Genomic DNA, 72,089 nt, shown 5'->3' on the forward strand with positions numbered 1-72,089 from the left:
ATACTTTAGGCCATTTCTTTCTCTCTTTAATTACTTTGTTTTTGGTTTTCCACAACTTCCATTTTAAGTCCCACCATAGGCTTTCATTATTCTTTTGCATTTTAACTTTCTTTCCACCCTTCATTCAGCTCAAAATGAATAAAAGTCAAGCCTTGAACACATTTTGCATTCAGTGCTCTCTAATTTTCCTTGTTTGTTCTTTGTGATGTCTGCTAATTATCTGTTGGCCCCACAACATGTGATTGAAGGCTGCTTAATACCATTGCCATAAATTACTAGTATTATTTTTGATGTTGTGTCTAACTCTCACCTAATTAAGCCTACTAGCTAGCATGAATTATAAGGAAATTCCTTCCTAAGAAGGCTACATGTCTTGTACTATTTGTTGTAGAAAAAACAACAAAAATTCGTACGATATTAAATCTTTAAGCCATTTTTTTCGTTGTTGAACATGTGAAGTCTATTTGTGTTCCATCCCCAAACAAGCATCTTATTCTTGATATCTTTTCTCATATTTCTTTTCTAAGATGTTACCATTCTAAATGTCTCTTTGGAATACTTTAAGAAACCATCTAGACTTTTTTGTTGGTGCTTGGATATCACACGCGCTCGTCGTCATCATGGACCCTTCTCATTGACCTCTGACCTGTTTCCCCTAGTTCGATCTTATTCTTCGAGCTGATTTGTGTGAAAAATCCTTACATCGATGTGATATTGATTCTACTACAGTTCAATACCTAAGTTAGTATACAGAGTGTGTAGTTTAGCTAAACAAAATGAGGTGAAAGCTCTCCTTTTGAGAGTTCGTCGAATGATATTATGTGTAATGTCATTATTCTGACAATCATATGTGGTTATATGTAATTCTTGCGATATCAAAATTGTTTATGGTGCTCAAGGCTACAGAACTTAACTCGGTTATTTTCCAACTAATATACTATTACCGACTCGACTGGTTGAGCAAAACTCGAGGTTTGATTTTTTTTTTTTGGGAAGTGCTTTCCCATGTCACCTCTCGAATGCCCTTAGACTTGGGCCTGCCCGTGAGTTTGGGCCTTGCATAGGGCAATTCTCAACACACTTCATGAATTAAACAAGAAATGTATGCTCTTTTTTGTTGGGACAACGAGTCTCTTTAATTTCAACAAAGATCTGATATTATCTACTTTAGACTTACATTTATATATGCATCTGCTTCTGAATTCTATCTAAAAGATCTTGTATCAATAGAAAGATTATCTTTACTTATGTATTCTAGATCTTTCCTAACTTCTAATCTATGTGAGAATATATATACACACATGTATCTCCATATGTTTGATTGTTTCTTTCTTTTTTTTTTTTTTTTTTTTTGCATTTAAAAAGCAAGACCATTTAAAGAAGGGGCTCTTCTTTTTCACTTTGTTTTTTTGGACAAAGAAACTCACTTTTCTACCAATAGAAAGATAATGGAGCTACTTATTAGATATTGTATTCGGATGCAAAGATGGCAAGAGGATGACCAAATGCATTCAATATCCTCCACCTAGCAACTCTTTCTTTCATTCATTTTTAGTCAACCCAATTCAAAGTGGGTTTTCAAAATTGGCTTCTCACAAGCTAAGTTGGCATTCCCATTCTTTTCCACCAAGAGGTACTTTTGTGCAATTTTTAGATATATATATATATTTTTTAATTTGCATCATTCAAAATAAAGAAACTCCATAAATGTAGAGATATATTTGAGTTGAAACTCATGTTGTAATTAGGTCTAAAAAGTTTATATAGAAATATGGTTCGAAACAACTAAGAAGAAAAAAAAAACCTATAACTCAAAATTCAAATTGTCTTGTTATCTCTTAAAGTTAATATTGGAAGAAGTCGACTACTTAACATATCATGTTGAAAATTCTTTCATCTAAATTCTTTGTTTTTTTTCCCCTTCTAAACAAGGGATCAAATTTGCACTTAGCAATTGGAAAGGGGAGAAATTCACCATTCTCTTTCTCACACATAATACAGCACAGTTGGTCCACAAAACCTGATGATCTTTAATGGAAATGGACAAAACCAAAAAATAGATTCTTTGGGTTTCACTTAGAAATCTCAAACCACACTTGTACCCAATAAAATTTGACACATGTCAATAACTAATTGGCTCAACCTTTACTCTCCTATCAGCCATATGATTTTATGTATATTATTCTTTAGGACAAATTAAAAAAACCACTCTACAAGTATAGTGACAGTTGCAAATATATATTTAAACTTCCAATAATAACAATTGGATCCTTAAACTTCTAAAAAGGTTAAAATTGGACCCTCAAATTGACAATAATTGTAAAAATTAAACTTTTAAATGATAAAAAAATAAACCCTCAAACTTATATATTATTATACAATTATGTAAGTTTGAGGGTCTAATTTTAACATTTGGGTAACAATGATGGCTCAATTTTTAAATTTGAAAGTTTAAGGAAGGGTATAAATATAACTACTATAATGTTTCAGGAGTGGTATTTGCATTTTGTCATATTTAGTATGACAGCTTTCATTTGTTGCTCTTTTCCATTTTTGTGAGAATTTTAAAGTCTTTTTTGTTTTTTTGGGTTTCATGTTATTATAATAGCCAATCATAAGTGTACTTCACAGTCCCTAAAGAAAATTAATAATTAAAATAAAAGAGAGAGCAATTCTCTTCTACAAATCTTTGTTTCAATTCTAAATTTATAACTTAAAATTCATTACAACTCAGCCTTTGAAAACTTGAAACTATTTGACTTCCAAAAAACTAAATATCAAACCAACTTCAAGACTAAAATTCTCAAGTGGGTTTCACAAGTTGGGTATTCCTTTCATTTCATACTGATTCCCTTTTGTCCATGGAAGTTCTGGAAATTGATTTTTATTGGCTTCCTAAAAGTCTTCGTAGTAATTATACTCAAAACCCTTCTTTTCTCTCTAAATGCCAAATGGCAAAAAAATCTATACATATGTGTGCCAATGAGAATTCAAGTAGTATTGATAATAATAAATTTATATCGTGATTCATAACTTAATCGGTTTAAGTTTTTGGAGTGGCAGGTAAGTTGGTATATATTGGAACAAGAGAACTTTTGAACTGACATTTATAATTTTCACTTATTGATATGTTAAACCTTCCAATTAATCTGTGATTTGGAAAATTCTCATTTAGACTCAAATCTGATTAAAACTGTTCGGTAATAATTTGATTTTATAGTTTTAATTTTTGAAAATTAAGTCAAAATTGAGAAAAGACAAGAAAGTGAAGTGGAAATTAAGTCTAAATTGTCATTGCATTTAAGGAAAAGACATATTCTTTTTAAGTTGCATGCTTTGAGATGAAGAAAAAGACAAGAAACTTGGGTGGAAATTATTTTTATAATTTAAATCCAAATTGCAATGTGGAGGGAATAGGAGGAACCACATTTGATACAGAATTTGAATAATTTATTTGGCCAAATAACAAGAATCTCTCCCTCTCTTCTTAGCTTTGAGATGACGTCTCTCTCTTTGCAAAATATCTTCTTTTTTTTTTTTCTCCATATTGGGTCCAGCTAGATAAACCATGTCATTTTATTACAAAAGGAACAACATATTTTTACAAGGTCCTTAAAAAAAAATAATTTTTATTAAAAAAATGGGAAAAAGAAAAAAGACTCTTTGGTTTTGGTAGGGGTGTTTTGATATTTGGGCAGACAGTCAAAATTTTCTTAAAAGTAGTCTTCTTTTCCTCCATTTCCTTTGAACAAGAATAAAGTATTGATACCAACGAATATTGAAGTTATGGATTAATCCTTAATATATATCGATGTCGAAATCTCCGATTTATAGATATTGGATGTTGCAATCCTTGCTTTCAACTTCTCGCAATAAATATTAGATGGTACATATGGTGGTTTTTTTTTTTTAAGAAAAAAAACAGAATAAAAGAAAACCACTTCTCTCTCTTTCTCAACAAGATTTGATTGCAATAATGCAACTAGCTAGGTATAAAAGGGACGAGTAGTTTTAGTTCTTAAACTTTCATGAAAGTAATAATTTAAGTTTTTAAACTTCAATTTATAACGATGTAGTCCTGTTAGTGAAAATTATCATTAAAATGAAAGAAAGGAAAAAGAAAAAAAGAATCCCATCTTGGTTATTTTATCAATGAGAAACCTCCTCATATACCCTTTCCTTTGTTAGGGGGTTTGGGCCTCAAGGGGTACCTATGTTATAGAGGGAATGAGGAGATAGGTAAATGTGAGTATGGTGGACATCACACATGCGCGTTGCTGTCGTTTGGTTGGGTATGTGAGGTGAGTGGAATTATTTTTAATTAAAAATAAATAATAATATTTTTTTTATTTTATATTTTAATAATAAAAGTAATGACCTTCCTTTTTTAATATTATTTTATTTTTTTAAAAAAATCAACCGTCCACTTCCATGAGTGAGTCGCGCGTGTCCTCCACCTCTGCGCATTTCGTGACGTTCTGTTCGGACTCTTTGCCTATAAATTGAGTGAACTTCTCAAGACAGAAATATCACAACGCAATGTGCTTTCCCTCTTTTCTCTGCTCACAGACAAAAAGTTTTCCTCTTTCTTCTACATTTTCAAGCTTTACCATTTCAGAAGGTTGTCAGAATTCTGATCGGTTCTAGTGTAGTCCTGTTTGAGATAGTATTATCTTGGGGACGGCGTGACCATTGCTGAACTGCTTGCATAAGAGGCAGAGTCGCAAAACGTCTTAAAGAGAGCAAGCTCCACGAGTAAGCCTGTAACAGTTTTCTCTTTTTCAAGTTAATTTTCAACGTCTTAAAGATAGTATTATCTCACGGCACGCTATGCGATCGTTTAAGGAAAGGTGTGTGATTGTTTAGACACTGGTGTGCGATCGTTTAGATGATGAGACACTATCGTATAGGCTCTCAAGCTAGGCGATTGTTTACGTTTTCACATCGATTGCGAATTTTCGAACTTTTGCAAAATGAAATAAATTTTCATTTTATACATCGGTTACCATAACCGAATGTGGCTGCTCCCATTAATGCACGATTGAGGAGAGTAATTCGATTAAATATCTCATAATTAACCAATTTAATAATAAATGAATATAATCATATTATATTCTTACCCTATAGTTTGATATCACATATCTACTATAGTAATTTCTCCTTCACTTGATATAAATCACATTTATATCTAATGTCCTCCAAAATAATGTATCTTATACATTTAGCCAATTATATCATATATAATTAACCAGTTCAATTATATTATATATAATCGAATTCCCTCTTGTCAATTTAAACATTTCAAACTGACCCAAACACTGATTCTCAACTTTATCCAAGCTACCGAGGGGACCTAATGGACCTATGGCTCGAATTTCCAATGGTACGTGAATAGCTGACTAAACTCTTTAGCTATGAGATCTACCATCCGTTAACTGTCAAGCATTCCACTAAAGACCAACAGCTGAACTCTTCTTACCATAAATATATTTCTGTGTCTATCGGATATAACCAATCATGAGTACGATGACCCTCCATAGATGCTCGTAAGTACAGCTGGACCAATTTATCGTTTTGCCCTTGTAGTTACATCTCACTCCTTAAGAATTACTGATTTCTCTAATAAACAATACAACATAGTCCAACTATGTGTGAACACCTCTCGTGCCAAGAGAAGGTGTGTGGCACCACATCATTCAAGCCCTGGAATCAGCCCTTAAGGGAGCTATCTATCTACTTTCCCCTGCCTCATAGAAAGAGTGAATTTCATCTTGTGTAGCTAAGTTCCCAGCTCCCAAATCAGATGAATCCCCAAAATGGTAGGTTTGAATCGGCAACCTGGCCATTTGCACCCATATAAATCAAAGGACCGCCCTCAATGGTAGGAGTTCCCAACTCACTCAGAATTGAGGTCATGTTACCTATGGTCATCCCAGTGAAGTGAAGTCTCTGTCATGAACAGTGTTATATGACGAGACGTTAACACTTCGTGGTCAGGTCTTATACAAACTATTTGTATAGGACGCCCTCGCTCGCATGTCCCTTACATGTATGATTAGGATCAGATCATCTGTGATAAGTCACAACACTTGTGACCATTCCACAAAGCGGACCGCGTCCGTAGGGTTACCAGGATAAGGTTTCCCTCCTATATCCATATACTACAGACCATTTTGGTTATCACTCAAGACATGATCCACTTGTATGTCACCACATACATGCTTGAGTTACATACAGACAACCAGGAATTTTATGTTTATTGGTTTGTGGTGAAGCAAATAAAACATACAACTGAGCAAAAAAACAAGATGTGAAGTAAATATCATATATTATACAACACAAGCATTCGTACAAACAGTTTACAAACTACAGGACACGAGACTTTAGGGCATCAATCTCAACAAGTATTGCAGCAATCACAAAAGTTCAGAACCATTATTACAATAAAGAGAGATGAAAAATACGTCATATGCACAATACCATTAGTGATTTCCTCATTACTGGTGCAGTTAGAGTGGATCACATAAGGAATGATGAAAACTTGATAGACTCTTTGACGAAAGAACTAGCCAGAGAGAAGGTTTTCAAAACCTCAGAAAGGACGAAACTCATGCCTATAGAAAAATGAATCCCCTGTAAGGAAAACCCAACCTGTAGACTGGAGATCCCAAGAAATAGGTTAAATGGATAATAACTGATCACAAGTAATATGAAATGAATTATGCTAAAAACAAACACAAAGTTCCCTTCCTATGATCTAAAGTCTGAGCATGATATCTTAAAGCATAAGAAAGGTTGAACTTAATTCTTAATGAGATCTATACTTGATGTCAAGTGGGTACCTAGCTATAAGAGCACTCTTGATAGATTTATCTATGTGAATGTAGAAGTAAGGTTGTTTCCTATGGAATTTTAGGTAAATTATCTAGAGCATTCGCTAAACCGGGATAAACGTGCTAGGCTTTAACGCATGGGCTTTCGAACTACATTCTAATAATGTTGTGTGTGAGATGTTGTTAGAGATAGAGTTCAAAACCAAGAGTTACTCTAGTATATTCTAAATCATCTTTGCTTATGCAAAGTATTGTACAAACTGATATTGCTCGATGAAAAGTAGTTTTCTTATGGTTTTAATTTTTTAAGTGGGGGATTGTTAGTGAAAATTTATTGTTAAAATGAAAAAAAAGAGAAAAAAGAAAATCCCATATTGGTTATTTTATCAATTGGATGCCTCCTCACATACCTCCTCCTTTGTTTGTGGGTTTGGGTCCCAAGGGGTACCAATGTTTTAGAGTGGGTGAGGCGAGACGTGAATATATATATATTTTTTTATTTTTTAATAATAAAAATAATGACTTTCATTTTTTTTATTATTCTTTTTATTCTTTTAAAAAATCAATGGTGGACGCCGATTTTTACAGTGCCTTCACTCATTCGTTCGCTTCCGTGAGTCGCACACGTCATCCACCTCTGCGTAGTGCACGACATTCTGTTGGGACTCTTTGCCTATAAATTGAGTGAGCTTCTCAAGATAGAAGCATCACAACGCAGTGTGTTTTCCGTCTCTTCTCTGCTCATAGACAAAAAACTTTCCTCTTTCTTCTATGTTTTCAAGCTTTATTATTTTAGAAGGATGTCAAAATTCCAATCGGTTCCGGTGCAATTCCATTTGAAATAGTATTATCTAGATTGTTTTGTTCTAGGGATGACGTGGCCATTGTTGAATTGGTTGCACAAGTAACATAGCCACGAAAGGTCTTATAGAGAGTGAGCTCCGAGACTCAACTTGTAACAATTTTCTCTTTTACAGGTTAATTTCCGACGTTCGACACTGTTCAAGCCATTCGATTGCAGTTATCTTCTATCCACCGGAGGTAGCCATTCCAACAAGTCCATGTAATTTTGAATTTGTAACAATCGTAAAATTTGCAACAATCTAATCTCTATTGTGAAAATATGTTGAAATTTAATTAGACTTCTTAATATGTAAATTGATAAATTGATTAGTTAATCAAACGTGGTACTAACAATGAAGAATAAGATGTTACATTATAAAAGTTAACACTTAACTTTGATAATAGATTTTCATGGTAAGGATTAAATTGATATAAATTTTAAAGTACAAAGATTAAATAGTTACATATTAAAATTTATGGACTAAATTATTGCTTTTCACAAAAGTTCAGAGACGAAAAATTTTGTTGAACAAAAAAGAGGGTAAAATACCTTTGTTGGTCCCTAAGTTTTGAGTATGGTTTTTTTGTCTCTAACTTTTAAAACATTATATCTTTATGAGTTTTGGAGTTTAGTTTCTATTTGATCTATTTTAAAGTTTCTCTTGAGTTTTCACTAACACCCACTTTCGTTCTTTGTGTTAATTTTTTATTGACTAAATTAAAAATAAATAAATTAGTTTGGTCAATTTTGGTCTACTATCAAAACTAATTTTAAAATTACATCACAATTATTTTAAATTTAATCAATGGAAAATTAACATAAAGACTAAGAACCAACATTAGTTATTCTCCAGGTAAAAGTGCAAAATTTATAAATCTAGAGCAATATGAATCTTGAATTCTACTCAAAAGTAAAAATATAACATTTTAAAGTTGAAACTAAACTTAAATTTCAAGAGTTAAAACATGTAATATTTTAAAATTCTAGGACAAAATGGAAACTATATTTTAAATTTAGAGGCTAAAAAAATATATTTTTTTTTTTAAAAGAAAAAAACAAAAATCTAAATTATGTATATATGTTTAATGCATAAAAGGTTGATATATGAATGACATCATGATTGAAGATGCTCTCTCTTTTCTTCTCTTATACTGTTTTAGTATTGGGATAAATTGGAGGCTTTTTTTTTCTTTGTTCAGTCAACTTAAGTCTCACATGGACAAGTGAAAATCTTTATCTATAAAAAGATGAATAAATTCTTTTAACATTTTGGTCTAAGTATATTCTTTTAGCATATATATTCTTTTAGAATATACTAAAATTTTCATGGAATTTAGGTAGTTTATACAAAATACCCTTGAATTTTGAAATAATTTCAATTATATTCCTACACTTTGAAATTTTTTATTATTACTCTCGACCATTGAGTAGAAATATTTTTAGAGTTTGATGTATAAAATTTGGAAAGCAACATTCATATAAACTGATGTGTATAAATTATTTTAATAATTTCTTTTGAGATGAAATAAATGGTAACAATGATCTTAATTTTATTATAATTGTAAGTAATATCACGTACGTCTTCTAATTTTAAAACTATAGTTACCATATCAATTTCTTTTTTTTTCTTTTAATTTCAACATAAAAGATATGTTCTCGATAAATTTTTTCAATGTTCAAAGATAGAAATGAAGCGTTTCAAAAGTTTAAGAGCATAATTGAAACCTATTTCAAAGATTTTAATTTATTTTTTATTTTTTATTTTTTATTTTTTGCAAATAAGTTTTGAGAAATATTGTTCATGTGACTTAAAATGAGGTGTCATACACTAATTCAAATCTTAGAGAATGTAGTGGTTGGTGACCATAAATCTCAAATTTTTTTTATTATATTTTATCACTCAATAGCTCTTAGAATTATTAATTGCATTTTCTAATGTGGTTGGGCTACTAGCTAGCTAGTTTTCCTGTCTCTATATGTTTATTTTATACAGGATTTGATTTGATCTACTTGAGGATATTATTTTAAAATGCTCCAGTGTTGAAAATGATAAATTTCATCAGGATTCTTTAAAAAAAATAAAGAAAGAAAGAAAAAGGAGTTTGTAATGTGAAAAGAAATGGCAAAGAAAAAAAGCTTGTGGCTAAAGGCTGAATTTTTTTCTTTTAAAAGAAAGATGAGGAAAAAAAAAATTAATTTTTGATTGAGTAAGAGCTTCTCAACCTCTTGATTTATAGTATATATTTTGATCCGTTAAATTGTTAGTAAGTTATCAACTAAATAAAAAATAAATAAATGATATGATAATATTCAATAACTATTATCATATCAAATCACTTTTACGTTAAAAGTTTAAATCATCAAACTAATTTGGCAAAGATGGAATGTCTGTATGTTATAGACTTGTTAATTTTTAGAATGTTAGATTATGAACTTTAAAAAATGCATGTATTTAAATCTTGTGTCTAATAGGTTTTTAATAGATTCAACATTTTCAATATTTATGGATGTAATAAATATAAAATTGAATATTTAAAAATCTATTTGATATAAAATTTATTAGATCGGTCAATTTTTTCGGGCACAAAGTTAAAAATTTAAGGGACTTATTAGACATTTGAAAAATTCAATGCCACGTTAGATACAAAATTAGAAAGATTAGAAAATCTATTAAACATTCTTAAATGTTTATAGACTACTTCAACGTAAACTTAAAATAGTTTGATTAAAAAATTTAAGTGTTATTTTGGTAATGCCATCATCACTTATATTTATTGGTTCATTTCTTCAACTAACATGAACATAGTTTAATGAACATCATATGTTAACGAAGTCTGAGGTTTGATTCTAAAAGAGAGAGAATTCATTTCTTCGTTTTCTAATAAACAAGAACATTTAGATTTTTTTTACCTTTTTTCTAATTTTCAAAACCATTGATATGGAACCTTTGTGTTTACCATCTTTAGCTAATAAATTGCATCATGAGGACAGAAAGAACATTTTTCTTTTAAGATATGGTTTTAAAATTAACAGAAACCTTTTTCAAGAAAGAAGAAACATAAATAAGTGATAAAATAAATGTATAAATTATAAAATAAATGTGTCTCCGTTTTTAGTAAAAAGTTTATAACAAAGGATCTTTTCAAATATAATAAAGAAGCCCAATATATTTACGCAAATGGCAAAATATCAATCCATTCCAAAACGAATTAAATAATAGAAAACCGACAAATAATAAGAATTATGTCAACTTACATGACATGCACATGGTCACGAATTTTCAAATCATATTTTACATTTGTCTAATTCATAGTTTTTGTTATTGATGAAACTACAAATACATGGTAAATGTAGAATCATAAACCATGACGAGTTTTGTATACAAGGTAATTATTAATGTCGTAGTTCTCCATATTCCCTCATTCATTTGAAAAACTAAAAATGACCACCTTTCTCAGAATAATCGCATTTTATTATTAATTTAGATCCTGCTTAAATACTTTTCAAATTAATTTCACTTGAATTAAATATCCAGATTTTTCTATCAAATTTATATTTGAAATATTCATATATTATCAAATTTTATTTATCTAATCAAATTTTAAATTTGTTCAAATGTTTAATTGTTTTTCATTATTTTATACATATTCTTAATAAATTAATCAGATATATTTTCATTTTTAAAAATTTTAAATGGTTTTGTATGTGTTATTAGATTCAGTTGTACATGTTTTTTTATTTAGTTACTATTTTAGCTGACACTTTGATAATACCTGACTTGCCCTTAGTTGGTTTGTATGTTCGGAATATTAATACTATATAAGTAAAGAGCTTTATCAATAACTAGGATATAAATATAGTGTAAGTGAAGAGTTTGATTAATAACCGAGATATAAATACAATGTAATTGGAGAGTTCCATTAATAATCAAATTAGTCATATTATAATCTAACATATCCAATTTCAAAACCGAAAATAAGCATCATTCCGTAATTTTCTCCCTCTTTTGGAATTTGAATTTATTTTTTATATTCAAATTAGATTTTGATAACTTTTTTACTAATTGATTTAAAATCAACCAATCTCTTCCTTATTTTTTTTCCTAATTGATTTAAATTAGTTATTTATTTTGATTTGATTTAACCATTTAAAATATTCAAAATTAATCAATCTTTAATTTATTTATCACCAGTTGGGTTTTAATTTATAATATAACTTTAGATTTTACATTATTTTATTTGTTGTTTATTATTTTAAATTCGGATTAAAAAATCTTATCCTGATTAAGATGTTATCTAATATTTTATACATATTATCATCTAACAAGCTGTATATTTCATTTAAATTCGAATTAATTTTTTTTATCCTGATTAGGATGTTACTTAATATTTTATACATTTTATCATCTAACAAGTTGTATATTTCATTTAAATCTTATCATCTTTGTACTTTTTTAATCATCTTTTATTCATTATCATCTTAATATATTATTATATCATTAATTTATCTTTTTGACAAACAAATAAGTATTCACTATTGCAATCTTGCTATTTTTGCTATGTCTCTACAATGAGTTAGGCTTCTTTCATAGTGTTTGTGGTTGATGGAGTTATAAATACAGTATAATTGTCAAAGCTTAAATGAACATGAAATTATGAATACAGTATAATTGTAAATAAATGGGCTCCCTTCGTGATTTTTCTCCCTGAATCATATTTGAATTTATATTTTATTATCAATTATCTAACGACTTATCAAATTAATCACAATAAACAAAAACTCCATGATTTTTCTCTCCAATTTACATTTGAATTTATCTTTTATTATGAAATTTGATTTTACCTAACTCACTTTCAATTTATTTAAATGTTTATTACAAATTCAATTGTTTCTCATTTTTTTAAATTATTTTATACGTATTTTTATCAAATTAATTTGATTTTTTCCCCATATTTTCCATGTTTTCAATTTTTCATATAGAAACACGTAAAAGTGGTTTGTTGTACTAAAAAAGAAACATATAAATAGGATTTAAACTTTAAATGTCTAAAACATGTGATATATATATATATATATTGTTCAGTTTATTATTATTATTATTATTAATAAAATAAGATAACAAAAACCCTTAAATATCATCTTCATCTTCTTCCGTTAGTCACCCCAAAATCTCTTTTTCTCTTTCTAATCTCATGTTTGCAATCATTGGTTCAACAACCCTTTCTTGAATCCCATCATCTTGGTTAGTTTTTTATGACCACCCTCGTCGTCGACTTTTTTCGCACATGTTTCCTGGTTTTGTTAATACTTTGAACATCGCTTTCAACAATGACATTTTGAGATTGTCTAAAGTTGGTTTTCAAGATCCTATTAGCTACGATGAAACTCTCTACATTTTCAAACGCCTGTTTTACATCTTTATTTTCTTCTTCACCAAACGATTCTTCTTCATCTTCACCATACGCACAACCTATCTCCTTCACCCACGATCATCAAGCAATAAGCGATCTGAGAATGGAAAAGAGAAGCGAAAGAATGGAATTGAAAAACCTTAGGAACAATAGGTTTGAATTCGCAGCAAAGGATCAAGCAATAAACGATCTAAAAACGGAAAGAGAAGCGAAAATGGGGAAGATGGGATATGAAGAAGATGATTCACATTTGAAAGAGATGGGGAACTCAAATTCGCATCCCTATTGAAACAAAAAGTAAAATTGAGAATGGGCGGGGTTGGTGCGTGCACTATGGTTGGGAGAAGAAGCAAAATAAAAATATTGAAATTAAGCAATGAAAAATAGCAACAGATAGTGTCTATTGCTATGTATAACAGATAGAAAACAATAATAGTCTATCGTTATCTATCATAATAGACAACAATAGTGTTCTAGCGCTGTCAATCAGACTACTATCGGTATCTATAGTAGACATCAACATTTTTTTTTTTCATTCGACAATATCAAATTGAATAACGTTATAGCCTCATCCAAGCAACTGTTCATCGTGTACCCATTGATCATATTCTATCACTGGTAGACAACGATAGATATATCAATGATAGAAAGTGATAGTTTTCTATCATTATCTAATACTAATAGACATTGATAGATTACTATCAGTGTCTATTGGTAGACATCAACATTTAGTTTTTTTTACTCAACAACATCAAATTAAACAATGTCATAGCCTCATCCAAGCAATTATTCCTCGTATATCACTGATAATAGTCTATTACTGAAAGTCAGCGATAGATTACTATCATTATCTATCAATTATAGAAAATGATAGATTTCTATCGTTAACTATCACTGATAAATATCGGTAGATTACTATTGCTATCTATCGATGAACATCAACATTTAGTTTTTTTTTTTTTTTTTCCATTTGATAACATCTAATTGAATAACGTTATAGTCTCATCCAAACAATTATTTCTCACGTACCTTTGATCATAATATATCACTAATAGACAGAAATAAATTAAAGAAGAAGAATGAAAAGGTAGACAAAGATTGAGAGGAAGAAAACATTCATCAATCCAATTCTCAAAAGTTGAAGAAGGAGAACAAATCATTGAAGAAAACAAAGTCTTTAAGTTGACTCAATTTGATTGAAGGCATGCAAAGGGCTAGTGGATGGAAACAAACCTTGACTCAATTTGTTTTTATTAAGTTTGAGTACTTTTCTTTAAAGTTTGTACGAGATTAAAGGGGTTTTGTGAGGTTCTATCAATGTAATTTTTGGGTATTTATTATTGACCCATGCAAACACTTTCCAATTGGAGCAGTCAGGGTAAAAGCAACATGAAGCCGAGCATGGATCTCACGATGTGAACTCTTGAGGATGTGAGAGCTAATAATTATATATCGAATATATTATTAATCTTCCACTGAAGTGTTCTATGTGTTTGGGTATTTACTTAGGTATAATATGATAAATTTAAACAACCTAAGTCTAAGTGGTTTATCCAAGTATAACACTTATAATTGGATTTTAGCCTACGATGTCTAAGTGTTTAAACCATTTTTAAACCTCACACCGCTCACACAAGCTCATCAAATCAGCAAACAATGCTCAATCTTTCGGTCATAATCCCCAGGTAGGAGGTGTTCCGTAAACCATTAACTTAAGTACCCCTAGCCTTAGACAGGTTTATGAACCGATTTGAGTTTATAACCAAATATTATAAGGTAACAATTTATTTTAACGATTAAAACTAGTTGTTAACTTAAGTGAGCATGCAACTGTTCTTTGTTGTGGCTTTTAAACGTCTAACCCAATTTTATAACAACTAACAAAATTTTAGACATGCTAAATGTCCACAACATTTAACAAACGCATTCAATATCTAATATAACTATTATATTAAATAAAAGAAACCCTAACATGCATACTATATATTATAACATACATTCGATACATGTAACATGCTTCCTATGGTAGGGTTTTAAATATACATGGCATACTGTATGCATATACATGATTTATTTAATTATTACATACATCACATGCATAAACAATTAAACACAAACTGATATGGTTTTAGTTTTGGCATAAACAAGCAAATAAAAACCTAATTATTACAAACAACTTCAAAACCACTTCTGAATCGCTCCAAACCAAACCAAAGCAACTTGAACCGGACTAGCTAAAAACCCTTTGAGGCTGAACCAGATGGGACCTCGAGAAATCCGGTCGAACCGGCTGCTCTCGGTCCATGCTCAAAATCTCACTAAGGCTGGTCGTGTAACACTAGAGTCTATCGTCTAGCACGATTGTCTAGCGTTAAGAAGAGGTACAAATCGTGTAGTGTCTTCCAACTATCGTGTATCGCCATCGTCTAGTGTCGGGTGGAGCTACACGATCACCATCGTCTTACAACTATTGTATATCGCCATTGTCTAGTGTCGGGTTGAGCTACACAATCGCTAACGCCATCGCATAGTGCCCCTTCATGATCGTTTAGCACGCGTATCAAGCTACACGTAGCACCTCAACGCATCGTTTAGCTCCCACGCAAAGCTACAGGATCGTGTAATGCTATCATATAACATTTCAACGCATCGTTTAGCTCTCGTAGGTACACAATCGTCTAGCGCACAACATCACAAGGACCAGTGCCCGTAGCTATACGATCGTCTAGCTTTTTTTCACATCGTTTAGCACCTGGAGCTAAATGATCGTCTAGTATTTAAACCTCAACGATGATATTTGAGCAGAAGTTGGAAAAACTGGAATCTGTAGCTCGACTTTCTTCACTCGTTTCTTCAATTACATCTTAATTTTAACTCTAATAACTCCAAATAAATTACAGACTCTTGATAACACATATAAGCTCATGAATCAAGAGCCAATTACAAATTTAATCAAGAAATTAAAGTGAAATAAAATGCCAAAACTGAGAAAACCATATCAGTACATCAGTTTCATATATCTCATGATAAGGACCAATAAACATTCTAATTCATTAATTTTGCGGAAACTGTGAAAATAATAAGGACCAATAAACATTTTAATTCATTAATTTTGGCATAAACTGAAGCATACTCATCTAATATAAGAGGGTTTGAAGTCATACCTTTGTAGAACTCTTCAAGATCTTGATCCTTAACAGTTATCTTCTCCAAAACTTACCGTGAACTACCTCAAGATCTTTCTCACTATACTCTGAAAGCTTTAGAATGAGTTGTGGGACTCAAGAACAACTTGAATGAACAGAAATTAGGAGTGAAGCTCACTGCTACAAAACCTCTTGAAGAACAATTCTTCTACCTGAATTTTTCAGTAAAAATCCTTTGAATGCATGCCTCAATTCCACTCCAATATTCTTTATTTATTGCAGATGAACACGCAAAGAAGATGGTTGCATGAGATGCAGCTCATGCTTGGAGTAATTAAAGAAAATGTGAATGGGTTTTGTGTGAGTTGGTTGAAGATGGTAATGGAAAAACCCATTTTTCCATTTTGTGCAATTTTTCTATTTTTCTATTTCATCAAATGATTTCAAAATCAATTTTAAAAATTGAAAATATTATTAATTTTATAAAATTAATTTCATAAATTAATTTTCTAATAAAATTAATAAATAATTCAATTAAAACTAATTAATTTATCAAATATCAAATTAATTTTTATACAAATCCACCTTCATATATTTAAATCATATTTAAATATAAATTCTCTTATTCCGTTTAATTCTAATTTGAACGTTTCAAATTAACTTATCATGCTACTCTAAAGCTTATCCATTTACGAGCTAGCAGGGGGATCTCGCAGACCTACAGATTATCGACTCCAACGATCCGAGATTAATTAGCTAAACTCATTATAACCTATAGTACTCTTCTCACTGTAAATATGTTATGTTCACTTGATATAAACATAATCAGTAAGTTGATCCTTCACAGGTTGTTCGTAACCACAGATGGGTCAAGATCACCATTTTACCCCTGTGAATACATCTTGTTCCTTAAGTTCCTACTGACCCTCTAATGAACAATTTTTATTCATAATACCTCTGAATCAAGTCCTTTCTCTATCATGAGGAGGTAGGCCCCGATTATTCAAGACTTGGAATCGGTACTTAAGAGAACAACCTATCTACTAATCCTAAATCGGGTAGGAGTGAATTCCATCTTGCAGGGCTATGTCCCCAACTATTCATCCCGTCTTATCCCGAAAATGGAAGGCTTATTGAGCAATGTTGTTGGACTACTCTTACCCATGTAGATCAAAGGATAATCCCAAATAAACAAGATTTCATAGCCAACTCAGGATTAAGATTGAGTTAACCTAGGTTACTTAATAATGAAATAGTCATTTTTAACAGTAAATGGTCGTTATAAAGAAAAATGACTATTTTGTGGTCCAGTCTATATGCAAAGTCATTGCATAGGATGCCCCCACTCACATATTTCTATATGAATGATCTGTGGATCACATCGTATGTAGCACTTTACAACTTCTTGTAACAACTATAGAGTGGGCTGCATCCAATAGTATTACGAGGATGAGATACCCAATTTCATCCATATACTTATTAGACCGTTTAGGCTATATACTATTAACTTGATCATGTTTATGTCACCACATAAAGTTAAAGTATTCAGACTATAACTATGGATATGTTTATTGGATTTTCATAATAGGATACAAATTCAACAACTTTATTGAATAAGTTACTCAATAATATTTTATTGATAAATAGAATGTTTAACACGAACTGCGAGTTCTAGGACATTCCTAACACAATTTTCAAATCTTCTTTGAGGTTAAGAAAACTGTAAATATTTGCAGAAGTCTGCCATTAAAGTATACCTCAAGCCGATTGACAAATAAGCAGAAGCATTAATGAAAATATAATTCGAAGAAGAAGAGAGAACTATGGAGGACTTGGTTAGAAGTTAAGCATCATCATACTTTGTTTGAAGAAGTTGAGGCAAGTAAAGTTACTAGTACTCTTCAAACTGACAAAAATCAACAAACTCAAAGCTGATAGAAACAAATTTTCTTTGGGGTAGCTACATTATGAAATGCTTAGTGATAGACAAAGATAGAATTCTATCATTGTTTATCAGTGATAGATAGTGATAGAATTCTATCACAACCTATTCGATTTGAATTCCAATAAGCCAAATTTCAATTAATAATAAAAGAAAGAGGAGAAGATTGACTAAATAAGAAAAAGAAGAACAAGAACAAGAAGATCATTGAAGAACAAGAAAGACTAAAGAAGAAGAAGAAAAGGAGGCCGTCACTAATTAAATTTCCATCGATTAAAGAAGAAAAATAATATTATCAGATCGAATGGAGAAGAAGAAGCTAAATATGAAGAACATTCTAAAAAACTTAGAAGAAGAAGAAGAAGAAGAAGAAGAATGGTGACCTACCTTTATCGCCTAGCTTGGAAACACGCACGAATCCTCTTCACTCAACGATGATAATCCGATTGATTTTTTTTCTGTGTGAACATCGATAAAGAAAAAGATGAATCAATAAGGAAGAAGACGAGGAAAAATGTGTGCTAACTTAAGGGTAGTTTGTGTATTTTTAAAAAATGAAAAAAGTTGTCCCAGTTTAAAAGTTTATCCTATTTTATTTTTCTATATGTGAAAATAGTTTCATATTTGTACCATTTATAATAATTCCCTATAAAAAAATGTAGAAAGATAAAAAAAAAAAAAAAAAAAAAAATTGCAGAATTGTATGGATAAATTTTAATATAGATGTCGAGAATGAAGGAACTCTAAACAAAGAGTACCTCTAAGTGGAAGCAAGATCGTTTCAAACTCATTGTGACATAAATACTGCATTCACAATCACATATACTAGTTATGCATTTAACAACGATTATGGCATGCTTTGTAACTTTAAACAACAAAAGAGCAAGATACATACTAGTTTAAGAACTCTTCTTCGTAGAAAATCTCGCTCTCGTCAAAGAAGTAAATCTTGCTATTGCTAAGATCGTCCAAGCTATCGTCCACCAAACCCCGCTCTCGTCTACCCACAAACAGACTCCTCACGAACAAGGCAGCAGGGAAGACACCACCTCTAGAACCCTCAGTATTCTCGGAGTGAGAATCCAGGAGGTGTGGGCTCTGTTGAATTTGGTAGAGGGAAGGAGGAAAGAACGATCGTTTACCACAACCAAGTAAGTGGGAGAAATCTAATATCTATCATATAGACGGATGTTTGATCATTTAGGTAGAGGTACACGATCGTATAGTGAATTGGGGTTGATCATTTAGTGAAACGCCCAGGCGCATGATCGCTTAGAAAAAGCTAGACAATCGTTTCGGTAATTCTATGCGATCGTTTAGGAAATGCGCGTGCGTGTACATGATTGTTTAGAAACTTTGAGTTGTCGTGTATGCTCTCGGTTCGCTAGGCGATAGGTAGTGTACTTAATCGGTGAGCGAATGTTTGATCTCTTGCAAAATGAAAACCATTTTCATTTTATCCTTCAGTTATAACAACTGAATGCAACCTCCCACTATCTCATTCGGTTACGGAGAAAAAACCACAAACAACTATCCATAAATGTTTGAATTAAAAAAAATAAATATAATCATATTATATTTATAACCTATGGTTTAATATCACATCATATGCCACATATGAACCATATTCTTTTCTCATCCACTAGATATAAATCATATTTATATCATTTTCCTCCAATTAATGTATCTCATACATCATGTCAACTATATCATATATAATTGACCCGTTCAATCATATAATATATAATCGAAATCCTTCTTGTCAATTGAACACTTCAAACTAACCCAAAAACTGATTCTCAACTTGAATCCATTGAGCTACCAAGGGGACCTTATGAACCTATGGCTCGAAGCTCCAACTATACGTGAATAGCTGACTAAACTCTTTAGTCACGAGATCCACTATCCGTTAACTGCCAGGCATTCCACTAAAGACCAACAACTGCACTCTTCTCACCACAGATATATTTCTGTGGCCATCGGATATAATCAATCAACAGTACGATCACCCTTGACAGATGCTCGTAAGTACAACTGGGCCAATTTATCGTTTTGCCCCTGTAATTACATCTAACTTCTTAAGTACCACTGATCCCTCTAATGAATAATACAACATAGTCCTACTATGTATGGACACCTCTCAAGCCATGAGAAGATGTGTAGCGTCACATCGTTCAAACTCTCGAATCAACCCTTAAGAGAGCAATCTATCTACTTACCCCTGCTTTAGGGAAGGAGTGAATTCCATCTTGTGTAGCTGAATTCCTAGCTCCTAAATCAGACGAATCCCCAAAGTGGTAGGTTTGAGTCGGCGATGTGATCACTCACACCCATGCAAATCAAAGGACCGCCCTCAAAGGTAGGAGTTCCTAACTCACTCAGAATTGAGGTCATGTTACCTATGGTCATCCTAGTGAAGTGAAGTCTCTATCCTGAACGACGTTATATAACGAGTCTATAACACTTCGTGTTTAGTCTTATACAAACTTCTTTGTATAGGACGCCCCCGCTCGCATGTCTTCACATGAATGATCAGGATAAGACCATCTGTAACAAGTCACAACACTTGTAACTATTCTACAAAACGGGCCACATGCATAGCGTTATCAATATAAGATTTTCCTCCTATATTCATATACTACAGACCATTTTGATTATCACTTAAGATATGATCCACCTGTATGTCACCACATACATGCTTAAGCTACAATGACAACTAGGGATCTTAGTTTATTTATTTGTGGTAAAGCAATTAAAACATCCAATATTCCATAGACAATAGTGCAGAAAATATCATATATTATTACATCACAAGCGTTTATTCAATACAATGTTTACAAACTACAAGACCCAACGAGAGTTTAGGGCATCAATCCCAATAAGAGAAAATGGTCATTTCCTCTATAAATCAAATTAAAATGACAGATAAATAAATATGATAAAAAGATAAAATGTTTCTAGATTTTTTGTTCTTTTTTTGAGTTTTTTTTTTCGTACTAATACCTAAATTTTGGATGATTAATGTTTTTTTCTCTGAAGAAACTCTAAACTAGAGAACCAGTGAGCAGAAACAGATTGTTCCAAAACCCATTGTGAAAGAACATAAACATTTACAATCAAACCAAATAGTTATGCATTAAAGACTAAATTACAACATGCTTCTTAAATGAACAAACAAGGGATCAAGTACAATACATATGAAGAACCCTTTTCTTCTAGTATTTCCCTCGATCAAACACTAATGGATCTACCAGCATGAACGCAACGATCAAACCAGCAAACAACACGAATTGAAAAAACCTCGGTCACAACCGAGTAAAACTCGATCCTCGACCCTCAAACGAAACTCGAAACCACCACTTGGTTACCTTGGTATTCTCGGTGTGAGAATCCAGGAGTTGTGGGCTTTGTATGGATTTAGGTAGAAGGAAGGAGGAACTAGACGATCGAGTAGGCGACAGAAGGAATAAGCCTATCATTAGACTTGAGTACTCGATCGTTTAGTAACGAGTAACTATCGTAAATTAAATTCAATGACAAACGTTTACTCTCTTAAATAGTAATCTGATTACTTTTTGGTCGTATAGCGTGTGAGTTAACAAAATGAAAACTATTTTCAACTTTATCCCACAGTTAGCATAAACCGTGCATAACCAACCACTAAGTCGGTTATTGGAGAAAAACTAAAATCAATTATCTCATAGTTAATTTATTATAAATAAATCTTATAACTAATTTATCATATTATATTTATAACCTATAGTTTTAATATCATATCATATGCATCATATAAACCATAGTTCTTTTTCTCCTTTATGAGATTTAATATAAATCATATTTATATTAATTCTTCCAATCAAATAATGTATCAAATACATCAAATCAATTATATCACATATAATTGAATCAATTTAATTATATCATATATAATCAAATTTCCTCTAGTTAATTTGAACATCTCAAACAAACCCAAAAACTGATTCTCAACATGAATCCATTGAGCTACCAAGGGGATCTTATGAACCTGTAGCTTGAAGTTCTAACGGTACATGAATAACTGACTGAACTCTTTAATCACGATATCCACCATCCGCTAAATGTTGGGCACTCCACTAAAGATCGACAACTGCACTCTTCGCACTACAAATATATTTCTGTGTCCATCAAATATAACCAGTCAACAGTATAATGACCTTTCACAAATCGCTTGTAAGTACAGTTGGGCCAATTTGTTGTTTTGCTCCTATAGTTGCATATAACTCCTTAAGTACCACTAATCCCTCTAATGAATAATACATCATAGTCCCACTATGAGTAAACCCTTCTCAGGCCAAGAGAAGGTGTGGCACCATATTATTCAAGCTCCGGAATCAGCCCTCAAGGGAGCAATTTATCTACTTACCCCTACTTCGGAGAAGGAGTGAATTTCGTCTTGTGTAGCTGAGTTCCCAGCTCCCCAATTAAACGAATCCCCAAAGTGGTAGGTTTGAGTCGGCGATCTAGCCACTCGCACCCATGCAAATCAAAGGACCGCCCTCATAGGAAGGAGTTCACAACTCACTCATGATTAAAGTCATGTTACCTATGATCATTCTAGTGAAATGAAAGTCTCTGTCATGAACGGAGGTATATAACGGACCAAACATTTTGTGGTCTGGTCTTATACAAACTCCTTTGTATAGAGCATCCCCGCTCGCATGCCTAATACACAAATGATCATAATCATACCATTTGTAGCACTTTACAACATTTGTAATACCTAAAAAGTAGGTCACACTCGTAATGTCACCAGGATAAGGTTTTCCTCCTTTACTCATATACTACAAACCATTTAGGTTATCACTTAAAGCACGATTCGCTTGTATGTCTCCACATACATACTTAATTTACAACGATAACCAGGGATCTTAGTTTATTGGTTTGTGGTTAATGCAACTAAAATATTTCATATTTTATAGATTGGAGTAAATAAAATATCTCATATTATATATCACAAACTGTTTGTTTATATATATGTTTACAAACTATAGAACCTTACAAGATTTAGGGCATCAACCCCAACATTCTCTAATTTTTGAAAATAGTGAAAAATGACATTTGTCATTATTAGAGCGCACTATTAGTGTGTTAATCATCCATATTATTTGCCCCACACCACTAAGGACAGTTTTGAGTGGCAAGTGCAAGCACAAGGAAGAGCTCCAACACGAGTGAGAGAGTTAGGAGGAGTGTGAAAATGAATGAGTGAGGGAGGAAGTGATAAGGAGAAGTATAGGATAACTAATATATTTTAGTTAATGTTCAGTTCAGTCGGTAAATTTAGATTAACTAATATTTTAAAATTGATTAGTTAATTGTATGATTCTTTATAGGCTATATGCCACTTTAGGGTTGTAATAGGAAGCTTTTGATCATCATTTTAATATAGGATTTTTGGTTCTCTTGGAGAGTTCACTCCTCTTCAAGGGATGAACTTCTCTTGTCCGACCACAGGTTTGGTCTATGATAACGGGCAGAAATGCATGTTATTACAACGCAAAGATATAAAACAATGTAGGATTGCAACGGTAAAAATGTATAAAATTGCGTCCAAAAGCATTAAGTTTAGAACGTCGCGATCGCATGCGTCTATTGCATTAAAGCAGCTAACTTATGTATTTTGTGCAGGAAAATGTGTTGGCGCAAGGTAGAATTGTGATCCGAGGAATTTAGCATCCAAGCGCATTAAGAGATTGCGACCGCAAGGTTTTGTGATCATATACGTTCATGAAAACCTGCTCAAGAAGGTAGCCGCATAGAGCCGGCACATCAAGGTGAAATCTTAATAAATCACGATGGGACAGAAAGCTGATGACGTCGAATCCGAATTTAGTTGACAAGTCGTTAACGACACACTGTAGAAAGTACACTCAACTTTACGGTGACAATTATTCGGCGCATCAGACAGAAAATTAATGACATTTCATCAGTGCAATCATTCGAGAGAAAAATCTCTTCACCCTGAAGCTCTATAAATATCGAAGACCATCTTCGTTAAAGGAGTTCGATTCCGATATACAGAATTTAGAGTTCTTCTTCACCGCAGTCTGTAATTATATATACTTAGAAGGCGGAGATGAGTGAAGGGAGAATATGCCGAGAGATCGTCCTGTTAACTCGGAAGAGTGCCGGGAGGCGTCGAAAACAGAGAGAGGGTCGATTCTTGCGGAAGCAAGAACATTCTTTGGGCAAAGTAGAGAAAACTCAATGTAAAAGCCTTGGGAAGTAAGACATTACTATTAGGCTCTCTATCCTTATTTTCCATTGTCATTTTGTATTCTGAACTTATTTATAAAATGGAAATTGCATCTCTATATATGTCCACTCTCTTTACATTACACATGAATAACTAAACTGTCGAATGGGTTGAGAAGCACTTAGCTAACATAACCTGAGATCTTCACTTTATGCAATCATTTTGTATAATGTATGCGTCATTCGTCCTTTAGAGATACTCGGGAGGGTGATCTGAGGATAGAATCTAGGCTTGGACAAGTCAGATTAGAATCTAGGCTCGGGAGAGTCAGATTAGAACCGCATAATCAAGAGATAGAAACTTAGGAATAAGTTTTGCTTGCTTTTAACACATCGCATGCACCCTAGAGATAGGATATGGTGCTTTGTGGTCACCTTGTATCTATGTGTATCATTCATTATCGCATAGTCAAGAAGTAAAGACTTAGAAATAAATCCTATAGACATCATCGCATATATCGCATGCATCTTAAAACTAGGAGCTATCGCATTTGCATTGGAAAATGAATTGTTGTCGCATGTGTGTAGCATGATCGCATAGTTTGAACGCAATCTCAGGAAGCGCTAGCTAAAGACCTTCTTAACCCGTTCCTCCACATACTCATTGTACTTTCGTTGTTATTGACTCTTTTCTCAATTCCGCCGCATAGACTTTATACATAAACAAACATACCAACCAACGCATTGTTTTATTTATCATCGCAAAGAGATTTGAAATTACCATCGCATACTATTTCCATAGTCCCTATGTTCGATCCTGGGCTTACCAGATAACTTAGTAGGGTTTATACTTGGATCTTGCTAAGAAAACTTGCATGCACAATGCATATTCCACCATCGCATTCTATACCATTATTTCATCGCATTAACCACGCATCAATCTAATACCTTTTCCCACTACATCAGGAAGAACCCTAAAGTGGTTGAGAGCATAATTATATTGGATTGAACATGAGTGCAAGGGAGTGAGGAGGAGTTTGAGCACAATCGCAATAGAGGGAGGAAGACCTCTAGCATGTGAGAGCTCTATTATATGGATGAACTTAATGTCAGAGTATATGAATAATTAGGATTCTCAATGACATAGAGTCGTCATTATTCTTAAAAGTAGGTACAAACAACATTATCGCTACAAAATTAAGTTCATTCTACCAAAAACTTTTTTTTGTCTTTTTTGCCTAACTACTTTATAATCATATGCCAACTCTTTTTAAATTATTCTCCTTCATAATTTTTAGGTAATAATTCTAAATTTAAAAACAATATTATAAATCCATCTAACTCGAGTAAGTTTGGTTAATTATCTATTTCAAGTCTAAATTCCTATCTAGAGTTAAAAAGAAAACAAAAAGATGATTAAGAACAAAATCTTTATATGTTTAATAAGATTTGGTAGGCCTATTGAAATTTGATACAACCAGTCTCCTATATTATATTGAATTATTACAGGTAAACTAAATTTTCTTCCTTTGAGGGCTAGAATCCAAGCTTAAGATCAACTCCTTATAGCTTGTAACAAAAAAGCAATGAAAACATTATAATTCAAACAATCATGGACACAAAAATAGGTCCAAAGCAATTAATTATGAAATTCATTTTAAGAAAATCAATTATAAAATTAAATAAAATTCATCCACTTTGTTGTAATGGGCAAAATTGGACCCAATTGAATATAAAGACTAAGGAAAGATTAAGAAAAATAGGTTCAAAATGAAAGTGAACCTGTACCCAGATAAGTCTAGGATCAATTAATCTTTTTGTCGATCTAAATCTAATCCTAACTGAATAAAAAATTTTCAAGGTCAACCTATCTTTAAACACATTATTATATGTTTTTGACATAACATTAATTTTTCTTTATTTTATCGGTCATTTTTCCTTAAATAAGAAATGTGCTTAAATATGTGAGGTTCAGGTGAGTTTTACTCTAACTAAATTTTGACATCAACAATCTTAAAAAATGGAACCACCTTGACACAATTTTTGCATCATTCCCTAAAGATTGTGGTTTTTTTGTTTTTTTGTTTTTTTTTTTTTTTTTTACATATCTCCTAAATAAACAAAATAAAAAAATTTAAGAATATGTTACAAACGAACGAAATTAAAATACAATTTTAATCCTTGTATTTTAAATATTATTTTACTTTAATCTCTATCTTTCAAAAGTGCTCCTATCTAATCTATATATTTCCAATAATTCTCAAAATTAATCATCCTACCATTACTTTTGAGTTAAAATTAGTTTATTCTCTTTTTGATTCTCTCCTTCCCACCTACTCTCCTTTCTAGCTCTTATTATAAGCATTAAATTCAGACACATATAAATAATAGAGTACAATAAGACAAAAATCAAAATACAGATGCAATATAATAATGTAGATCCATTGATAACTATTTCCTTTTTTATTTTTAGTTTTTAAAAATTAAATCTATTTAATTCATATTTCTTACAATAGTTTACATCTTTATTAAGTTCAATGGTTAAATTCTTAGCTAAATTTAAAAACAAAAATAATTTTTTGAAAGTTACTTTTTTTACTTTTTAAAATTTGACTTAGTTTTTTAAACCATTGGTGAAAAATAGATAACAAAAGAAGAATTTTGGTGGTGGAAGTAGTATCCATAGGTTTAATTCTCAAAAACAAAAACAAAAAACAAAGAGTGTATTTGGGGCAAGAACTATCATAAGACTATAACAATCACCTCTTGCTATAGTAGATACTAATTTGTATTCCTCAATTAACTACAATACACTATTTCAAAACTCTCATTCACTACAGTATTTACTATTTGCTATAGTTTTAACTATTTTGCATTCAACATTTTTTTATTCTTTGCTACAGTGATATTATTTTCTTCTTAAACTAAAATAGTTTATACCTCAAATACATATTATTATAACCCAAACTAAAATAATCTACAACCCAGACACAAACTATTATACCCAATTATAATAATCTAGGGCTATAGTAACCAATTCCTTACTCCAAACACCACGAAAACGGTTACCAAACAGGATCTTAATAACTAAATTTATAATTTAGCTAAATAATACACTCCAAATTTTTAATAGATTAAGAGCTCATTTGACTAAAAAAATAAACATTTTTAAAAAACTATTTTTATTTAAATTCTTTTGATAAAATTATTTAAGATACACTTTAAAATTGTTTCAAAAGTTATTTTAAGTATTTGTTAAATATTTTAATTTTTTACCAAAATGACTTATTTTTAAAATTAAATACTTAAAAAGTTAAACGAAATATATACTAAAAGAAAGCAGAGATAGTGGTAGAAACAAAAAGATTAAGAAAATACATTCCCTTGAACCTTTTCAAAACATGTAACTCTTTCTTTTTTTACTTTTTATTTTTACTTCCATAAACTTACCTCATTCCAAAAAAGCCAAAGTAAAGATGAGTTTATTTCATTTAAGTTTCTACAAATAAATGAGAAGAAAACAACAAAGAAGAAAGAAGGGAGAGATGGGAACTCATCACACACAACAACAAACAACAAATGTAAAAAGACAACAACAAATTTGCAACTTGGAAGGTGTCATCCACGCGCTTTTCATTGGCGCGTGGATCCTGTCATATGGGACCTGCCTGTTTTGCCTGACCAACCCACAAACTTTTCCCTAGCATTTTGGCTTGGTGCTCATCAACCTTTGCAAATTGCAATTAAATAATTAACCAAAAAAAAAATCCAATAATTTATATAATAATTACACTAAAACTAAAAGAAAGCAAATTGAGTTGAGCCATTGCAATATATAAAATAGTGATAAATGTCTTTTCTTTGCTTTGTCTTCATATATGTTTTTTTTTTAATTGCATCAGCATCATAATTAAAAGGACAATATTTCCACTCCTTTTTTTTATTTTTCTTTTTGATCTTTGATGAATTTTGTTTAATATTGTACTAAAGTATATAAATTTGCCTCTTTTTTTTTTTTTTTTTTTTTCAGTTCCAAAATCCAAAAGCTTAAATACAAAGCCCACAAATAAATTTTCAGGGCTACTCTCAGTCTAGGACCTTTTTTCCTGGGATTCGGGAGAAGGGTTTTTTTTTTTTTTCTTTTCCAATTATTAGGGACTTGCTTTTGCTCTCCAAAGCTTTGGAAATGTATGCTGAAACTGAGCATTTGCTTCCTTATTTCCAGAATTTCTCTGATGAATTTCAACTAGCAAAGGATTTCTGTAAAACCCACAAGCTTGATTCTCCATTGGTACTCTCTCAATCTCTCATTTCAGTCTTTGTTTTTTTTTTCCCCCCCTCATTTCTTGCTTTTGGGCTGCATTTTTTTGGAGGATCATGAACTGGGTTTGAGCTTAAACTTGTTATAGATTTAGATTTTGGACTTAACTCTGTGGTTGGGTTTTTGTTTGTTGTAACTTGGTTATGATATCCACTGTTTGGTTCTTGAGAAAAATGGGAAGGAAAAACTTTGCGCTCTGTTTCCATTGTGTATCTTAGTTAGCTCAAAGTGCTTAGGGAATTAGTTTGAGTCTGCTTTACATGCTGGATCTGGAAAATGATGGGTGAAAAAGGCAAATAAGAGAGTGAAAGAGAGAACAGTTTCTTTTAAGTTCTCTGCTTCAATCATTCTTTCTTTTTTCAGTTATCTTTTTTGTTGAACCCATTTTCCACTATTCATTTACTTAACCTCCATGGAAAAGAGTTTTAAGGAAGCTCTCTCTCTCTCTCTCTCTCCCTCTCTCTCTCTCTCACACACACACACACCGGTTTCTTCTGTTATAACAATATGTTGGGAAGGAAGAGAGGAAAATTGGCCAGAAAAGGCTGGTAGTACTCAGTATCTTTTGCTTAAAGATATTTTTAGTGATGGAAGATTGTCTGTTGTATTTGGTAATGTTTGCTTATGAGAGCTGTTTTAACCTAAGATATCTGCAAAATCTCAGTTTTATAATGCCAAAAGGCAGCTTCCATCAGAGCTTTTCCACCACTTTTTTCAGTATAAATGGTTAGCCTTAGTAGCAATATTCTTTGAACTACTTTACTTTTCTCCAATGATTTCTGTTAATTTGGCTGAATTTTACAGGATCCTCACTACTTACTTCTACCTTTTCACTCAAATAATTTTTATTCCTTATCTTTTCCTCATAGAATATGTTCACCTGTATACCTTTCAAATTAGCTGCTCTTTTTCCCTTGGAACAATGAATTTTTGTTTAAAACAAAACAATTGTATTTTGTATCTTTTAGATGGCATTGGGCATTAGTTTTTTTTTTTTTTTTTTTTTTTTTTTTTTTTTTTTTTTTTTTTTTTTAATTTGGATTTAAGTCAGCTGGAAAAGAGTCCTTCTATCTTTACCACTTTCATATTAGTTGGTTTCATTTTCATCACTCACCTTCTTTCTTCTAATGCAGAGCAACATGGTTCAGACATCAACAGTATGTGAATACAACATGGGAGGTGAAGGTGACCTATTCAAAGCTCCAGAGCCAATTATCGAGGAATCGTTTTCGAGTCTCAATCCTATGATGGCTGCAATTTCAATGATGTCCTTTGGCAACCCCATCTCCTTGGATGGACTTAAAGATACAGATTTTGAATCACTTCAAAATGATCAGCTCTTGAGTGAGGTTTACTATGAATGTGAGAAGGATCTTTTAGAGAAAGCAGCAATACAAACACCGCTGTCTGAAGTTTTCGATCTTAGGAGTCAGACTTCAAGTACGGATGACAATCATATTCCAGAAAACAAACCAGTTCCTGATGCAACACTTCAGAAGAGTGTTAGCTCAGGATGCTTAAGGTCAATGGACTGGATGCAAGGCCCTGCAATGAAGTCCAGTATTTTAGATTTTAGTGGAATGGATATCAGTGAGGTCTACGGGATGCGGCGGGCATTTAGCGAAGGCGATATCAAGGTCAGACCTTATTTCTAACTTTGTAATCAAAAGTTCCTTATATGTTCTAGAGCTATTTAATGTTTTGGAACCGGAGCATTCACAAATTTGATACAGAAACTGACATGAAGAAGAATCAAGATGTCCACGATTTGAGAACAATTACCAGTATCCAGAATCTCAGATACTCAGTTGAAAGGCTGAATAATAATCTTAAGATTACAAAAACTAGAAATAGGTGTTATCTGGAGAGTGAAGAATACTATTCTCTCATAATGATTAAGTTATATAGAAATATCTATTTTGTGTCTTCAATCATTTCCATAAGTTAATTGGGGTTTTGTCATTGATTCTAAACTTCTGCTGCAGACTCTTAGTAATGGCAATGGGAGCCAGTTCCATTCTCCTCTCGAGAGGCCACCGCTAGTCAGCAATTGCACCGCAGAAGAACGCAAAGAAAAACTCTCAAGATACCGAAACAAGAGGACAAAAAGGAACTTTGGCAGAAAGATCAAGGTAATTAATTTATATTGCAACCAATATCCAGTAAGCATGTCGAACGAGTTAACGTACAAAGACCAGTCGAAATTTCTACGAAATGCCCCAGCTCCAATTGGCCACCATTTTTCTGAAAACAATCCATAAGTTTCAATAGCATTTTTAAAATTTTCAAAATTTGAAGGATGAATATAAATAATAGCCTTGGAGATCATAAGATGAAGGCTAAAAAGAGCATGTTTTTTTTGTTGTCAGTATGCTTGCAGAAAGGCTCTGGCTGACAGTCAACCAAGAATCAGAGGAAGGTTTGCCAAGACAGAAGAATCTGAGATGAGGAGGCAATGATATTCTGAGGAAAACCAATGGTTAGAAGAAGAATCTGCAATTAGTTTCTTTAGAAGGACTGAAATGAAATATGTAGAAGATAGATTTGTAAATAGTGTTTGCTTAATAAAAACAAAAAGAAAATGAAAAAGAAGAAGAAGAAGAAGCAAAAGTGTTTGTTCATAGTAGTGCTGCTCTGTAATGTTCATGGTTGTATTTTCTAATTCAAGTTCTATGATCTGTATCACTTACAGTTCCAATTATGGCTCCTTAAAACATTGTCTCAAACAATGTTTAAGTTCATTTCATTATTTCAAGGTTTTGATCTGAACTCAAACTATGTGGAGTTTAGAAACTTCAGAGTAAAGTTGAGTTCTCCAAGGAGACAATTCTTCACTTTTGGGACAACCCCATACTCTTCTTTCTATCTCAAATTTCGTACATTTGTATTAAAAATCTAATATTGATTAGACTAGGATGTCTTTTTAATGTAAATATTTGAATTTTATTGACATTTTCATACATAGTTGTGTTCTACTAAAATGTTTCTAAATACTATCTACTGTACATGTACATGTATATACATCTCTAATTTAATGTAGGTTTGAATTGTTGTTCTATTTTGTTCCTTATCTCATAAAATATTTATTTTATCTTCGTAATGTCATATTTGTTTGCCAATTACTGTATATCTCAATTGGTTAAAATATATATCATCGACTAAGAAGTTTAGATGAAATCCATGTTGAGCTTAATAATAATAAGAAGAAGAAGAATAAGAATAAGAATAGAAACTTGTTACCTAACTTTTAAAGTTTCTATTATAATCTTTGAAGTTTTAGAAAATAATCATTTGGGCCCTTACCATATTTTGGTTTTAACAAACAAGCTTCACTTTAGACATGTGTACTAGCATGTTAATATGAACATAATTTCTAGCAATATAAGTTAGAGACAAACATTGGACAAACAAAAATTAGTTGGAGATAATATAGCTCAAACTGTAATGATTGTTTTACAAATATTTAATAACTAAAATAGGCATGTTGAAAGTTCAGTGACCAATATGGAACATATATAAAAATTCAAAGACCAAAATAGATATTTTTAAAAGTTTAGAGACTAAAATAAAACGAACTAAAAAATTTATGAACCCAAATGAGATTTCAACCTCTACGTATATATACATAGATATCTACGCATACAGACACACATATATATACATAGTACATACACACATAGAAATCCTTAAATATATATTTTCTAATTAAAAAAAAAGGTTGGAAAGGCATTCTTTATTCCGGTCTCATTTCCTAATTAAACTACAAAATTCTACCTCATTAAGATTTTTTCATGAGTTGATAGTCTTAAGCATATAGTTGATACCCACCTGTTAGGACTATAAATTTGTTCATAATATAACTGTCGAAAATAGTAGTTTAACCTAGGAGTATTTTTGTAATTTACTATATCCCTAGAGTTTCTATTTATTTGAGCATTCTCCTTGTATTCAATGTATCAAACAATAATAAAAAAATCAGTCTATATCGTGGTTTTTTCTCCCTATTTTAGGGTTTTCGACGTAAACTTTGGGTTCTTTTTCTTCTCTCTTTTTCATCATGGTATTAGAGACAAATGACGAAACCCTAGTCATCATCGACGAGAATCGACCACAGTCTCCTTCAGCAGCCTCCGTTGAAAACGGCAAAGCCGTGAATGTCGATATCACAGCAACAATACAGGCAACCATCGAGCGATACCTACGAACCGCGCTGCCCCAACTTGTTCCAGCCGTCATGTTTCAGCAGATGGGTCAGACCGAATCCAGCCGTGCACAGCTGGTTCTTCCATCCTAGATCGCAATTGTGGATGTGTGCGCAGTCATGGCTGAGTCAAGCTGACGATCGGAGCCAGCAGTTTGCGCAGAGTTTAGCCGACGATCGAGGCCAGGAGTTCCAGGCCGGTCCTTCCCGATTGCAGCTCCCGTTCCCAAATAACACCTCCCGATTGCAGGTTCCATTCACGGCTGATCCCTCCCAAGTGCAGCCAGCTGTGACAACCCAGCAGCAACCGGCTTTCAATCCGACGATCAGCAATGGTTCATTACATCTGGGCTGAGGAACCCCTGTCGAACAATCCATTCCAGTCGTAACAAATAACAACAGCGCGTTTCAGGGCCCGAACGAAATTCGACGTCATTTTTCCCATCTTCAAGAGCAGATTGCAGATTTTGGACCCACAAACAGTTCAACCAGAATTCTCTATCAATCTACCGATGTATTTTGAAAATCAGGTAAATTCCTTCCCTGTTTTGCCTAATACAAATTTATTGGCCAGAACTATTTTTCCTGGTCCCAATCAATCAGAATGTCTTTAGAAAGACGACATAAATTTGGGACCCTTAAGAACGTATCTGGAAAGGAGAATATTTGTTGTTGCAATTCGTTCTTGTTAACAGCATGGAACCCCAGATTGGTCGACCGTTACTCTATGCTGAAACCGCCAAAGACATTTAGGATGTTGTGGAGAAGTTATATTCAAAAAGGTAGAATGTTTCTCGGCCCTATTATGGCAAGAGATGGACCTGTGTTGAGAAATTGTTTGGAATTGCACGCACGACGGGGCTCAGTATTCTAAGATTGAGGAAGCTAACCGTGTCTATGATTTTCTAGTTGGGTTAAACTCGAAATTTGATGTTGTTCAGAGTCGGATATTGGGCCAATATCTTCCCTCAATGAGGTGTGTTCAAAGATACGTTTGGAAGAGGATAGATCAAGTGTCATGAACAATCCAATAATCACATCAACTGATGTTTCTGCCTTTGCTAAAAATCGTCTGAATCAGACGGAAATAAGAAAACTCCTCTTGTCTGTGAGCATTGCAAGAAGCCATGACATACAAAAGATCAGTGTTGGAAGTTGTATGGGAGACCTCCAAATAGCAGATGACTCAGTCGCATGACAAGTTAAACCCTGGACGTGCTCTTATGAGTGATTCGAGAAGTGAAAATTCCCATAATCAAACTCCAGCAGATGGTAAAAATAATTAAGTGTTGTTGGAATCAGTGCTATTGCATAGTCAGGTATGACTCACTCCTTTGGCCTTATTAGCATTAATGGTAAAATAAAAATTTAAAATTTTTTTTAAAAAAAAAAAAAAACTGGATTGTTGACTCATGAGCTACAGATCATCTAACTGGCTCATCTGATCAAGTTATTTCATACTGTTTGAGTGTTGGTAATGAACGGATTAGAATTGCAGATGGATCTTTTGCCCATGTTGCAGGAAAAGGGCAATCTCTTTCCATTTAAGAGTTTAGTGTTACGTGATGTGATGCATGTTCCTAAGATTTCATATAATTTGTTATCTGTTAGTAAAATTATAAGAGATCTGAGTTGTCAGGTTGTTTTCTCACCCGACTCTGTTTTATTTCATGATCTGAACTCGAGGATGACAATTGGCACATCCGGCATGATAGGGGACTTTATTTCCTGACTGGTAATATTTCCTCTAAGGATTATTATAGGACCCATTTTATTTCTTTAAATTTTTCTATTTCTAAGAATGATTTTATGTTATGGCATTTTCGTCTTGGACATCCCAATTTTCAATACATGAAATATTTGTTTCCTCATTTATTTCGTAATATTAATATATCTTCTTTGAATTGTGATGTGTGTATTCAAGCCAAACAGAGTCGAGTCTCTTTTCACACTCAACCTTACATACCATCCAAACCCTTCACCCTTGTCCACAGTGATGTTTGGGGCCCTTCACCAATCACCACCTCTACAGGTAAACGCTAGTTTGTCATCGTAATTGACGACCACACTCGGCTTACTTGGGTCTTCCTTCTGACTGGTAAGTCTGAGGTGTCGTCTGTCTTCTAACAATCTATGCCACTGTAGAAACCCAATTTAACACAAAAATTGCAATTTTGTGAAGTGACAACGGGCGTGAGTTTTTTAATAACTCTTTCCGGGAGTTTTTTGCTTCTAAGGAGATTATCCACCAAAATTCGTGTGCCTACACTCCTCAGCAAAATGGAGTGGCCGAACGGAAAAATCGTCATTTGGTGGAAGTCGCTCGTTCTCTTATGTTGTCCACCTTTCTTCCGTCTTACCTATGGAGGGATGCTATTCTAACCGTTGCCCATCCAATCAATCGCATGCCTTCTCGTATTTTAAACTTCCACAATCTACTTAATTGTCCTAAAGAGTCATATCCAACCACCCGCTTGATCCCAGATGTTCCTCTTCGAGTGTTTGGTTGTATTGCCTTTGTTCACACCCATGGTCCAAATCGTATGAAATTTACCCCCCGTTCTCATAAATGTGTTTTTTTTTGTTATCCTCTCCACCAACGTTGGTATAAATGTTACCACCTACCTTCTCGAAAATATTTTATTTCCATGGATGTTACCTTTCTCGAGTATCATCTGTTCTTTCCCATTAGTCATCTTCAGAGGGAGAATTCTAGTGAAAAGACTAATTGGTCTACATATTCAGTTCCCTTAGAGTTGTCTCCTGAAACTGAGCACGTCAGTTCCGTCCTTCCTACCAATCAGGTCCCATGGATAATATACTATAGGAAAAATCTTAGGAAGGAAACAATGCCACCTGTTGTTTCTCTAGCTCCGGTCCATGAGTCTGACCCAGTTTCAGCACCAGGCATGTGTATTCATGACACTAATGATATTGATACTTGTGTTGAGACTGACACTTGCAGAATAGACAAAGATAAGGAAGGCATTGACAATACTACCAAGGAAACCGTGGTAGATGGAAAGACAACTGAAAATAATAATACTGAGGAAACGTCCTCAGAGAATGAAAGTGGTACTAGGGAAAATGATGGTGTGAAAGGCCCCTCTGAAAATGAACCTCTAAAACAGACAACCGATCAAAGTGGGAAACTTGACAAGATAGAAAGTCATGATGCTTCTCTTGATCTTCCAATTTCCCTGAGGAAAGGTACTAGATCCTGTACAAAGCACCCTATGCATAGTTACATGACGTACAGTAACTTGTCACTGGAGTTCAAAGCTCTTACTACCAGTTTGGATACAGTAATGGTTCCGAATAGCATACATGTGGCAATGGAAACTCCTGAATGGAAAGCTACTATTATGGAAGAGATAAGGGCTCTTGAGAAAAACAAGATATGGGATCAGGTTGTTCTTCCTGATGGGCATAAAACGGTTGGATGCAAATGAATCTTTACCATAAAATATAAGTCTGATGGGACAATTGACAGATACTAGGTCAGATTGGTCGCCAAAGCCTTTACTCAAACCTAGGAGTAGATTATTCTAAGACATTCTCCCTCGTAGCCAAGCTTAATACTGTCCGGGTGTTGTTATCTGTTGTTATGAACAAGGATTGGCCTCTTCATCAACTGGATGTAAAAAACGCGTACCTAAATGGGGAACTTAAAGAGGCGGTCTACATGAGTCCTCCCCTCGGTTTCGAGAGCCAGTTCAAACACTGGGTGTACAGACTAAGCAAGTCACTATATGGATTGAAACAGTCCCTGAGGGTTTGGTTTGACAGATTCACCACCTTTGTCAAAGCACAAGGGTATAATCAAGGACACTCAGATCACACACTGTTTACAAAAAAGTCAATTTCAGGGAAGATCGTAGTTCTCATTATGTATGTCGATGATATTATGCTATCTGATGACGATGATGCTAAAATTATGAGACTTAAAACAAAAATGGTCGAAGAGTTCGAGATTAAAGACCTTAGGAAGTTAAGATATTTTCTCGGGATGGAAGTGGCTTGGTCTAAAGAAGGTGTTTCAGTGTCTCAACGAAAATACACTCTTGACTTACTCAAGGAGACAGGTATGACTGGGTGTAAACTTGTTGACAAGGAAAGATATCAGAGCTCAAGAAGACAGGTATAATGCAAAGCTTATTAATACTAATAACAGAGTTCCTGTCAACGAGGAAAGATATCAGTGATTAGTTAGGAAGTTAATCTACTCATCTCACACGAGACCTGATGTATCCTATGCAGTGAATGTTGTCAATCAGTTTGTGTAGGCTCCCTATGGGGAACATATGATAGCTTTTGAGCATATTTTACGATATTTGAAGGGAACTCCTGGTAAGGTCTTAATGTTCAAAAAGTCCGATAAAAGGTGCATTGAAGCTTATATCGACTCTGACTGGGCAGGTTCTGTTGTTGATAGAAAGTCGACATCTGGGTATTGCACTTTTGTCTAGGGTAATCTGGTTATTTGGAGAAGTAAAAAAATAGGAAGTTATAGCCAAAAGCAGTGCTGAAGCTGAGTACAGGGCCATGAGTTTAGGGATATGTGAAGAGATTTGGTTGAAGAAAGTGTTGTCAGACCTTCACCAAGATAGTGAGCTTCCGATGAAATTGTTGTACAACAATGAAGCAGCAATAAGTATTGCAAATAATCCAGTTCAGCATGATATAACAAAACATGTTGAGATTGACAGACATTTCATCAAGGAGAGACTGGACAATGGAAGCATATGCATTTCTATATTCCTCCAAATCAGTAGGTTGCAAACGTGTTCACAAAAAGGTTGCTCAGGCAAAGCTTTGATTATTGTGTCAGCAAGTTGAGCCTTATTGATATTTACGCCCCAACTTGAAGGGGAGTGTCGAAAATAGTAGTTTAACCTAGGGGTATTTTTGTAATTTATCATACCCCTAGGGTTTCCTCTTGTTTATTTATTTGAGCATTCTTCTTGTATTCATTGTATCAAACAATAATAAAAAAAATCAGTCTATATCGTGATTTTTTCTCCCTGTTCTACGGTTTTCCACGTAAACTTTGGATTCTTTTTCTTCTCTCTTTTTCATCAATTACAGTAGTCTTATATTGTCTTTTCAATTTTATCATCTAGTAAAAGATAAAGACATTGTTTGTGAAAATTTAGATCAAAACTAACATCCAATTGAAATTAGATAAATTTGTGTTTATGATTCAAAAGATTTTTTTTTCCGAACTTGAGCTCATAATTTTTAGGAGTAGAAGATAATGGAGTGTTCATAAGATCGTATTTTTTAACTAAAAAATGAGTTTAAGTTAGCTAAGTGTTAACGATCAACCGGCCTTATTCTATTATATATTAAATCTTATTTTTACTGTCATTTATAGTTGTAGAGAATTAATGGTACAGAAATATGAATGGCTTGAAATAATTAAGAAAAACCATTTTTTTCTTTTTTTAATTTCAAAAGGTTATGAAGTGATCTTTATTCTTCAAGCATTTTATACCTACTTATTCATTATCTTCGTATCTTATTTCTCTTCATTCCTCCTTTTGCAGATATGAAAGCAATTTGCAGATGTGGTTCACTGTTCACACCATACATTTTACATAAAATATTTACAATTTTTTTTTTAAAAAAATACCATTAAGATTAGGAACTTACACATTAAAGTAATGGTTTGAATTTCATTTGAGTCAACTTTTTAATCTATTTTGTCTCCTACATTTTGTAAGAAGAAACAACTATATTAATATTTGAGTTCATTGTATTCTGGTTCTTAGGAAATGTCTACTTTATTCCTAACCCTTTTTTTAAAAAAAAAAAAAAAAATCAACTTTATTAACATTTGTGATATTTATTAATCAATTTTAAGATATGATTAATCAAGACTTTTCATTTGACATTATTTAGCAACAATCAAGTCATACTTGAATTGTATAATTTTAATACATGCCTATATTAGTATATGTGTGTATATATGTATACATACATATCCTGTCATTTACGTACATAAATGACAAGATATAAAATAGCTAGTTTTAAATGTTTAAGTCCAACCTTGAATAAAATTTAGAACTAAATTCATCTATTTTATGGACGTTTACTAACTAAAAAATTCTTTTGAAAATTGTTCAATAGATTCCTAAACTTTTAATTTTATGATATAAATTTTTGGGCAAAATACATTTTTATTTGGTTATCTATTTGGTCTCAAGGTTTTGAAAAGAATTTTCATTCTTTAAGTTAGAAAAATGGTTTAGGTGGTCCTTGTTAAAGTTAACCGTCACTTGATTAACAGACTATTCAAGTGGACATTTTGATCCCATGATTTTACATTTTCTTTGGTAAAGATGATTCATAACCATATATAGATATTCTATCATTATTGAACTGCTAAAAGTAGTATTCACATAGTTGACAAAGACCTCGATTATAATCAAATTGTTAGAGAAAGAAATTGGTCGATATGCACAATCCAACTATTGTGCTAACATTTCATCCCATTTTCTAAAAAAATAGTTCCAAAAAGAAGGAAAATTCTTATCAATAAAAAAATCCCAAAAATATATATTTAAAAAACCCCAATAAATAATCCTTGAATTTAAGTTGACGGCTAGTTAATTTCATTTTGTAAATTGTGGTATCGTGGTTTTAGTTTTTAGTTCTAAAGAAAATAAAATAGTTTTGTAAAGAATTGAATTAGAGGCTTCTAAACAATGTTTCCGCGACGAGGACGACCAAATATTGTTGATTGGAGTCTTATTTCCCTTTATGAGCAAAGCTTCAAATCTTCATCTATGGAAGACAGATTTGAACAATAAACATGATATGTCTCTCATGTATCATCAGCCCCATTTTTCCTACCTATTCCTTTTATCCTTCTTATTTTCAAGAAACCAGGCAAAAACCATCAAATATAGAATTAGTTCAAATTAAACATGTTTTACTACTTTGTTGGTATAAGTATTATTATTTTTTTTTTCTTTATTTTTTTGTCTTTTTCAACCATCTCATTTGAACGTGATATCAACTCTTCTGTGTGCCCCTCCCACTCTTCAGGCATTACAATATTTATATTCATGTCTTCACATCATACCTTTTTCTTTCTTTTTTTACACTTTTTTAAAACCTTTTAATAGTGTTTTGGAGGAAGAAAAATGAAAAGGGAAAGGATTTTGAAAATGTAATGGAAATAGCAAGCAAGGCTAGGACGAAAAGAATGAAGTGAGGGAGGAAAAAAGAAATGTTATGTTAGAGAAAAATACTATAAAATCAATCAAATTTATATCATTTGAAATTGGGTTACCTCACCGTTATTTTCTTTATAGTCCACTAGACAATCAAAAACCATTTAAGACCATTTTTCAAATTACAAAACTAATGCATTTTATTTTGAACTCCAAAATCAAGTGGAAACTAAAATGAAATCTTAGGAAAAAAAAATGTAATTTGTCAAAAATCTTTTAACTTCAAATATAAAGCTTAAAAATGTCTAACAGATCTCTAACATATTAAAAATAAATAAAAATTACCTAATCTATTAGAGTTTTATAAAGAAAAAAACCATTTTATGTGATGTGCAATACAAACTTGTTAAGGTCGAAGAATTGGGGAAAAAAACTGTCAAATAGACCTAAGAAGAATTATTAGACACAATATTAAAGATTTAAAAACTATACAAAATTGAAAATTCAATATCGAAGGAAGAGGACATCATTAAAAATGTAATTAAAAAAACCCTTTTAACAAACAGTTTAGTCCAGTTCAATACGTTTTTAATAGAATAACGCAAAAGAAAGTTGGAATTGATGAAAATTTTAAAACCCTTTAGATAAAGCTTTTAAAAACAAACTGATGACACCAAATTAAAGTAAGAGAATGATCTAATGCAAATCTGAATTTAGATACAATACCTTGCAGTCGCAGGTCGAAGTTCCCCAACTTTGCAGAATTGTTTGGATTTCCTGAGAAGGGACAACTTCCTTGGAGAGAATCATTAACTACAATCACCGAAGAGAAAAGAGGAAATTTCCGATCTTGGATTGGAAATTGTGCACAAAAAATACATATATATAACTGACCAAAAAACAAAAGCAACCTCAAGACCATGCACCGTGCAGAATAGTAGGAAATTTTATTCCTTGCAGGAAGATGAAGCAACAAGAATAGAAAAATCAATAACTTAACTAAGAAATATGAAAAACAGCGATTATTAAAATTGTTTCAATGTGTACTTTCAGGAGAATGATGTATCTGACTCAAAATTAAAGACTCAGACCCAATTGACACAGGCATTAAACCCTCACAAGTCTCGGGTATTTCGTCTGGAAAAGATAAAGGACCACTCACTCCATTTTCAAAACAAGAATTACCAACTCCACGTCGAGTAGAATCTTTGCTGTTGGCAATCCCTTTGACGTCATTGTTACTGAATTTATCGGTGTCATCGACTGGTATGTTGTCATTTGCTACGACGACGGTATCCTTTTCAGCATCTAGGTTTTCCTGATGTTCCGAAGCAATCATAACCACTTCGGTTGGATTGGTAATCGGCAATGACTCCTCTGAGTTTTCAAGACACTTAACCTCCTCCTGACTGGCAGTTGAAGCCACATCCTCCAATTTCCCCCGCGCATCAGCCACCTCAACTTCCTTATCAGCACCAGTGGTTTTGATGGGTGTCTGTTCCATTTCCTCATCAACAGTTGAAATAGGAGCCTTAACTTCTTCATCATTGAAATCAAAGGCCTTCTCTTCAAGTTCCCTCTCAGAGGAAGCCAGTCCCCCAGAAACAACTTGCATCCCCTTCTCTTCAAGCCTCCTCTCAGAGGATGGCATTCCCCCAGAAACAACTTGCATCTCCTTCATTTCCATTCTCTGCTTTTTGTACAAGTCCATTGCATGCTGCAAAATATCAATACCACAATTATTACAAGCTCAATTAACTTTTGAGCATCATTCTTCACCAAGAATCTACAAATAGCATAGTACTTCACAGTTTTACCCCCATAAAAGAGGGGGGGAAAGGCAATTGAAATCCATTGCGGAATTGCAAAGGCACCAGTGATTAAATATCATATACTATAACTAACAAGACAGTTTCCTAGTAGTTTAATATTATAATACATGAGAAAACGGATACTCCAAACTTTTACCATCTTGCCAGGTCTCAAGAGCATCAAATATCTAAAACCAACTGTGAATAATAAAGCACAGACAACTTCTATTTCCTATACTCAATGCAGCCATTTATTATACCTGAAAAACTGAGTTCTTGTCTGGATGGAAAAGAGATTGATGCACACTATTTGAAGAGATGGACACAGCTCTCAAACCACCCTGTCAAAAAGACAACGATGCAAATTGATTAACAATTAAATTGATATAAGTATGAGAAAGGCAAAAACAGACCATAGGTAGCAAGATGAAACTTAATCCAAGACTCTACCTCAAGAACTATGTAAGCAGCAGTTTCCTCATCTGCAGTCACAGAGTGCTCAATATCCATTAATCTCTGACACTGGTGGTACAAATCAGGATGTGCAAGTTCTGTGGAAATCTTAAGCTTAGAAAGGTAAGAACAACTCAGTTTAGAATTATCATCCATTGATCGTCTAAGAGGAGTTGGTGTTTCAGAGAAGAGCTCAGGAGTATTGGGGCTTTCTTTTGCAGAAGGGATATTAGGCCTTATTTCAGCAGTTTTTGTCAGAATAGTATCAGCACTCTCATCACACACCTCTCTACTTGATACATCATCAACAGGATCTTGCACTGAACGCTCATCCTTCTGGAATTGGGAAGGTAATTCTCTTTTCAGGGAACCACTCTGTCTCTTCCACATTTCAGTTTTGGAGTCCCATCCTCGACCATTCACCATCTGCCTGTTCTCATCCCATTCAGCTCCACTATAAATATGAGATTCATCCCTAAAGATACCGTTATTTCCATCCCATCCATGTAAGTGAGAAGGGCTTGAACCATCCAACATATTCTGCCACCCTAGTGAATGCATGTGACTGGAAAACCTTTCAGCATCAGGCATCCGGTAATGAATTCCAGAGTGATTGATTTCAAGTGGTGGTCTGATACCAAATAAAGGTGGTGCTGGAAACTGTGGCATATTTAATTGGAAACTTCCATGAGGAGGAGGTCCATGCTGAAAAGGGATAAAGCCATTTGGAAGTGGTGCTGACCAGTTTGGAACACCTCTCCATGTGTTGCCATGTACTCTTCCCAAATTTGGATCACTACCCCTTCGAAAACGGTTATTAGAATTAAGTCTGCCATCATCATCTAGTGAACCATCAAATGGAATGTCAACTCCACCCCTAAAAGCAGGGCGTGGATGGAACGGTGATGGATTGTTCTGACTACCTTTGCTATAATAGGACTCTGCCTGGGATGAATCATCCATCAGAGGCTTCTCACCTTGTATATCCCAGCTATGCCTGTCCTTATTAGAAGAGAGGTCTTTGGCATCAATAGAAGTATTGTGCCTTCGACCACTTTCTTCAATGTCAACATTCTGCAAAACATAAAAACTGTTAACATTTCCAAAGTCATTCATCAATGAAAGAGATCTTTTAAACAAGCTCAATGCATAGATACCTTAGAATTTAAAGACCTGTCTCGTAATAGCTCAGTAGCATTGCCACCCTCTGTTTCACTGGGTTTCTCTGAATAACTGTACTTTGAACCCTTTTCTTGTACTCCTGAAAGAACACCTTTATCTCTAGTAGAAATGGATTTGGACCTGTCTTCCTTTTTCGGGTATCGATCTTTCAAATCTTCCTGATCTTGATGCCTAGAATAGAAAAGGATGAATAATAAATGAACATCCCATTGTGCTGTTAACTTTGCAATACATGAAGTAATTACCCAGTTATAACAAACCGATTTAAATCCTTAAAATATAATAAATCCTCTTGATGACATACGTAGTTAATGAGTTGAATAAGAACATCGTTCGTTGCATCATTTCCTATAAAGAAGAAGTCCTTCTAAAAAGTAGAAAAGGAAAAAGAACATCACAACACAAGAATTACGACACAGAATTGAATGGACAAGGAACCCTGCCTTTCCGCACCCTCAAACTTAACAAAGATAACATTATATATAAACAAATAAATAACATGACGCAGGAAGATATGGTAAGAACTCCTTTAAGAAAAAGAAATAAAATGAAATTGCACCACACAACATCAAAGAGATTCCCTAAAGAGCAGAAATTTTTTTTACTACCACCAGCCCGTGGGGTTCCATTGTCAGTACCTTATCAGATGCAACTAGTGTGCCATCATGCCTTTGCCATTCACAAGGCAAAAATTGGAAAACAAAAACCAAATAAGACAGAAGTTTTGCTCCAGGTTAGTGGTTAGTGTGATTGACATCCATTTTGTTTTACGTCTTAAAGCTCTCTATTCTTTTTCTCAAGAAAAAAAATCACCACATAATCATAATAGAATCACACACACAACACACACGAAGGTTCTGTTAGCCTTCTATAAATTTTGGAGATGTGTCCTTTCTTAAATGGAAACTATGACTATTTTACCGAGTTCAATCAAATTTAACTTCAAACTAACCATAAGGACCATAACACTCGTGAAAGACTAACTTGTTGTCATTGTTTTGTATCGATGGACACAACCATAAGGACCAATTTTAAGATTTATTAGAAGTATGAAGATTAATTTTGGACATTCGAAAATACATAGACTAAAATAGAATGTAATGTAAAAAACAAGGACAAAAATGGAATTTTAACCAAAGATGTGAGCACATAACCATACTTTGAAGGCATAAAAGACGAGAGCTACCAATACATAGGTGTAAAATGGTATTTTAACCAAACATGTAGGTTCTTAACCGTACTTAGCAATGAAAATGAGAGCTAGCAATATGTAGTTTCTTATTAACCTATTTATGCAATTCAATAGAGAGAATGTAATACATAGCAGTACAAAACTAGCCAAAAAATAAAAGCAGTGAAGATAAATTTCAAATTTTGAAAAATGGCCATCCAAACCAATTAGAAGAGACAACATCATTGCACAAAATTTCTCTATGCAACAAGGACGTCAAGCACACCATATACCAACTGTGACAATAAAGAAAAAGAACTGCAACCTGTATTCATCTGTGCCAACGCGTGACAGAGAACTAGGTGAACTCTTCCGTCTATGGCTGCTTAAATTGACATCTACGTGACGGGATCGTGATTGAGATCTTCCTCTCTCGGCATCTGAGTCCACTTTATCATTGCTCAAAGATTTCTTTTCATCATTTGCATGGTGACTATTCTTCAAACTTTTAGATCTAGCATCAACAGAATCATCGTGATCATTTGGAGATCTTTTCCTTCCCCTACTATCAACATATTTTGTGTATTGATCCTCAAGATGTGATCCATCCCGGTCAACATCGCATTCATAATCAGAGTAACGGTCACGAGCACGACTGCGACTACGATTCCGTCTCCCATCCCGATCATGGTCACGGTCACGATCACGACCACGATCGCGCCTACGCCTACTCTCTTGATCATGATCACGCATAGCATCTAGATCACCTTCACGTTTGGCCTTGGTCACCTCCCTATCAAGATCACTATCTTGAGGCTTGTTTCTCTTATGATGCATATCCATTGCATCCTTCTCATCTCTCAAATCTCTGTCATTTGACCTGCTGATGTGATCTTTAACAAGCTGCTCATCTCTTTCCTTGCCATCCCTATCAACATCTTCTCGGTACTTCTCCCTATTTCTCTCATCCTTGTACTTCTCACTCTTTCGTCTTACATCCTTCACAGTATCATTCTTTGAAGATAGCTGTCTATTTTCGACATCTCCAATATCATCTTTACGTTTATCCCCATCAAAAGATCCAGCTCCCTTCCTAACTCGTATCTCCAGGTGATTCTCTAATCCAGGGCTATGCAATACATTCTCTGCATTCAAAGTGCAACATGTCACAAGCTAAAAGATTTACGCAGTTTCCACAAAATGATAAAGACAAGTTGTAAACTAATATACTAAGCCAACAATACAATGGTATTAGGGAAAATCTAAACCATCCATCTTGTTCAATGGGATCACAGTTCATCTAATCTTTAATCTTTTCCTTAGTCCATAAACCAGCACCAAAAATAGTTCATTAAAAGTGCAATACATGCAACAAAATGTGAAGAAGATGACCTATAAGAGTGGCATTGCCACTAAATAATTTTAAAACATAATTAAATAAAAAATGAAAAACTTAATGGTTACTATCCTACTATGACACTGACTCTGAGTCGCCAAGTATGAAAATATTAAAATAATGAAATGAAACATTTACAAATAAAACTTGATTTGTTAACCTAGATTCCAAAAGAAAACAAATATGTCTAGCAAAGTTCCAAAGAGATCCATCTACATTATAAGAAAACGATACCAACAGGCACAAACAGCTCTAGCTAACATAACACTCAATAAAGAAAAAGTGTTCACCTAAATGTAAGTGCATAGACATGAGCGTCAGAGAGAGAGAGAGAGATTCCCAAGAATAACTAATTTAGCAAACCATCCATATATACAGCTCAAATCTAATGAACGTAGACTAGGATTTGTGAAATGACAACACTGCCCATTGATCAAATAAAATCAGAATTCTACAGCCCCAACAAAATACCAAACAAAACAAAACAAACAAGCAGGCAAACAAAAACAAAACAGAAATATAAACATAGTTAAAATGAGAAATAGAATTTAAACCTCTATGCATCACAATGTACAATAAGTTGGCAAATTGAGAGAAAGGAGAGAAACTTATATCCTATCCTAACTAAAAATTAACTAAAAAAAATCATACTATGTCATTTGCTGGCATAAGGTATGTCAAAATCTGATATATAAGATGCATAGCCATGACCAAATGCATGATTTAGGATCAGAAAAGCTATGCAATAATAAGAGCTTTGGTGGTGACTTGTGAAAGGGAGAGTAGTCTAGCTCCTTTGCTTTTGTGCAGGATTGAACAGAAAAGCTTTGGTGTGAAAGTAGTTGTGCAAGGAGGGGGTAGGAAAATCAATGTAGAGGACAGGACTGAATACAAACAGATCCAAATTCCCATGAACAAGTGCGTGGGTGGTAGATTGTTTTGCTGACCTATTTCTCACTCCTAAGTCCTAAAACCTTGGCTTCCTCATGATAATGAGACAGGAAGATGGCATTCTATGGGTGCAGAAAGGTCTTGAATAGGAGATGTTCGGACTTCCAAGGAAACCCTCCCCGTGAAAGGAGAGGAAAGATGTAAATTATTATCATATTAGCAGGTGAGGACCTAAAGGGGTAAAATGAGCTTTGCTCTCTGATACGTCATACGTGTATCTTCCTTGCCTCAAAGTTTGAAGGGGTGATCTTAAGTAGAGGTTGTTGGTCCTTGTAGGAGTAGAGATGAGGTGCTCATGATTGATTAGAGCAGAAAGATTGTGATCACTGGACAATCTTTCCACGTCAGTTAGCTTTTAACATGAAGTTTGAAGCAAGAGAAAAATCAATCAAAGAACTTCTTTCTCATGGGAATGCAGACAAGGCAAGAGGATTTGGTAGTCCTCCTTGGGCAACTCTTCCTTGAAGTTAAGAGAATGGTGTGATAGTCTTCACGGCAGAATCTCACCAAATCACACACACAGGCAAATTGTTGACATCCATACTTCACCAAATCAGCAAAATGAAAGGAACTTATTATCATCCTATTATCCTTTTAATTCCACTAACACCAATATACAAATGATAATAACAATAACAAATAACAACAACAACAACAAAGAAAGAATATAAGTACCACCAATTTTTCCAGAAGATAAAAAATTCATGGAAAACCCATCCAAGGGGGAGGGTGTAAGACGATCTCGAAGAGAACCAAGGACAAGGAGGCTACCACCATCGCATCCTTTAGTACCAAAAAAAAAATCATGCATAGCCTAAAATATGGCAACCTATAAATAAAAATAACAGTATCCTCATTAATTACAATTAACCCACATGTCATTTCATATAGAACTTCAAGCAGAGAATGACTATCAATCCAGACAGAAATGAGACTTGAAGAGTTTACATTTTCAACATGGACAAAGTCCAGTGATACTCTAAGATCTTCTTGGGAAGCTAATTGTTAAGTTCTTATTGCATTTTCCAGCCCATTGGAGAGTTCTTATGTCATGTGTGGACATGTCTTTCGATGAAATGAAACTTTAGAGAACAAGATATGACAAGAAGTACAGCAAAAGATACAAATAAATAGTCCAACCATATAAGTAAATGATGGAATCAGATCTCCAATATCTCCAACGCAACAGAAAACACTACAAAATCAACCCGTTACACCTAAGAATGAGTCTAAGAGAAATGTGGACACTAATATCCAAAGACAAAGAGCACGTTCAATCGAGATATTCTCAAGTTATGCAGAGAAACGGATACATGAGTTGCCCTGTGATGAAAAAACTAACTGTAACTCAATGTCTGACCTGTGTTCTTTTCCACTTGCTTTTCAACACGGAGTTCCTCACTTGCAACCCCCCTGTCACTTCTTCCTTCTCTACCTTTCCTATCCTTCTCCCTCTCCCTCTCCCTCTCCCTCTCCCTCTCCCTCTCCCTCTCCCTGTCTCTGTCCCTATCCCTGTCCCTATCCCTATCCCTATCCCTATCCCTTTCCCTTTCCCCTCCACCATTCCTACCCTCCTTTCGGCTGGACTCCCGGTGCCTTCCCTCACCCTTCCCACTACTCTTCTTGAGTTCTTCGCCATCCCCCTGCAATCCCACACTCTCATCCCTTCTTTTGCTCTTTGAATCCACTGACGGTTTTGACTTTTTGGAAGGAACACCAAGCTCATCGTCGCTTCCCCCATTCCACCTATCAGTCGTTCCCTCATCATACCTCTCCTTACGCCGCTTCGAATGTCCATGCTCTTCCGTCTCCAGATTCTCTGAACCGTAAAACTCTTTTGTATCCTTCGAATCGAATCTGCGCTTCTCACTAGAAGCAGAATCCTTCAATACTCTACTCCCACTCTCTTTGCCCTTCCGATCCCTCAGAGTGGAATCATTTTCCGAGTCCGAGGATTCTCTAGCATCCTTCAACCCATGTCTAGTAGATTTGTGCCTGGAACCCCTCGGCATACTGAATCACACTGAAAACCCTAATTTCAAAAGAAACCCCTTAAGTAAATTAAAAAGAAACAAAAATAACCCTAAATTTCAAATCTTCCAGCAGTATCCCACAGTTCGAGTGGGCACAATCAAAACCCTAACAGCAACGCCATTCCCCACGAAGGAAAGAACATACGAATCAGGGATTCACACTGAAATAGCACCGGTCTCACGCGGAACACGAAATGCAAAAAAGAAAAAGAAAACCCTAGAGCGAACAAGGTTATGGGATCGCCGGAAAGCAGATGCCGGCCGGAGATAGGGCGACGGCGGCTGAGAAGAGATGAAAACGGTTTCTTGGGAGTTGAGGAGTCTGGATTTGGGGTTATGTCTGAGAGAGAGAGAGGGAGAAAGACGAGACCCGGAGAGGACTAGCGGTTTGCGGATAATTTGGTCCACGTGATACGAAATTACGCTGCTGCCACTGCCCACTTCGCCGGTTAAAAATCCATCGCCGGCCACCGGACAACCGTTGATCTCATCAATTCTCAGCCGTCGATTCTTTTTCTTCTCTCATCCAATTCAGCCCCCTCGCCAAACACCATAACAAGCAACTCTTTCACAATTTCATTCAGGCCTTCGATGATATTCAATCGCAAAAGTATAACTTACCTTATAATATTTATTGTCAATTTTTTTTTTTACCCCCATACTTCCTCACTTTAATTAAGAGTGCCAAGACCAGCAGATTCGATTGACATTCCATTTCGTTGAAAATCACCAACTCCATTGTTTGAATCTTCTTATCTTCAATTATATTAAAAAAAATTAAAATAGATTGTTCTTAAAAAAAAAAAAAATCAATTATCCACGTTAATTTTGAGCTTAATAATTTAAAGTTTTGATTAGTCCTCGTGATTTAGACGGATATTGAGAATTTGTTTTTATTTATTTGGTAATTAGCTTTAGTTCTTTCGATTTATATGGATTATGTTAGCAGTATAAATTAAGGATTAATTTAAGTGAAAAATATTGAGAAAAACTATTGAATTTATCGTGTGGATACGATTTAAAAACTATTTGTGAGGTTTTCAATTTTAATTATACCTTAAGAACTAAACTTAAAGTTATGGCATCAAAATGAAAGTAAATTTATACTATATAACCTAAAATGCAACTTTCAAAATTATAGGGATTGAATTGAAAGAAAAAAAAAAAAAAAAAACTATAGAGTCAAAATTCTAAATTTTAGGTTAGGTCTAATCTAATTGATGTTCTTTCAAAAATTGATATCGATATTTATATTTTGATTCTCTAATATTGTGATAAGTAATCAAAGAGCATAATTGAATTATCGATACATTAATAACTTTCTTTGTAAACCATCGATTTGAATCTATATATTTTATTTTAGACTTTCAACGTAAAAGATCTTAATAATAATGATTTTATATTACATTAATGTTTTGAATATTCTATTTTTTACAAAAATAAAAATAAAAAAGTCTATTGGGTTTTGTTTTTCCACTAATGCCACTTAGGTCTTGGCCTCATATGCAAATATATATATATATATATATATATATATATATATATATATATATATATTATGATTCTCTCTCCCCATGCATAGGTTTAAGGTTTTGCGCTCATTTATGTTCCTTTTAAAAAAGGAAAAGAAAATGTTGAAACTCTTCCACTTTCCTTTTCTTCCCCATCCCTCTCTTTTCTCCTTCCTCCTCCCTCTACTGTTTCTTTCTCGAAGATGTGAGTTGTAGGTGATTGGGCGACGAGAGACGGACGAGGTGGAGCGAATCAACGACGGGATGCGAATCTTTCGGTACAGGGGCAAGTGGATCTGATGCGAGGCGAGCAGATTCGGTGCATTTTCTAATGTAGGGTGAGCAGATTTGGCGCGGGGCTATTTTTCCGACGTAGGGCGAGGAGATCCGCTGCAAGGCAATTTTTTCAGTGTGGGATGATGAGATCAGGTGCAGGGTGAGTTTTCCAGCGTGGGGCGAGCAGATTCGACACAAGACGAATCAACGATACAAGGTTTTGGATGATGACGGTCAACGACGATATATAAGGTGGTTTTTTTTATATATATTATGATATATATTGTCATATGGTGGTTTTTTTATATATATATCATGATGTATGTACACATGTTTTGTTATATAGGGTGATTTTTCGATATATACTGTGATATATATCTTCAAATTTTTATTGGGACTTTCTTATTATGATATATACACCAATATATATTGAACATTAAGTTCATTTGTGATTTATATATATTCGTTTTCGATATATTTTGTAATATATATATTCAAATTTTTATCGAGACTTTCTGTTTTATGATATGTACACTAACATATGTTGAATATTAAGTTCATTTGTTATTTATATACTGTGGTGGATAGCTTCGTTTATTTGAAAATCATGAGTTTTTAAATTGAACTTGAATCGGTCATATTAATTGAGAATCAATGATTTCTATTAGGGAGCTTCTATTAAATTTACTTAAATAGAATTCAATCAATCTTACTAGTATATTTCATATATTGTTTAGAATATTTGCAAACATCTAACACAAATGTTCTAACGTATATTTAAAAATAATCATGAATCTAAATTATAGTATGTATGAAACAATAATGCAAAATATAAACAAACTTAAAATAAACAATAAACTATGATAGACAAACCCAAATAAGTCAAACCATCATATAAAAATTGTATTAGAATGACATATATACCAGACATTAGAGGAATATATTGCAGACACACAAGTGATACCTAATTAGAAGAACATACATATCAGAATATCTCAAATATATGCCAAATAAACAATGGAATCTATTACATAAAAAAAAAAAAAACAGTACTCAAAACGAATAATGAATATATTACATAATATCAAAAATAAAAAATCAAACATTAAATGTCTGTTCTCTCTCAATTAAAATGGAAAAATTATATTAAATACATTTTTTCTCTTCATTTGAAAATAGGAAAAAATCATATTAAACATATTTTATCTATCCTTAATAAATGCAGTTTCTCTCTCCATCATTAAGGAAGCTTCGTAAATAGGGAAGTATATAAAAATCAAAAATAAAAATAATGAAAAAAATGTAATTTTGTCCAAAAATAATACCAAAAGTCTTTATTGAAAAAAAAAAAAATCAAATTTAAAAACATGTTTGAAATATATGGCCTAAAAAGGATGTTTTATGTAAAATATTTTTTATTTTAAATTAGATTTTTTAAATAATGCTATTTTAAAAATTATTGACGAAATTATAGTTCGACTGAAATAATTGATAGAAATATAGTAGTGAAATTGTGGACTCGGTACACGACTGCAGATAAATCGTGTACCCGGTCAACGATTTAACCCAAATTGTGGACGAGATCCACGACTTCCTTCCACATCACGTGAAGCAGCTGCTGACATGTTATACAATTGCCACATGACTGGCATACAACGTTGATCACGTAATTGTGGACTGAGTCCACGACTTCTTAACTTGTGTACTGGGTACACGAGTTAGTGGTCCAAAAAACTCCACCCCTTCCTTCTTTGATTAGTTCCTTCCTCTTCTCCAAACTTTTCTTCTTCCTCTCTACCTAGCTCGTCACCAGTCGTTGTCTGTCATCTACCGTCCTCTGCTTCGTCATTGTCGTATCGCCGTCAATCATAGGTAAAGTTTTTTTTTTTTTTCAATATATGAGATTGTGGTTTGAATATCCATACATCTAGTATGTTGTTTTGATGTATGCATGAAAAACTAGAGATTTGAACTAGTTTTCTTTAAAATATGGGAGATATACTGTGCAAAAGTTGTTTTTCTAAGATTTCGTATTTTATAACTGTTAAGTTGGATTTGAAATTTATTTTTTAGATTGGTTGGGTTCGAACTTGAAAATTTGGATTGTTTTTTTCTTTTAGCTTATTATTTTGGATTGTGACTTGTTAGTTCTTTTGGATTGTTTGAGTTGTAGTTTGTTTGATTTTTTTTCTTTTTTTTAAAGAATTGGACCGATCTTGAATTTTAGTTTGGAATTAGGTTGTAGATTTGTGATTTTTTTAAGAAAAAGAACTTTTTGAACTGATCTTGAATTTGAGTTTGGATTATCTTTTGGATTGATGTTGGATATGAAGGAACTCTTATTCAAGAGTACCTACGAGCGGAAGCGGATCTTTCCAATTCATTGTGACAAAATTACCACATATACATTCAAACATACTAATATGCATTCATAATGCTAAAGAGATCAAGAGATCATACCAGATGAAGATTTCTTCTTCACAGCGAGTCTAAAACCCAACCGTCTACCTCAAACAATCACCACTCGAACAGAAGGAAACGGAGATGACACCACCACTCAGAGCCCTCAGTATTCTTGGAGTGAGAATCCAAAGTGTGGACTTTGTTCGGATTTGGTAGAGGAAAGGAGGAAGAGAGACCGTACACAATGATCAAGCAAGTGGGAGATGAGGTCGTCTATCGCATAGATAAGATGCTTGATCGTTTAGGTGAAGTATACTTTCGTATAGGAAAAAGTAAGCGATCGTCTAAATGATCGTGTAGGAAAGGGTAAGCGATGGTCTAAATGATCGTATAGGAAAAGGGTGAACGATCGTGTAGGAAAAACTAAGCAATGGTTTAGTAAATATCGGAAGCTAAACGATCGCTTAGGAAAAGGTAAACGATTGTTTAGTTAATAGCACGTGAAGGTGTAATCGGTAAGCAATCACTTAGCATATCGTATATGTAAGCAATCGTGCAGGCACTATCATATAGGTACTGGTTTTTTAAGCGATGACACTCTCTTTAACACAATGTTCGCGCATCTCATGCTTAACACATCGTCAAATATCTATGCATCTCAAAGTGATCTTTCAATACACTCATCCGTTATTAGAACAGAAGCGATGCCACCCCATTTCCTTTATAACCGTCCAATGAATGTGATCTCATCATATTCATAACATATAAATTAATATCATATATTAATTATAATATTTTTCTCTACTAGATATAAATCATATTTATATCCAATTTCCTCCAAATTAATGTATCTCATACATAAAGTTAATTATATCATATTTAATTAACTCGTTCAATTATATCATATATAATCGAACTCCCTCTTGTCAATTTAAACATTTCAAAATGACCCAAAAATGGACTCTCAACTTGTATCCAAGCTACCAAGAGGAACTTATGGACCTATGGCTCGAAGCTCCAACGGTACGTGAATAGATGACTAAACTCTTTAGTCATGGTATCCACCATCCGTTAACTACCAGACATTCCACTAAAGACTGACATTTGAACTCTTCTTACCATAGATATATTTCTATGTCCATTGGATATAACCAATCATCAGTACGATGACCCTTCACATATGCTCGTAATCACAACAGGCCAATTTACCATTTTGCCCCTGTCATTACATCTTCCTCCTTAAGTACCACTGATCCCTCTAATGAACAATACAATATAGTCCTACTATGTATGAACAACTCTCGGGCTATTTTCACAAGCTAAACAAAATTATACATGTTCATTTTGCAAAGGTAGTATATGAAGAAAAAAAAAAAAAAACCCTCCCATGCAAGCTTAAAGCACAGATGCAAAATAAAAAAGAGAAGAAACAAAAGAATAGTTGTATTGTAATAGACGACGCCGCAAAGAACAAAAAATCAAACAAAAATCTTTATGGACAAAAACTCAAAGATTCATCACACTAACCAATTGAATACAACCATCTGTGGGTATCTAGGAATCTCAAGAAAATCTAGAAAACTCACTTTCAACCACTAATAATAACCTTCGAGGCTGCTGGGCAACTTGCTTTAGACTTCAAAATTCCTTCAAACCTCCAATCTACCGGCCAAATACCAAGATTCTAACAACCATTAAACACATTCTTAACTTATCAACCAAAATCTTGGAGTACTCAAGGAAAACTCACCCAAAACATAAGATTATGATGATCTTTAGTGTTGCCGGAGAGCGGACGAGTGGCTAAGCCACTGGGACCGTTTACGTGTGAATCCAGTTCCGTCTGCTATCAGCCGTCACTCAGAACATTGATTGTCGTCGCCTTGCGCGACTCGGACAACACCATAAATGCCAGCGAGGGTGAGGTAAGACTACTCTCCTTTTTCAGTCTTTCCTGCCTTGAAGAACCCTCTTTTTTGGATAGGAAGGGAATGAGGGTCGAACGAAGAAAGCATCCGTCTTTCAGAAAAAAGAATCTGCTATGTTTGTAAAGGATTATTGGCCAATTAGTCTCACAACTTCAATGTATAATATTGTTGCAAAGGTCCTAGCAGAGAGATTAAAAAAGGTAATGTCAAGTATCATAACTCCCTCTTAAAGTGCCTTTATTGGTGGAAAGTAAATTCTAGATCCTGTCCTCATAGCAAATAAAAATGTGGAGGAGTATAGAGTTGAAAATAAGAAAGGGTAAATCTTGAAGCTTGATTTAGAAAAGGCCTTTGATAGAGTTAATTGGGATTTCCTAGAAAATGTATTGATATTAAAAGGATTCGATGTAGACTAATGGGTGTGTGAGAAACCCAAAATTTCAGTCTTCATTCATGGAAAACCATAAGGAAGAATAAATGCTTCCAGGGATCCCTCTCTCCTTTCCTTTTCCTTCTGGTCATAAGCCTTGTCATCCCAAGACATTTTCCTAAGAATCCAAACATCGACATCCCGAGTATTTAAGAATAATTATGAGTAACGACAAAGTTGAAAACCCTACTGATTTTTGAGTCCATTGTGTTTGTTTCTTGGGAAAAACAAGGATTTTCTTGAAACCCAGTAAGGATTTAAGGCTTTAGCTTCTTGGGTTTTGATAGATAATGTTAAAAAAGTATATAATAGTCAATTGGACTGTCATTTAGTCCAATACTTGAAAGTTGAATACCCTACTGATTTTTGAGTCCGTTGGTTAGTTGTGTTGAAAGTGAATGCTGATGAAGAAAAGTTGTTGGGCAATGGCCTTCATTACCAACTTTTGTTCATAAGTATCTTTTGAACCCTTTTGCTCAATCTCAATGTCAACTGCTTAGTCAAGAGAGAACCCTTTTGCTCAATCCCTGACATAGTCAAGAAAGAACCCTTTTGCTCAATCTCTGACTTTAAACTATCTATGTGCACGTGATTATAAGTAAGTACCATCATAAAAGAAAACATTTTTAAATCCTTGCAGCTGTGGCAAGAAATTGCTTCAGGTTCTTTACTATACTTGCATTGTTATTCTGTACTTCATCTTTTATCTATTCAATGGAAGTTCTATTTCTACATCTGCTCACTCTCTTAATACGCATGCGTAGCTAAACTAATTGTCTTGTTTTAAATCGAAACTTCCGACGAACTATCGTAACCTTCGGGAATTCCTACACAACTCCCAACGAATTTTTTAATTCGTCAGGAGTTCGACCAGTCAAGATTGGCCTTTGTTCCCAACTCCCAATAGGGTAGTCATATTTGTAATGTTTTATTTATTCATTTTATATGTCCCAGGAAAAATTAGTTCTTGGATCGACTTAGATTATGAAGATGAGATTCTACAAATTGATTCTGAGACAACTCTGAAACAAGAGATTGCATGGGCTTCTCATCTCTCTGTAGGTGTATATTGTTCTACTTTGACAGTCATCGTTCAAGCCCCGGGATCAGCCCTTAAAAGAGCAATCTATCTACTTACCCCTACTTTGGGGAAGGAGTGAACTCCATCTTGTTAAGCTGAGTTCCTAACCCCCAAATCAAAGGAATCCCCAAAATGGCAGGTTTAAGTCAGCGCTCTGGCCACTTGCACCCATGCAAATCAAATGATCGCTCTCAATAGTAGGAGTTCCCAACTCACTCAGGATTGAGGTTATGTTACTTGTGGTCATCCTAGTAAAGTGAAGTCTCAGTCATGAACATAATTATATAACAAGACATTAACACTTCGAGGTCAGGTCTTATACAAACTCTTTGTATAGGACGCCCTCGCTCGCATGTCCACTATACGAATGATCAGAATCAGACCATCTGTGACAAGTCACAACATTTATAACAATTCCACAAAGCGGGTCGCGTCCGTAGTGTTACCAAGATAAGGTTTCCCTCCTATATCCATATACTACAGACTATTTTAGTTGTCACCTAAGACATGATCCACTTGTATGTCACTACATACATGCTTAAGTTACATAAAGACAACCAGGGATATTAAGTTTATTGGTTTGTGGTAGAATAAAAAAACATCTAAATGTGCAAAGTCAAGAGGTGAAGTAAATATCATATATATTATATATCACAAGTGTTTGTACAAAGTTGTTTATAAACTACAGGACACGAGACTTTAGGGCACAAACTCCAACAGGATTGAGCTGTTAGTATTAACCTATTAAGTTCGACTAATATTTTGTCAACTATAATATTTATAAACATTTGGGTAAATATGTCATTGCGTCTTGAAGATTTAGTTATTCTTGAACCTGAAAATGTTGGGGACAGTGACATTGATGTATAACTTGATGAATTATTTGCTCAATTTAGGGTATACTCACAATTAAGTCTCTTTAAGTACTTAAATTACCTTAATCTCTCCTAAATTAATTCAATTTAAGCTCAGAGTATCTTAAAGATACCAATTAAGACTTAAATCGAGCTTGAGTACACTTAACTTTTCCTAAACCTTACTGTCATCCAATTTTAGGGTTTCAACTTACACTTTAATCCTTAAATGATCTTAAAATTAACTTAAGATTCCAAATTAATTAAATCCCAAGGTCAAAGCATCTTATTGATATCTATTAGAACTTAAATTAAGGTCAGGAACACCTTAATAAATCTTTATTTTGTCCAATTTTTCCTAATTTTCCCATTAATCCTAATTAGGGTTTACTCTAAATTAACCCCTTAATCAACTTCAAAGTTGACTTAGGATCTCAATTTCTTCTAATTTTAGGTTTAAAGCAACATAACAATACCAATTGGACTCCTAATCATGCTTAAAAATACCTTAATTAACCTAAAATTGAAATTTTCAACTTTTAATGATGGATAATAGATGTTAGACAGGAGTCAACTATAAAAGTCAACTCTTTCTTCAACCTAGAATTTTTCAGATTTCGGCCAACTTTTCTGGCAAGCCTCCGGCGACCAATTTCTCTCATGTTAGCCATACCCACTAGAATTAATTTATATAAACTTCTTATCCATCATCTAAATATCTTACCTTAAATTTTGGACGTCTGATTTGCTCTAGAACTCCCAGAATCAACCACTTTCTTCTCGGTACTCTGTTTGTCAGGTGAGAAGTTTTAGATTCCAAATTCAGAAATTTCAGCCAATAATAATCAAATTAACTACCATAGAATGTTAGAGGGATCTTAGAAGTAGTTTACCTTTGAATTTGAAGCTTTGAAATGACTTCTAACTCCATAATTTTGTTTCAAACCTGAGCTCCTCTATTTTTGCCCCATTTTCACCGCCACTGTTTTCCTCGTTTTCCTTGCTTTTCTAGCCAAATTTCTTCAATCAAAACACTCCACAACCTTTCTCTCATCTCTCTTGATGTTTTCGCTCCATCTTGCCCAATTTTCCTCCACCAAAAACTCTTAATTCTATTCTTTTCTTCTTCGCCTTTTTAAAGCTGGTGAAAACTTCAACCTCAAAATCCCAATTTTCTTGTCGTTCCAGCATCAATTTTTGGTTGTCCACGTCCCTAGTGAAACAGCACTGAGGTGACTCATCACACAAATGCAGATGTTAAAAGGAAAGCACTGACAACAAATGTAACAATAAAATACCAATAACAAGTAAGCAGTTAAAGAGACACAGAAGTTGATAATCCAATTTGGTAAAATTCACCTACGTGTGGAGGACAATGTGCCCGAGAAAAATAATCCACTAATATTAAAGAGTTAAGCAATTTACAACACAATATTTATCTATAATACATAACTACTACAACGACTCACGCACCTAGGCTCTCCCTAGATGTGAGACTCCCTCTCAAATGTACTTAGGCTCCCCCTAAGTTTGGTAATATAAGTGTTGAACACTTTGGCTTCTGATAGTATGTGAGACTCCTCTCAACATTGTTATCTTCCCTTCAAGTCAGCGAACTCCCTTCACTAATGAATTTTAGGATCCTTCTAATATGGAGAACTCCTTATCTGAAGCTGAGTCTTAGGCTCCACTTAAGACCTAGAATTTCTTCTTTTCAACTGTGCCTTAGGCTCCCTCTAAGACAAAATAATCTTTACATTCTTGAATGATTCACACAACAACGTTGCACATAATAGATGAAGAACTTGCACAACAGAATGTAGTGAGTAAAGAGCAAGAACACGAAGATGAACAATTCGGCCACAAAACAGAAAACAACTTACTCGATTAACAAAAGCGACAACCTTAAATGATCAGCATAATTCTCTTTAAATAATCGAATCCAAGAAAGAAAAAAAATCCCATTTAGAAAAGATAAGTCACGCCTCAATAAAGGAAAATATCAGAGAAAATATTATACTCGAATATTTCCATATAAGAAAAATATTTCACAAGAAGATACTCTGATGTCACAGATAGATGCTAAGACTTTATTTGAGACATTTGCAGAAATTACTGTCTTAGAAAAATATAAAGCCAATTAAACAAATCTCCAACAAACTCCCTCTTTGGTTGATATTTTTTTAAGGCAAAATAAACACCAAAACACGTCAGTAGAAGATAAGAAGATGAAGAACTAGCATGCTGAGCTAAACTCATTCTCCTTTTTTTTTTTTTACTTACAAAAACAGCCAATGTAAACTTCAATAGAATCAGAAACCATGACTTTAGAAATGGTTGAAATTAGACAAAAAAATTATTTTCAACACAAATGCTCTAGACAAACAACAAGCATTTCAAGCACAACGGTACCTTCAAAATTCTTCCATATAACATCAAACTTAAGATAATTGACTTCAAAAACATCACCAATAGAGCCAAAGGCAGATGCAATGACATTTTCAGGGATCATAACAAACAAACTAACACAACCTACACAAGGAAGGTTGATTTTCTCAATTAAGGCATACACACCAACAACTTCGGTTATGGGCTCCGAGCAGCAAATGACCCAAACCAGAATTTTCATTAACTGCTACAATTCAATTCTGCACAAGCCCAAACTAGTCCTCAAGGCTTCATTAACACTCTTAGTTTCAATTGGAGATGTAAGGCAAGTATTGTTAGTCATTTGGAGATAGTCAACCCTATCCTTCTTTCTGGCAGTCACTCCTACATCTAGATTACTAATTATGTCACTAGAGGGATGATTTTTACGAACTCTGCTAAATAGGAGCTTGTTACTGGTTTCAATCAGCTTAGAAACTGACTAGATATTCTCTACCAGAGTTTCAAGATTCATGTCAGATGACATATTAGAGGAGATGTTAGGAACATCTGTATTGACAAGTGGAAACACACTGATATTTTCTTCTTCCTCAGTTGTAGAAACTAATAAATCAACAACATCATCAATCATAACATTGATGGATTCCATGACACAATGTGTTCGTTTACTGTAGACACGGTATGCTCGACTATTTGTGGAAAATCCATGAAATATGTCTTCATCAAACTTTGAATTCTATTTCCGTCTGGCTTCTCTATCAGTCATAATGTAACACATATTGCCGAAGATATGGAAGTATTTAACATTTGGCATTCTCCCCTCCAAATTTCATAATTTGTGCAGGCTGTTCTTGGGAAAAGAGCAATTCGGTTGAAAATATGACATGCAATGTTGAGAGCTTCAGCCCATAACTGAAGAGGCAAATCTTTAGCATATAACATAGCACAAGGCATCTCTTGGAGGATCCTATTTTTTTGCTCAATCACACCATTTGGTTGGGAAGTAATAGGAACTGAAAATTCATGATGTATTCCTTCAAAGGAACAAAATTTAACAAACTGCATATTTTCAAATTCTTTGCCATGGACACTAAGAATGCAAAGAATCTTCAAGTCTTTTTCTTTTTGAAGTTGAATACACAAAGTTTAACATACAGAAAAATTGCATATTTTCAAATTCTTTTCCATGTCCCAATAAGCCCCTAGCACCTTCAATTTACCATTAAACCCTTGAATTTTTCAAAATTTACCATATTTCAAAATGTTGACTTTTTAGTTGACTTTGACCATCGACCGTTGACTTTGACTTGACTTGTTCCAAGCATGCATATTTCATCCTCAAACAAGCTCGACTAAGTTCATTACCCTCAAATTATTCCTTGGGTTCTTACTTCCCTTTCCTCAATGAAACAAACGTTAATCCAATTTTTTTTTTATTTTTAAACATATTTCTTAACTAAAGTTCCCAAGTCAAACTTAATCTCGAGTTCCCAAGTTCAACCTCAAATATAAGTTCCCTTACATTTCCAAGAAAGAGTAAAAGAAGAGAGGGTTTATGCTTTGCTTCTCCATCTTCAAAATATTGGTGTAGCTTCACTTTTCATCTTCAAAATTTTAGTGCAACTTCGCTTCTCCATCTTCAATCAAGTTTGGTACACTTCTCTAGTTTGGTTTATAGGGATGAAATCCCTATCACAGCGGAAAGCACAAAACAAAAATTCATTATTAATTTGGGGTTTTTGAAATACTCGTACACTGGGCAATTCAAAAATAATACAAAGACCAAAGAAAAACAAAAAATAGCCTACTGTAAAATTAGAACCTAGGTTAAACATGCTTAAAAGGGATAGAAAACCTTTACCTTTGTAGAACCAAGTGAGAATCCAATTCTCTAATTGGGATTTTAGAACACCACAAAAAAAAAAAAAAAACATTTCTATCATCTGAGAAACCTTTGGTAATTCTTGGTTTATGTGAATCATTTGAATTGGTAAAAAGAAAGGGAGAAGGAGGAATTTTCTTTGAGAGAAGTGAAAAGGCCAAAACTGTTCCGTGCAAGATTTTTCTCTTTTTTCTCTGTGATCAATATATATATATATATATATATATCAATTGAGATAGAAAGGGAGAGAAACGTGGAACTACCCATGTTTTTTAGATAACTTTTCTATGTGGAAGTTATCTAATTGATTAAATTAATTATTAATAATTAATTAATTAATTAATCATTAATTAAATCTAATTTAATTAATGATCTCATTTAAATCATACTAAATGAAGCATCTCTCACATACTCTATAGTTTTAATTCAATTAATTAAACTAAATTAAAAAATTATTTAATTATCCAATTAAATTATCTCCAAATTAGATATCAAGTATTTAATTTAGCTTACATTTGAATCATATTCAATTGTATTTCTCTCATAACCTATAGTTTTAATGTGCATCAAATACACATTAATTTTAACCTAAAGTTTCAATATGAATTCAATTATTAATATTTGAACTCCTTCAAATATTTATTTCTCTCATAAATTAATTTTGAATCATATCCAAAAATAAATTTACATTATAAAGTTTAATTAAAATATAAACTTTATATTATAATTGTTAGGTCTTTAAAAGACATATTTCCTATGTTAATTCCCCCAAAATCGTGTTGATTATTTGCTTTTAATGCTAATTTTGTAGGTAAAACAATCCTCGAGGCGGTTAGGAGTCATTCTGAGAAATTGGGTCAAAAAGGATAAAAAAAATGTCCAAGAAAGTCAACAAAGTTGAAGAGAACAAAAAAAATTAACGAAATGCCATCAAGCTCCAGTGTCACGACCCTAGGAGAAGCGTCGAGCAACACTTGAAGACAAAAGGCTTACTTTTGCTGCAAAACAGGACAGTGTTGCAACGCTCCCCACAGCATTGCAACGCTCCAAAAGTTGACGTGACTGATCCCGCGTGCATGCCTCGCGCAACGCAACATCAAGGCCAGCGTCACGTCTCAAGCGCAACGCTTCTTAATTTTGTTGTGATTTAATATTGCAACACTAACCTCAACTTTGCGACATTACCTTGCAAGTATAAATAATTTTTCTTTCATTTTTGCATGAGAATGAAGCATAATTTCGATGGAGGCTAGAATTTCTCTCTATATCAATTAGTTTCTATGGTAATTTTGTTTCCTACTTAAGTTAGATTTTGATTTCTTTTTGGATTGTAATCAATAATTTGTAGTTCTTCATGAATTTGTCTATGGATTTTTGAAGTAATATAATCTTGTTTATATTTCAAGAGTTCTTGCAATTCTTTTGAGTTTTCTACTTATCTTTACCATTAGCAACCTGATTGAGCATTATTGAATTTGTTTTTAATTCTTGAAGCATGTTGAATAATCTATATCTTGAACATGTTTAGCCTTGATGCTTGATTTTGTCACAATCATGATTAAATGCATTGCTTTTAATGTGTTCAATAGAATGTCTAGCCAAGATCTACAAGAGGCAATAGTAATTGTGTGTTTAATGGCTATCCTAGGATGCACTCATTACTAGATTTGAAGAAAATTCGATTAATTGAGTAAGGTATCTTAACAATTAATCGGCATGATTGAATCCTAGAACTTAATGTGCGTGTTTTCTCTTCTATATGGCCGATGTCGAACCCAATAGAGGTAGAAGCATGTAGATTTATTAGGGTTAAGACTATCATACCTTAATTGATGATTAGGATGCTCTCTTAACTAGGTTAATGTTAGTTGTCCGCCTTTGTAGAGACTAGTTTAATCTAGTTAAGTAGGTAGTTGCAAGCTTAATCCAATTGTGAATTAAATTTGTAGAATTCAATGATAGGAATTGCATTGAACGTCTAACTTGGATTAAAAGCAAGATTGTTCTAAATTGGGTTACTATTATCCTTTGTTTTTTTATTTTTAGTATGTTTCTTATCTTAATAAAAAAAAATCCCGTTTTATAGCTTTTATAGTTAAGCTTGGTTAAGGAAAAGATTAAATAACCTTTCCATATGAATCGACCTCTTACTTCCACTTTAACTACGAGTTAGTTTAGATTGTTGTTCGAGCTTTACAAATATTGTTTGTTTCGGGTTAGGTAGAACTAACGACACCTACTTAGCTCTGAACAATAATGTATCATTATACATTATATTATTTTCCTAAGTGAATTTGAACATTTCAAACTCTATTCAAAGCATGGTTACCTTAGTTCCCTTTATGAGCTAGGAAGGGGACCTCATGGACCTACGAATCAAGCTCCAACGATATAAGATTAATTGGCTAAACTCATTACCAATTAAACAATATTCGTTAACTGTGGGTCCACTCAACTAAGGGCCCATAGTTGCACTCTTCTCACAGCAAATATATTTCTGTGTTCACGGATATAGACTAATAACAACAAGTTAGTCCTTCATGAGTGTTCGTAACACCAACTGGGTCAAATTATCGTTTTACCCCTGGGTTACCTTTGTATCCTTTAGTACCAGTACTCCACTGATGAACAAACTATTTCTGGTCCAACCATTAAATAAAAGTGCCTGGGACCTGGGCCAGTGAGAGGGTAGAGCCCTTTATTCAAGTCTCGGAGGCACCACTTAAGGGAACACTCATCTACTTACCCAAAGTCGGGAAGGAGTGAATTCCATCTTGTGAAATTATGTTCCCAGCTCCCCACTCGATTTTGTCCTAAAATGGTAGGCTTTTGAGTTGGGGAACTGACCACTCTCACCCATCAAATCAAAGGACAATCCCTCATGAACATGAGTCCATAACTCACTCATGATTAAAACTAAGTTGCCTAATGAAGGAACTCTAATGAGAGAACCTTGAGCGGAAGTGGATTAACCAAATTCCATAATTTATTGAATGCAAAGTTTTACAATAAACAAGCAATAAGATATGTAATTAAATCTAAATTAAAACATGCATTAAAAGAAAGAGTTTCAATAAACCTCACCCTTGAAGACTTTTCTTCGCATTTTTCCCTCGAACGAATTATGAACAACTTGAAGACCTTCTTCAAGATAAACCTCGAACCAAAACTGGACACTACCACAATGGATACCTTGGTATTCTCAGAGTGAGACCCCAAGAGTGGTGGGCTCTGACTATTTTGGTTAAGAGGGAAAACTTAATGTGTAGAGGAAGAATATTGAGAACTTTCACACCAAAACTCAAAAAGACACAGAACACTTATGTCCTTTTTCTATCTCGATCGTGATTCACCAACAACAACCAAGAAGAAGAAAAACATTTTCTTTTTAAATTTCCATAAAATAATCATCACCTACTAATGTGGGTGGAGAGAAAATAAGGGGAAAGGAGTTGTAACTTCTTTCCTTATTATTAAAATAATAATAATAATATAAATATAAAATGATAACTAACTTATCATATTATATATATATATATATATATATTAAATTATATGTTATATCAAATATAACATATAACCTATAATTTTAATATTGTATCACATACAATATAAACTATAGTTTCTTTTCTCTTTTATATGGCATTTAATATAAATATTATTTATATTAAATTTAACAACTATGAATCCAATTCATATAATCTATATTTGAATTTCATTCAAATACTCATTTCCTCCAATTAAGCTATAATGTATCAAATACATTATGACAATTATATCACATATAATTGAAACAACTTAATTATATTGTATATAATTAAATTCATCTATTAATTTAAACAATTCAAATTAATCGAAAACTGATTCTCAACTAAATCTTTTTGAGCTACCAAGGGGACCTCATGGATCTGTAGCTTGAAGCTCCAACGGTACATGAATAATTAATTAAACTCTTTAATTACATTTTTCACCATCCGTTAATCGTCGAACACTCCACTAAAGACCGACAGCTGCACTCTTCGCATTACAGATATATTTATATGTCCATTGGATATAACCAATCAACAGTAAGATGACCCTTCACAAATTGCTCGTAAGTACAACTAGGCCAAATTATCGTTTTGCCCCTATAGTTACATCTAACTCCTTAAGTACCACTGATCCCTCTAATGAACAATAGATCATAGTCCAATTATGACTAAACCTCTTTCAGGCCAGGAGAGGGTGTGGCGCCACATTGTTCAAGATCCAAAATCAGTCCTTAAGGGAGTAATTTATTTACTTACCCCTACCTCGGGGAAGAAATGAATTCCATCTTGTGTAGCTGTGTTCTCAGCTCCCCAATCAGACGAATCCCTAAAATGGTAGGCTTGTTGAGTCAGCGATCTGACCACTCTCACCCATACAAATCAAAGGACCACCCTCATAGGTAGGAGTTCACAACTCACTCAAGATTTAGGTCATGTTACATATGGTCATCCTAGTGAAATGTAAGTCTCTATAATAAATGACATTATATAATGAGACTAAATATTTGGTGGTCCGGTCTTATACAAACTCCTTTGTATATAATATCCTCACTCGCATGTTTATACATGAATGATAAAGATCAAATCATTTGTAGCACTTTACAACAATCATAACACCTATAAAGTGGGCTATACTCGTAGTGTCACATGGATAAGATACCCAACCTTATCCATCTAGTACAAACCATTTAGGTTATCACTTAAACATGATCCACCCGTATGTCTCTACATACATGTTTAAGTTACAAAGATAATCCTAGATGTTAGTTTATTGGTTTGTGGTTAATGAAACTAAAATATCATATATTTATAGACAATGAATAAAATATCAAATATTTTATTAAATACACAATGAGTTTGTTCAACCATGTTTACAAACTATAGGACCCTACGAGATTTAGGGCATCAACCCGAACACCTAGGTCATTCTAGTATAATATAAACCTAACTAGTCAACAGAGTTACATCCAATGGTTACTATTTTGTGGTCTGATCTTATGCAAACTCATTGCATAGGATACCTTCACTCGCATGTCCCCTACAAACGCGTTGGATCATTGCATTTTTATCAAATACAAAGTAGGCCATATCCATAGTGTCAACATGATAAGGTACCCAATTTTATCCATATACTATAGACCATTTAGGTTGTATCTTGAACACCGATCCCTGTATGTCTCTACATACAGTTCAAGACTCATACAACATTCTAGGATGTTATTGTTGGGATAAGATCCCGTAGCAAAAGTGTTTTAACGTGGAACGCCTTACATTTCATGATTCGATTTTATATTAAACAAAATCGTTAAACTAAACAAAATAAATAAACACGTAAATTAGCATGCTTTTAGCAAAAGGATTAGAATTATTCTTATCTTTGTAGATTCCTTAATGCTACAAACAAGTCTCTCCAAGGTTTCAATGAACGGATCTCTAAAAGGTCTTGATCACGAACAATTCCTTGAACGATCTAGAACACTACCACGAGAGAAACCCGAGAGAAACCTCGTTATTCTCTTAGGATTCCAATAGAGGATAGATGGTATCCAACTATTGGGAGAGGGAGAGGGAGAGGAGAATAGTGTTTTTTGGAGAGTAGAGAAGCTTAGAGAAAATTTTACATAATAACACTAGGGAGTTGTGTATTGTCAAAGTTTCTCTACAATGAGATTATATTGTATGTTCTACAGAGGGCCATAGGGAGGTCTTTATAGGGAAGGGCCAAGACCTTTCCCTAATATATTTTCCTTTTCCTAATATATATTTTCCTTTCCTATAATTAATTAAATAACACTTATTTAATTAATTAGCCAATTAAATAGCACTTATTTAATTTTAATTTGTACAATAATTAAATAACTTATTATACATTAAACCCAATTTAATATATATATGTAATATACATCGCATATATATGTGAAATACCTCTCTATTAATTAATTCTTTATTAATCTAATTCACTTGAATTAATTAATTTGAATCTTATTCAAATATTATTTTTCAATTTAATTATAGTTCATATCTATAATTAATTATATATTAATCACATTAATATATAGTTTCCTCAAATTAATTTAACAATTCAAAATTTCCTTTTTAAGTATCCTCTAGTGAGCTAACGAGGGGACCTGGTGGACCTGTAAATTAGAAGCTCCAACGATATAAGATTAATTGGTTAAACTTACTAACCAAATTAATCAATATTCGTTAACTTTGGGTACACTCCACTAAAGACCCACAACGACACTCTTCTCACTATATATATATTTTTGTGTCCAACGATATAGACCAATACCAGCGAGTTAGTCCTTCACAAGTATTTGTAACACCAATTGGGTCAAATTATCGTTTTACCCTTGGGTTACCTCTGGGTCCTTAAGTACCAGTACTCATTTATTAAACAACCTATTTATGGTCCAACCAATAAACATAAACCCTTCTCGAGCCAATGAGAGGGTAGGGCCCTTTGTTCAAGTCTCGAAGTCATCACTTAAGGGAATACTCATTTACTTATCCTTAAGACGGGAATGAGTAAATTCCATCTTGTATCATTATGTTCCCAATTCCCCAGTTGGCCTTGTCCCCAAGATGGTAGACATATTGGGTCAGCGGTCTGGCCACCCTCACCCATACAAGTCAAAGGACAATCCCTCGTGAATAGGAGTTCATAATATACTCAGGATTAAGACTAAGTTGCCTAGGTCATCCAATTGAAATAGGAACCTAACTGTTAATGGTGTTACAAGTTACTATTTTGCACAGTCTTATGGAAACTCATTACATAGGATACCCTCACTCGCGTATCACTTATATGAACGTGTTGGATCATTACATTTGTATCAAATACAAAGTGGGTCGTATCCATAGTGTTACTAGGATAAGGTACCTGACCTTATCCCTATACTATAGACCCTTTAGGTTGTATTTTGAACATTGATCCCTGTATGTCTCCACATACAGTTCAAGACTCATAAAACAACCTTGGATGTTAGTTTATTGGATTTAGTGTTATTATGACAAAATAGACAACAATACAAGCAATAATATTTATTGAATTAACATCCATAACTCTTTATTAATGATGTCAATTAATAATATTTATTATCTACGAGTTTTAGGGCACAAAATCCAACAGTTATTATTGGATTAGGGTTATTTAGGTAAGATAAATATAAGATAAACAATAATTGTTTATTACAATAAACATTAATAACACTTTATTAATGATCAGTCATATGTTACATTTACTATCGATGAGTTTTAAGGCATAAATCAACAAACTAGAAATGTCAAATGTATAAGTACATTACATGAAAAGTAAATATACAAATGCAATAAACTAGGGCATTCTTATACCCATTACACATCTCCCATTTGCCCTAGATTAAACTATATACTTGCCTCACAGACCTAGACTCTCTAGATGACCCTCGAACACTTTAGTCAAGAATGACTTTGTTAATGGATCAATGATGTTATGCTCGAAGTGATCTTCGTGATGATCACGTCTCCTCATTGCACTATCTCCCATATTAGGTGATACTTTCTCTCTATATGCTTTCTTCGTTTGTGGCTGCGAGATTCTTTCGAGTTGGCTACTGCCCCACTATTGTCATAGTATAATGTAACGGGCAAGTCTATATTTGGAACAACTTCCAAATCTATTTGGAACTTCTTGAGCAAAACTGCTTTCTTAGCTGCTTCACAAGCAACTACATACTCAGCCTCTAATGGTCTAACCTTGGATTGGACTGGTACCTACTGACTATTCCCATTGCATAATGTATGTTAGGCCCAGTACAGAGTATAGCATACATTAGGCTACCCACAACTAAGGCATAGGGAACACATCTCATATCCTCAACTTCTTGAGGTGTCTTAGTACACTGTTCCTTAGACAAGTGAACCTCATGCCTGAAAGGCAATAAATCCTTCTTTAGACTTCTGCATTGAATATTAAGCCAAAACTTTGTTGATGTACGTTACTGTTAGTTTGAACAAGCATGCAACGGAAGAAAATAGAATCATTAAGCACTCTAATTCATCAATTTTAGCAACAAAATCAACATGTTCATCAAATAATATGAGGGTTTCATGAATACCTATGTAGATCTTCTTCAAGCTCAAAAATCAGCTACAATCTTCTCTTCTTCTAGTCTTGAACCACTACTAGAACTTTCCTACTATCCTCTAGGAGACTTAGATTAAGTTATGGGACTCAAAACTGAAGGATCCCATTGAAGGGAAATCTTGAGCGGAAGTGGGATCGTCCCAAGTCCCATTTTTTACATAGAACTAAATTTTTACAGAAAAGAAAAAAAAATTATGCGTTTACAAAATTATAGCATGCTCATATGCATAAAATTTAGGGTTTCAAAATACCCTTACCTTTGAAGACTGATCTTCAATTGAAAAACCCTTAAACTGAAATTGGGCATTACCACGAAGGAGACCTTAGTAATTTCAGGCTAAGAACCTAGAAGGCGTGGACTCTAATGATTTTGGTGAGGGAATGGAAGTGATTGAGAAGAAGGAAGGGATAAGAGCAAAATGAGATTTTCTTTCTCTAAGAAACCACAGAACCATTCTGTGCTTTCTCAGGAAGATAAGGAAGAAGAAGAATACAAATTGCCAACCACCCATATTATACGTGGGTGGAGAGAAAAGTGGGGAAGGAAGTTAATTCCCTCCCATAATTCAAATTAATAAATAAAAAATTAATTTAAATTAATATAATATAATTATATATATATAATAATTAATTTATTTTATATATAATTATATGTTATATCATATATAACATATAACCTATAGTTTCAATATTGTATCATATACAATATAAGCTATAGTTTTTCTCTCTCTCACATATGGTATTTAATATAAATCACATTTACATTAAATTCAGTTATATGAATCAAATTCACATAATTAATATTTGAATCATATTCAAATATTTATTTCATCTCATAAATGGTATTTAATACAAATCCTATTTGTTGGGGTTGATGCCTTAAATCTCGTAGGGTCCTGTAGTTTGTAGACACTTGTATGAACAAACTTTTGTGATTTATAATATATGATATTTTATTCACTTCAGTCTATGAAATATTTGATATTTTAGTTGCATTAACCACAAACCAATAAACTAAGATCCATGGTTATCGTTGTAACTTAAACATGTATGTGGAGACATACAAGTGGATCGTGTTTTAAGTGATAACCTAAATGGTCTGTAGTATATGGATAAGGAGGGATATCTTAACCTAGTGACACTACAAATGTGGTCCACTTTGTAGGTGTTACAAATGTTGTAAAGTGCTACAAATAATCTAATTTTGATCATGTATTAGACATGCGAGCAGAGATATTCTATACAAAGGAGTTTGTATAATACCAGACGACGAAATGTTTAGTCTCGTTATATAACGTCGTTTATAATTGAGACTTTCATTTCACTAGAATGACCATAGGTAACATGACCTTAATCCTGAGTGAGTTGTGAACTCCTGCCTATGAGAGCGGTCCTTTGATTTGCATGGGTGAGAGTGGTCAGATCGCTGACTCAACAAGCCTACCATTTTGGGGATTTGTCTGATTGGGGAGCTGGGAACTCAGCTACACAAGATGGAATTCACTTCTTCCCCGAAGCAGGGGTAAGTAAATAAATTTCTCCCTTAAGGCCTGATTTCGGGGCTTGAACAATGTGGCGCCACACCCTCTCTTGCCCTGGGAGTGTTTAGTTATAGTGGGACTATGATCTATTGTTCATTAGAGGGATCAGTGGTACTTAAGGAGTTAGATGTAACTACAAGGGCAAAACGGTAATTTGGCCCAACTGTGATCGATTTGTGAAGGGTCATCGTACTGTTGATTGGTTATATCCAATGGACACAGAAATATATCTGTAGTGCGAAAAGTACAGCTATCAGTCTTTAGTGGAGTGCCCGACAGTTAACGAATGGTGGATAATGTGATTAAAGAGTTTAATCAGTTATTCATGTACCGTTCGAGCTTCAAGCTACAAGTCCATAAGGTCCCCTTGGTAGCTCAATGGATTCAAGTTGAGAATCAATTTTTGGGTTAGTTTGAAATGTTCAAATTAATAAGAGTGAATTTGATTATATATGATATAATTAAATTAATTCAATTATATATGATATAATTAACATAATGTATTTGATACATTATTGTTTGATT

The 72,089-nt window shown here is 33.5% G+C and overlaps 2 protein-coding genes and 1 long non-coding RNA gene across 4 annotated transcripts; 1 reads left to right on the top strand and 2 right to left on the bottom strand.

The window, feature by feature from the left end:
* Nucleotides 1-27,788: 27,788 nt before the first annotated feature.
* LOC150031876 (uncharacterized) lies at nucleotides 27,789-40,971 on the bottom strand. The gene is made up of 2 exons (XR_016525066.1): nucleotides 40,840-40,971; nucleotides 27,789-28,138 (listed from the first exon to the last, which is right to left on the bottom strand). It is a non-coding gene; the product is annotated as an uncharacterized LOC150031876 (long non-coding RNA).
* On the top strand, nucleotides 28,168-31,565 carry LOC120068360 (uncharacterized). Of its 2 annotated transcripts, none has more exons than XM_039020096.2 (4): nucleotides 28,168-28,701; nucleotides 29,865-30,368; nucleotides 30,717-30,863; nucleotides 31,101-31,565. In XM_039020096.2, the coding sequence occupies exons 1-4, from the start codon at nucleotides 28,597-28,599 to the stop codon at nucleotides 31,188-31,190; spliced, it is 846 nt and encodes a 281-aa protein (XP_038876024.1). In that variant the 5' UTR covers nucleotides 28,168-28,596; the 3' UTR covers nucleotides 31,191-31,565. The 2 variants fall into 2 exon arrangements, with proteins under 2 accessions (XP_038876024.1, XP_090163918.1); XM_090307792.1 differs by having other exon boundaries at nucleotides 28,519-29,279.
* A 70-nt stretch (nucleotides 40,972-41,041) lies between the features above and the next one.
* On the bottom strand, nucleotides 41,042-49,881 carry LOC120068585 (LOW protein: zinc finger CCCH domain protein). Its single transcript, XM_039020400.2, has 6 exons — nucleotides 48,438-49,881; nucleotides 45,056-45,875; nucleotides 43,535-43,730; nucleotides 42,375-43,451; nucleotides 42,185-42,265; nucleotides 41,042-41,830 (listed from the first exon to the last, which is right to left on the bottom strand). Exons 1-6 carry the CDS (start codon nucleotides 49,087-49,089, stop codon nucleotides 41,150-41,152), a joined length of 3,507 nt encoding a protein of 1,168 aa, XP_038876328.2. The 5' UTR covers nucleotides 49,090-49,881; the 3' UTR covers nucleotides 41,042-41,149.
* Between the last annotated feature and the right edge of the window lie 22,208 nt (nucleotides 49,882-72,089).

Source organism: Benincasa hispida, chromosome 12, assembly GCF_027475165.1.
Source record: "Benincasa hispida cultivar pf3 chromosome 12, pf3_genome.v1.1, whole genome shotgun sequence".
NCBI classification, from domain to species: domain Eukaryota; kingdom Viridiplantae; phylum Streptophyta; class Magnoliopsida; order Cucurbitales; family Cucurbitaceae; genus Benincasa; species Benincasa hispida.

Coding starts and splice junctions, on each gene's coding strand:
- LOC120068360 (XM_039020096.2), top strand. CDS start 28,597: ATGTATGCTGAAACTGAGCATTTGCTTCCTTATTTCCAGAATTTCTCT. Junction 28,702..29,864: donor ACAAGCTTGATTCTCCATTG/GTACTCTCTCAA, acceptor CTTCTAATGCAG/AGCAACATGGTTCAGACATC. Junction 30,369..30,716: donor TTAGCGAAGGCGATATCAAG/GTCAGACCTTAT, acceptor CTTCTGCTGCAG/ACTCTTAGTAATGGCAATGG.
- LOC120068585 (XM_039020400.2), bottom strand. CDS start 49,089: ATGCCGAGGGGTTCCAGGCACAAATCTACTAGACATGGGTTGAAGGAT. Junction 45,876..48,437: donor GCAAGTGGAAAAGAACACAG/GTCAGACATTGA, acceptor CTTTGAATGCAG/AGAATGTATTGCATAGCCCT. Junction 41,831..42,184: donor ACAAGAACTCAGTTTTTCAG/GTATAATAAATG, acceptor GATATTTTGCAG/CATGCAATGGACTTGTACAA.